This window comes from Dipodomys spectabilis, unplaced genomic scaffold, assembly GCF_019054845.1.
Source record: "Dipodomys spectabilis isolate Male_0828 unplaced genomic scaffold, ASM1905484v1 ptg000061l, whole genome shotgun sequence".
Classification (NCBI taxonomy): domain Eukaryota; kingdom Metazoa; phylum Chordata; class Mammalia; order Rodentia; family Heteromyidae; genus Dipodomys; species Dipodomys spectabilis.
Genome location: NW_024870738.1, coordinates 1,689,710 through 1,761,798, shown reverse-complemented (window position 1 = coordinate 1,761,798; position 72,089 = coordinate 1,689,710).

Here is a 72,089-nt window from a genome sequence, read left to right as displayed (position 1 = left end):
TTGATAAAGTTTTATTGAAACACAGACATGTTTATTTGATCACGTATTGTCCATAGTTGCTTTTGCACTCTAATAGCAGAGTTGACTGGGTGGACTAGACACTGCAAAGCTCACTCCATTGATTATTTATTTGCAACAATGAGATGTACAAGTTGTCATGTCGAAAACGAGCTTTACAACGTTGGTGCGAGGGGGGGGAGGATAGGGAGGAGGGATGGGGGGAGGCTGGGAAGGGATGTGAAGGGTAAACAAAGGAGGAGGCTGCAATGCTTGGTAAGAAATGTACGTATTATCCTGCCCATGTAATTGTAACCCCTCTGTTCAGTATGTTCACAAAAAAATAAAATAAAATGAAAAAAAAAGAAAATACTCATTGACATCTGAATGAGATAAAAATGAGCAAAAAGATAAGTTCTTACAAGAGTTTGACAGAGCAGACAGTATTTCTTTTTCAAATAATTTTTAGTAATATTTTATTTTATTGTAAAGGTGATATACAGAGGGGTTATAGTTACATAAGAAAGGTAATGAGAATTAAAAAAAAAAGATTCAAAAGAAAATTAAAAAAAAAGAAAGGTAATGAGTATATTTCTTTTTGAACAGTGTTAACCCCTTCTTCATTTATTCCAACTTTCCCTCTCCCCCAACTCCTCTCCCCACTATGTCGTAAAGTTCATTTCCAACATAGTGTCTTGTGAGTATCGCTGCTGAATTGGTTCATCCTTTGTCCTTTGTCTCACCATTTTGTGATTCCCCTTCCTGTCCCCAAATCAGATACATGTACATATAAAACACAAGGTACCAAAATCAATTTCAGTGGCATTGGGGGATAAAACGAAGGGGAAAAGTAAACAGAAGAAAAAGAACTTCACACAGTGCAATAAAAAAAAGCAGAGAAACTCTCTTGTTTCCATATCTTGGAGTTCATTTTGCTTAGCATCATCTTATATGGTCATGTGTACATAGCTTTTGAGCGATTGTGATCCTCTGCTGGACTATCCTAGACATGTACTAATTATTATGAATGAGGGAAACTGTGCAGCCTATGTTTCTTTGAGTCTGGCTTACTTCACTTAATATGATTTTTTTCCAAGTCTTTCCATTTCCTTACGAATGAGACTATGCCATTCTTCCTGATGGAAGCGTAGAATTTTATTGTGTATACATACCACATTTTCTTGATCCATTCATCTACTGGGTTTGTTCCATATCTTAGTTCTGGTAAATAATGCTGCAATGAACGTAGTTGTGCTAGTAGCTTTAGTGTGGCCTTGTTTGTGATCATTTGGGTAAATGCTCAGGAGTGGGATTGCTAGATCATAGGGGACCTCTATACAGCTTGGTACTGGCACATGAACAGGCCTGAGGACCAATGGAATAGAATTGAAGACCCAGAAATGATCTCACACACCTATGGCCACCTAATTTTTGATAACGGAGCCAAAATCATCAGATGGAAGAAAGACAGCCTCTTCAAGAAATGGTGCTGGCAGAATTGGCTATACACATATAGAAAACTGACATTTAATCCTTATATATGACCCTGTACTGGAACCAACTCCAAATGGATCAAAGAGGTAAGAGCAGATACCCTGAAAATATTACAGGAAGGGATAGGGGATACAATAGGGCTCCTTGGCACAGGTTGAAACTTCCTAACTAAAGATCCAGATACATAACAAATCAAAGAAAAGCTGAATAAATAGGATCACATTAAACTGAAGAGCTTCTGTATAGCAAAGGACAAAGCTAGCAAGATAAATAGAAAGCTCACAGATTGGGAGAAGATCTTCACTAGTTATATAATACACAAGGTCTTCATATCAAAAATATACCTAGAGCTCAAAAAATTAAACCCCTCAATAACAAATCCTCATAGACGATATTTCTATAGGGATTCCTGGCAAAGAAAAACTAGACCAATTAGATACAAAGTTTTCTAGGAAACAGGAGATGAGGGAATATATTCAACTCATCTTACGAAACTAGCATTACTTCTATTCCAAAATAAGGCAAAGATATTATAGGAAAATAACACTGCAAACAACTATCACTTGTGAACACATACAGGAAAATCCTTAATAAAATGTTAACAAATCTAATATAGCAATATATAAAAGGATTCTATATCATGACTCAGTAGGGCTTATTCTAGTAATACAAAATTTAACGTAAAAAAATCAACCAATGTAAACAAAAACTTCCACTAAAAACTATCAACTACCATTTCAAGTCTCTCAAAATTAAGCCAGACACAACTAATTGAGATTTATATATTCCTGAAGAACTAATGAACTTTGAAGAAAATAGTGACATCTGCGCCATTAACACACACACACACACACACACACACACACACACACACACCTACACAGATTAATTGGACAAGTGGTGTTACTTTACATTTTCAAGTGTCTGGCAGTGTGAAATAAGATTCACCACTAGATGGGGCTATTTTGACCAGGAGCAGAGGGTAAAAAGCTTGTGACCAGAGGTGTTGCCAGTAAAAATAGCAAATTACTGTTGCACGTTTTCACTCATATGTGTGGAATCTAAACTTAAAATATGATGATGATGATGACTGATGATGATGATGATGATGATGACGACAATGATAATGATGTAACATGAGCGTAAATAGAACTGTCTGGGAGCATCAATTCAGGAAGATGAGGGAGGAGGAGGAAAGGAAAGAGTACAGGAACTAAAGAGGATCAAAGTGTGTGTGTGTGTGTGTGTGTGTGTGTGTGTGTGTGTGTGTGTGTGTGTGTGTGTATGTGTGTGTGTGTAGACAGTATAATGAAACCCCAGTAAATACCTTTGAAAAAGGGGGAATAATAGGGAGGGAACCAAGGCAAAAAAGGGAAATAATCCAGGACCCCTTCCTATATCTACAAAGTAAGTGAATGATTTTCCGAGAGAATATGACAGGAGCCCAGTTCATAAGCAAAATTGCTTCTGATGAACAATAACAATGACTTGAACAGTAACAATGACTTGAACAATAACTATATTTTATTATCTCAAAATGAGAAAAGGAAGGGGACTCCTGCTATAATGTCCTAGAGCAACAAGATCACCAAGGTCCTACTTTGCCATCCTCGATGTTTTGTTTTGGACTTAAAATTTCATGGCTGCAATACAGCTGCTCAAGATCCATGCACCACATTTTGCAACCAAACACAAGGCAGTAAGAAGGTAGAAGGTCAGTATAGACGTGTGTCCTTCCAATCTCTTTTGCCAGGCAGTAAAGTATTTCTTGGATGTCCCTTAGCAGTCTTATCCTTATTTTTCATTGACCAAGAGTCACATAGTTATCAAGTTTTCAAGAAAGGCTACAAAAGGAAGTATTTGTCCAAGGCACATGGAATTACCACGCACTGATTAATACTGCCAATTTATAACACTAGTTTAGATTCATCTCCTGTGGTTGTACATACTTACATAAAATTAAATCCCTAAGTAAAGAAGAAATGGAAATGTTATTGTAGATAACAACCAACTTTGTCTACCACAGAAAGTAATATTGAAAAAAAAACAAAAACCCAGTGTTGCTATTTGGAGAACAATTTCCATTATCACTAAAATAGATCTATTTTCTCCATGTCGATAATACTTTTGTATCATTAAAATTAAACATTTTATAAAAGCTTAAGGGTTGTAGGTGCCAGGTCAAGACTTCAGAGTCCTGACGTTGAATTGAGATCAGCAATCAACTGATCAATAATGACTCTGTTCTAGGCTGGACACTGGCTATTCCTAGAAGACAGTTGATGAGTATTGACCTCCATGGGTCCTGGAAGTCAAGAATAATGGGATGATGCAGAGTCGGTTCGGATTTGCTTCCTGAGTAAGATAAAAGCAGTGAGTAAGACAGTAACTGTGATATTTGTTGAGTTAATTGTGGCAAATCACTTGCCTCCACATAGGGAGGACAAAATGAAATGACGACCTTAAGATCCAAATCGAGCTCTCTTGAAGCCAATATTTTAACCACACTTCTTGCCCTTCATCAAGAAAATCAAGGATCAAAAGGGGTGAGATGAAAGTGATGTATACTATGCTTACTTAGCCTAAAGCTCGATAGCAAATTCTTACCAATGAGGAAGACAGCACTTTCTGAGGCTTACCTTTCACAAGGAAGGGCTCTGTGTATGTGTTCTTGTGTCAGACATGGAACAAAATAGAACCAGAAGTGCTTTCAACCAGATCATTATTTGTACCCATCTGTGGAAAGCAAAAGGCTGGATAAATGCAATCATTTTAAAATAAATTGACACTGTTTCCAAAATACCTGTATTTCACATAGCCTTCTATGAAGCATGGTAAAACGCAAATCACACAGGATCTAATATAACAATTATAAAAAAGAAGAAGCTTTCCCTAGCTAAATGCTACAAGGAGAAGTTTCTAGGGAATTCCAATGAGAGAACATAGATTTTAAATTTCCAGCTCTGGGTTTTAAAATAAAATGTCATGACTTTAAAGCTTGTCATTGAAAGAAATGTACTCTTTACCTGACTTATGTAACTGTAATTCTTCTGCACATCACTTTTATAATAACAATAAAAACATTTGTCATTTAAAAATAGATTGACTTCAACCAAGAAAGCACAGAATTTAAAAGCTGGAACTTGAATGAAATAGAATTGTGAATTGAAACTTGTTTGTACAACTACCTAAAGATAATTCAAAAAATTAAAATTAAAAAAGACTGAATTGTGATAGATGTTTAAATGGGAGAAGAGGAAGCACAGCTTTTAAAAACAAAAATAGGTTCCCATGTGGTTTATTTGTCAGCCCCATTTTTGCTGGCTGCAGGAAATATCTTGATGATGTGGCTCAAAGAATTTAGATTGTATGTAAATGTTGGTTGCTTTCATTTGCTCTTAAATCACAATTTGAATCAATTTGTTCTTTAATAAAAGTATATTAGCATAAATATTAACATTGAAACCAGTATAATTTAGAAAACCATGGCAATATATTCCATTTGGAGGTTGAAGTCTGGGCTCAATACCGGCATATAAGCACAAATTATTTCTCCTTCCAACCACTTTTCATTTACTAGAAAGATTTGGAAAATGTCCAGTGGCAGATTAGATTAGTAATCTCACTCAAAGTCTGAGAACAAAATGGAGAATGGCAGCTGCCTCCTGTTCAATGATGTTTCCGCCTCTCTCAGTGCCCGATGACTGGCCTCGAAGAACACTCTGCCTACAAGCTACCTTCTTCCAATCATTCCAGCCAAAAACCTTTGAGTTATCCCTCAACTACATCTGGATCAAGTACATAATCTACCCAGTTCCCACAGATGCCATAGCCAATCCAGAGGTGCCAGCCTCTACTATCACCCTCCTGCTTTACTCCAGTAAGTCCCATCCAGGCTCCCAGCTGTCACTCTTGTTCTTTGCCTTTCCATTTTTTTTGCTGGATATTATACCTCATATAGTGTGTGTGTGTGTGTGTGTGTGTGTGTGTGTGTGAGAGAGAGAGAGAGAGAGAGATAGAGTACTCTAAGACATCTGCTCATTCCATTCCAATTCCACTCTTAGACATCAAGTCCATGTTAAGTACAAGCAGTCACAGAGAAGATTACTAAGCGAGAGTTTGCTTTTTTCTAATCTCACTGAAAGGCAACTGTTATGGACTGAGTAACTCCCTGCCTGGAGTTCACATGTTAAAGATCTAACCTCTAAAGAGATCAGTTGAGGTATTCCGGGCCCAAGTGTCCATGATGGGGTATCACCGTGCAAGGAGGGACGAGCACCATGAGGCCAGTGAGTAGGTGACTGTGCACAATGCAGAGAGGAGCCCTCCCTCACCAATGCACAACATGCTGTCACTTTGATCTTACACTTTGAACCTCCAGAACTATGAGAAGTAAATGTCTGTTGTGTAAGTTACTCCGTTTATAGTACTTTGTTATAGAGCCTATGATAAATCAAATGGCAGCTCAATACCTGCCAAGTTATTATGGGGGGGAGAGCAATGCTAGAGCTTGAACTTAGGGCCTTAGTATTTTTGCTCAAGGCTAGCATTCTAGGTCTTGAGCCACAGCTCCACTTTATGCTTTTTATGCTGGCTAATTGGAGATAAGTCTCAAGGACTTTCTTGCTTGGGATGACTTCAAACCATAAGCCTCAGATTTCAGACTCCTAAGTAGTTAAGATTACAGGCGTGAGCTGCTGGTGCCCAGCTACTTATTAAATTATTGCATCTTTCAAATAAAATTGCTTGTAATTGGATAAAAAGGCAAAAGAAGAACAAAGAAGGCAGCTCCTGACAGGCCTAAAAGAAACTACAAAACCTTGTGCAGAAGCTTGGACCTAATCTCAGCATTATTTTTTTCAAAACCCATGCATTTGGATAATTCATTAATATCCAATACTTTTGTATCATTGCGGAGTCATGGTAAGAGCAGGAAATGGCTAGGGAAAGTCTAATGCTGTCCTGAAAGTGAATAACAAAATTGCTATGAAGAAGAAATACTGACCAGTTGTAATCTCATTCTATGTTTCTGACATAAAATGATCCCATAACCAGCCATAAAAGTTCTCTCATGTTCAGAGTCAAATTAAGTAAATGTGAACTTATATCCAAAACATTTTATAAAAAAAAGACAGTATTAGTGCATTACCTTAGTGACCACAACTATATATTAATTATCACATTATATTATCCATCATTCAATCTTAATCTTTCTCACTCATGAGTAGCAAGAGAAAGATGTCAGTAGGATGACAATAAAAAGCAAACCCAAATAAAAGGGAAAGCTGGTAGTACAAATTGTCAACTACAAAGAAACTCAATGCCACTCCTGAGTCACAGCAAGTGACAATAAGATTAGGATTGATGCCAAGTTTTAGTCTGCAATAAACTCTTCCGCCATTTTATTCTGTAATAACAAATTATTCTGCAACATTCCTCTTGTTACAGCCACCAGCCATATCCTGAAAGGAAGTAAACATATTCTCAATCACCCAGGTGCATTTTAGGCATGGAAAATTAGGATGCCACAGAGAAAAATGTAGAGTATATGCTTGCTAGTATCACAGAAAACGCCCTGCAAATTTACCATCCAGACTTCCTGTATGCCCTAATACCTTTGCAAATGTGCTTCGAAGGAAAGGCCATTTTGTAGTTTGTAGGAAAAAGCCACTGCACAAATATAATGTCCAGATTTAAGGAAGTTGGATTCACTGAAGAATAGAGGGCTTGGGAAACAGCCTTTAAACCCTTACTTCGACATGTAATCTTCCTACGTCAAAGGCAAGTTCACTTACTCATGTCCCAAGCCTTGGAGATATACTTCACTCCATCACTGTCATAGCCTACATTGAATTGGTTAGGAAATCCTACTGGCTTTACTTTCAGACTATTTCCAAAATCTAACATCTTCTCCCTACTTCCACATCCACCTGCTCTAACTCCCTCTTCACCTGAGTAGACTTTCCTTTTGCTTTGACTATCATTTAGTGAGCACAATGCAATGCTTTCCTATCTATCCACTCAGTGTGGGATCATTCAATCAAGCTCTTTAGAATATCCATCATTTCACTTTGAAACTCTCTCTGGAGTCCAGCCACTTCAATGCAATCACTTTCTTTGCTTGTCGTTTCTTACGAACTCATGTAGATAACTGGCAGTACAGCTCAGAGGCTCCTCCCGGGTGATGCTGATGCCGCCAGTCCAGGAATTGCCTTTAGGTGGCAGTACTCTAGAGTGGGTTTCAAAGTGAAGGATAATTGAGAGAAAGGTGGAGTGTGGCAAAGAGGGGGGTGTCCTCAATTTTGAATAATCGGAGATGGAGTGAGATACATGCAGCACATGAGAGACAATACAGACGACAGGGAAAATGAACATAGCAGTCTGTCCACCTGCTCCTTTTCCCTCTTACACTATTCTCAACACAGCAGTCAGCTCACACCACACTGCTCAAAACCATCTGCCCAGAGTAAAAGTCAAAATGGATCCATCTTGTCCCACTGCTCCTATTCTCTCTCTTTCACCCATCCATCCCCCTCCACATATACACAGAGGCAGTATTGGGTCACAAGGATGTCTCTCTTCCATTCTCTTCGAAAGTTGGATTGTATTCCTACTTGTGGTTTTCTCACTGGTTAGTCTTTATCCTCAGGTATTTACCATGACTAAAACCACTTCCTTTAGGACTTGATGAAAATGCCATCTACTGAGAAGTTCTTATCTGAGCACTTAACTCCTCACTGAGCCTTACTGCTCACCACTCTGTTTCAACATTTTCAATCCTGCACTCTGCTCTTACATGGAATGAAAATAGCACACAGTATATTTACACCATTACTATGTTCTTTGGTTACCAAATTTTATGACTGCAGGAATGGTAGATGCTTGATTTCTTCTCCATCACACATACTGAGCGCATACCAAATAAACAAATGAAAGGAGTCCTTGGTGATAATATCGCCTACATTCATAACTACGTTTCATCAAGAGAAGACACAATCAACAGAAGTTGATTTGCTTCGCTTTGATAGCATTTTGTGTGAATTCTGTATCCTAGGTATGTGTATATATGCAGTGTGTCATAGATAATAGTACAATAAAGGCCTTATGCTCAACATCTAGCTTCAACTATTACTAACACGTACCCCACCCCATTTTAGCTATACCAGCATCCATTTTCTTGGGTAGATTTGTTTAAACTAGTTCCATGATTCACACCACCTATTTGTAAGTAGACCACTATTACATCTAAGAGATAATAACCATTATCACCCCTAACAAACTTAGATATACCTATGATCACCAGCACCCAGCCTTACTTAACCACTTTCCTGGTTTCTACTACTCTAGTTTAGATTGTCTTAGAACTTCATATAAATAGAACCATACTATATATACTCTTTTATGCCTTGAACTTTTGCTCAGCAAAATGCTTGTCCAATTCACCCATGTTTCATAGCAAATTTTTAAAAGTAGAAAACTGGAACAGTATTTATCAAGGTTTCCCAGGATATCAAGGTGAGGTAGATGTGAAGTAATTCATACCCAGAGTCATTCCTACACTGAAGTTAACAGTATCCAAACTCCCAAAGATAGGAGCAAGCTAAATCTTCACTACTCCAAGTGTGGTCCATCTCAGGACAGCAGCACCAGCATCTCCTGGGAAAGATACTGCTAGAAATTCCGACTCCTGGGCCCTTTCTCAGATCTGATGCACCAGTATCTGCATTCTAACAAGACGCCCAAGGGATTTGCTGGCATCTTCTAGTTTTAGGAACACTTCTCTAAGTCCATAGGGCAACAGCTCAAAGCCCAGATCACAGGCCACATTCCTGCTGTCGACTCTTGTGTCATGGCTTGGTCGCAGGCACATTTCACCGCTGCCTGTCACATGAAAGGAACTAAACAAGGATGCAAAATATTTCAGTCCATTCAGGCTGTTCCAACAAGATAACATACATTGCATGAATTAAACACAACAGAAGATTCATTTCTGCAATTATGGAGTCTTAGAGAATCCAAGATCAAAGTGAGGTCCTGCTTTCTGCTTCATGGCCTGTGCCTTTCAGCCATGTCTTCACTGGGTAAGCCAAGACAGTGCTCTGAGATTCCTTTTATTAGGGCACTAATCCTATTCATAAGGGCTCAAACTTGCTAATTCATGACCACATCACTTTACCATCACCTGTCCTCCCAACACCAGCCCACTGGTGTGACTACAGTTTCACCATAAAAATCTGGCAATACAAACATTCAGACCATAGTATCTTGGCCTTTTTATGCATACTGCAATTTGGCACTAGCTGTTAAAGATAAGGCAGAACATTGCAAAAGGGAGCAACTAATTTGGTAGAGTTTGAATTCCCTTCATTAAAATACTTTACTATGCCTCTGAGATCAAGGAGAGCTAATTGGATTACCTGAAAACTACAACAGCTCGAACAGCTCAAGAAGGATGTCTTGCACAATTACACAGGGGAAATCATTCACAATTCTGTGGCTAGAAGCCTGAAATGGAGAAATTCCATATAAGGACGTCAATAAGGGAAAGTTCCTTAAAAGAAAGAATTCAGGAGCAATTTCATAAGTCATCAACAGCAGTGATAGAGGGGGTTAAAAAAATTACCAAAAGGATTCAGGTGCAAAAATAAATAGTGACTTTTTCAATGACTAAGATGCTTACACAACACTTGCAGAACATAAACATTAACCCAGCTGCAGGAAGGCAACTACTTATGTGAGGTGGAGCTCTCTACCTATTACATGGTTGAGAGGTTTCTAGAACAACAAGGTACATAGGCAACTAATGGAAGACTAAAAGGCGGAAGACATCTTTGGTTTTAAGACACTGTAAAGCATACGTACAAAAGGTGCCCTGTGTCTGTGATGTGGCTGCCAGTCGTTGGTGACAGGGCTTGAACATTGGACTTGGGCACTCTCTTTTCTCTTTTTTGCTCAAGGTTGCTGCTTTACCACTTGAGCCATACCTCCAACTTCATGCCGGTTAATTGGAGAGAAGACTTTACTGCTTGAGATGGCTCTGAGTCATGATCTTCAGCTCTCAGTCTCCTGAGTAGCTAAGGTATGGGCCACTGGCCTGGCTGGATTGGAGTTAGATAAGCTAATGCTTGTTGTATTGGATAAAACCAAGGCTCACTGTCCTCATTTTATTCTCCTCTTAACCAAGTACTCCCTGTTCTCTGGAGTAGTGACTGCATCTACCATTCATTGACTCTTTCCTTCTAACAATTTCTTCTTTTTTCTTTTTTTTTATTGTGAAAATACTGTACAGAGAGGTTACAATTACATGGGCAAGATAATGAATACATTTCTTATCAAGCATTGTAGCCTCCTCCTTTGTTTCCCTTTCTCATCCATTCCCATCCTCCCCCGACCCCCCTAACCAACCCTCCCCCGCCAAAGTTGTAAAGTTCGTTTTCGACATAACAACTTGTACATCTCATTGTTGCAATGGGTCCACCTGTATCCCTATTTAAACGATTTATTTTTCCCCTTCCCCTCCACATGGATCAAGAAAATGTGGTATATATACACAATGGAATTCTATGCCTCCATCAGAAAGAATGACATTGCCCCATTTGTTAGGAAATGGAAAGGTGTGGAAAAAATTATATTAAGTGAAGTAAGCCAGGCCCAAAGAAACATAGGTCCCTTATTTGCAATATCTAGTATATGTCTGAGTCAAGCAGAAAAGGTGAGATAAGTTGATGTTAGGGAAATGAACCCTAAGATATGTATTCAAATGTTTTTCCTCTTTCATGCGATTGTTTCTAACACATTTATAAGATTATTTCTTTGTTGCTTTGTATGTCCCTCCCCCACAGTATAACTCCTTCTAACAATTTCTATGAATGCTTTGAACACTTGAACTTGGAACTTAGTACAGATACTTGTGTCAATTTATAGTCTCTTCACTGGGAAAAATTTTGGTCCTTAGGGCACAGTAGGCTATGTCTTTAGGAGTGTGTGTTTGTATGTGTGTTGCTAGAATGAAATCCAGGTTCTTGAACACACTGGGCAAGTGTCCTATCCTTGGAGGTTTTTGTGTGTTTGTGCTAGAATTGGGACTTGAACTCAGAGCCTGGGCACAATCTAGCTTTTGCACTGAAGGTTGTCATTCTACCACTTGAGCCATAGTGCCATTTCTAACTTATTGCTGGTTGATTGGAGATAAGAATCACATGGACTTTCTTGCTGGGGTTGGCTTTGAACCACGATTCTCAGATCTCAGCCTCCTGATAGCTAAAAATGAAATAAGGAGACTGGGTCTATGCTTCCCCTAGATAATTGGCCCTTGATCTTTCCTGATTGTTTCCCTAGATGGTTTGCTTTTCTATTAGGGTTAAGTATCCTCATCTGGTTTGCTTTGCTTATATTAGGTTTAATTTCACACACCTTATGTAGTTTTGGCCGATATAAGCTTTGAGCTAGCTGCATTCACGGCTGCTGGTCTTTGAGACAAGAGTCTACCACCAGCAGTCCTCTGGCTCTCCAATAAAGACTCCCATAATGTGGTCTTTTAAGTGGTGGCTTCTCTGTTTCTTGAGACTGAGTCTCCTCATAGCACGATTACAGCTGTGAGCCATCAGCACCTGGGGGTCGGGCTGGCACCCAGTGGGTAGAGGCTAAGAAGCTATTCCATATCCGAAAATGCAGACAACTCCTTCAAAAAGAACCTTTTGGTCCCAAATGTCAGTAAGTGCTGCTTTTGAGAAACTGCTATACTCTGATCTGTTCTAGAAGCAAGGGAAAGAATTATCTTTGCCAAAACAACCACTTCAGGTTCCTTCTTATCTTTTGAGTTTATATTTGTATTAGGAAGCTCTAAGATCTTTTACCAAAGATGTTCCCTGAATCCTCAGTTCCTGTGCCTCGCCTGGACCTGCCACTCTACCCCATGAAGACCACTAACTCCACTTGTTCAGTCCATCTTCAATGCCTTCCCTTACGTATGTCATACAGATTGTGCCATATCCTATTATTTTCTATGGAGAACAACTTTTCCTTTCACAGTCTTTCCTCTCCTCTCCTCTTCTCTCACATATCTTCCACCTTGAAACATACTCCCAGACCTGCTACCCACGTATGCTTCCTGAAACAGCAGCATCAGTAGCACCTTAGAGTATCCCCTTATAAAAGTGGAATTTGTGCCCCCAACCAAACCTACTGAGTTAGATCCTATATTTTAACACAATTCCTAGGTGAGTCTTAAACACACAGCAAACCTAAGGTATGTCATTCTATACTAATGCAGAAATTCTCAGATTGGCTAAGCATTGGAATACTGATGGGAGCTTTAATAAATGCACTGATACCTGAACCCCAACCCTAGAAAGTTAGATGGAATCAATATGGGGTCCACCCTAGTCTATGGCATTCTAATGTACTGAAGATCAGCTGAGGACCACTAGCATGGATTAATCACTCTTATAATAGTGTGTGACAGCTTCTTTTATCTGTAAATCTCAAGAGCTATTCAAGATCCCGGCTTGGGGACTAAACTCCATGAGTTTGAGTTTACAGGGCCATTTACTGATCCTGTGATCTTGAAAAAGTTATTTCATCTCTCTGGGCTTTACTTTTGTTAGAGGTAAATGGGAGCAATGATCTCATATGATTGGATTGTCCATCAACTGAGGCTCAACTGGAGCTGAAGAACCAAATTATACATGGATTACTTATAAGGAATTGGCTGATGCAAAACTGGGAGGGATGCTTTGAAAATCCATTGTCCAGAGCACAGGCAAGCAGGAAGGGAAAATCCCAAACAAGCTATAGCAAGAATCCTAAGCCCTCTTTTCTTTTAAAGGTCCTTCTGGATGATTAGGTCAAGTCTACCCAGGATAATCTCCCTTTAAATGAACCTAAAGGCAACTGTATAGGTCTTAATGGTATCCACCAAACACTTCTACATGAAGAGGTTCTTAATACCAGTACCCTTCAGAATCACAATGTACTTGTAAGGAGTAAATACACTATGGGTCAATATTCTTCAAAACTTCTAAGATCATAAGAAACCAGAAAAGGCAGAAGAACTGACAGACAAGAAATGACTTAGGAGACATACCAATGGAATGCAGCATATCCCAAATGGGCTATCTCAACACATAATTAGATACAAACCAAAGTGCTCAACACTCTATTTCTTAGTTCTCTTATGAGGCGCAATAAATAACCATTGAAATATTATAGAACGTGGTCACAATTCATTCATAAGCTCATTTATTCAACAAATAATCATGAAATACTAAGTACCAAGAACTGGTTGTAGAGCTGAGAATACAACAGCAAATGAGATAGTTTCACAAATGTTTTAACATTATTAAATAACACACGCATTAGATGCGAGGGGATCCCTATTATCCATTTCTTCCTCATAATAACCCTATGAGGAGAGAAAACTACTACCGCCCACTTCCCAGATGAGAGCCCTGGGCCTGAAGAAGTTCAAATGACTTACCAAAGGAAAGGGATAGTACATTGATTTCAATCCAGAGAGGGTAACTGCAGGATGTGAGCTGGTTAATTCTGTACATTCCATTCAGATGTCAACTGTTAAGTCTCCACTGAGGTTTAAGAATGTGTAGACTCGTCTAAACCAAATGAAAATATTGCTACCATTCTCCTTCCATAGGAAAGGATTCTCAGCCTTGTTTGCTTGGCTCCCTCCTGCCACAGCTTCTAGGTGTAAGAAGAGTGTCCTTGTCTTGCACTTTCTCCTCATCTCTCATTCCTTCATCTCTCATTCCTTCCTCTCTCATTCCTGGAAAGGGAACAGCAAGGAGGAAATTGCCTTTCTAGCCCACACACAGCTGTTGGAAGGATACCTACCCTTGGCCGGCACTGAGCTCTCCCAAAAGAGGAAATCCAGGAGGATCTGAACCCTACTCCTTCCCTTGCCTCCCCTATTTGTGGATGAGCTTTGTCCACAGGCCACCTGTTCTGAGCACTTGAAGGTCTGGCATTGGCTCCCAGTCGTGGCTGAAACAGCGATTTCTGCCCCAGGTGGAGACCCGAGAAGCAGAGGGAAGGCGTGTACAAAAGAGGAAGCAGAGAAAATGTTGAGCTGCATTCTCTGAGCAATGGCCTTTGGAGACACCCCAAGAGGCAGCTGCCCAACTGGCAAGGCCTATGTCAGGCAGCTGTGCACCCAGGAACAAGGAGCAGTGCACATACGGTAGAGTGGGACTGTGCCATCTGTCAGACACCGGTGCCAGCCTCTTCACTTCAGACAAGTTGGGAGTGGGAAGTGTCAGGAGTAAAGTGACAGCTCACCAAGCCAACCACAGGCCACAGGTTCCCTCTACCAAGCCCTTCCACTAAACATATAGACTCCTTCACTGCTACTTGGTGGCAGTTGTCAGTGGATGCAATACTGTAATTATGACCCTGAAATTTGGAATCAGGAAACCTTGGGTTTGAATTCTCATTCTCCACATACAAGTGTGAGTGATCTGGGTAAGTTCCTTAACATCTTGTCTTTGAGCATCAGTTTCCTGTTTTGAAAGCTAGACATTGTAATCATTACTGTGCATAGTTATCATGAGTATTAAATTCAATAAATTATATTTGTTGACTTATAAAGAGCTAAGAGAATGGCTTAGTAAGCATTAAGGAAAACAAAGCCTTTTACACAGTGACTCAAATGTCTAATGGAAAAACCGTACTTCTTGGGTAGGTGGTAGGTGTTGTAGCTCAGTTTGGGTAGTAAAGAGAACAATGGAGTATTCAGCACATTTTATTTTATATATTTTTTATTGTGAAAATACTGTACAGAGGGGTTACAATTACATGGGTAAGATAATGAGCACATTTCTTATCAAGCATTGTAGCCTCCTATTCAGCACATTTTAATGTGTGTTTTCAACCCCTGGGGAGGTTGGGGAGGGGAGACTCCGATTAAGCAGGTTTTCAGTGGGGCCTGAGATTCTGTATTCCAAATGAGCTCCCAGTGGTGTTGATGCTATTGGTCCAAGGACTACACAAAACCATTTATGGTACACTAACAAGCTATATCTCACTTCTCTGGGCTTCAGTTTTCTAAGAAGAAAAAAATTATAGTTTATCAAGATAATTTCAGCTGGGCACCAATGGATCATGCCTGTAATCTTAGCTATTCAGAAAGCTGAGATCTAAAATTTGCAGTTCAAAGCCAGCCCAGACAGGAAAGTGCATGAGACTCTTACATCCAATTAACTACCAGAAAACTGGAAGTGGCTCTGTGGCTCAAAGTGGTAGAGTGCTAGCCTAGGCCCTGAGTTCAAGCCCCACAACTGAAAAAAAACATAATTTCATAGTCTTTTTATGCAGTCATGTTGCTTTAGATTATCTCTAAGAACTAGCTACCAGTAATCAGTCTGTCCTCCAGTATCCTTCTGTAACATGACTACATTTCCTTCAGTAGTGAGGTAGAACCCATCACCTTGAATCTGAGCTGTTCTTGACCTGTTTGGATGGGAAGAGGATGGTGGCAGAACTATGTGACTTCCTCTCCTAAGACTTTAAAAGTTTTTAAATCTAATCATGTACTGGTGGCTCACACTTGTAATTGTAGCTACTCAGAAGGTGGAGATCTAAGGATCTGGTTTTCAAGCCAGCCTATGGAACAGGAAAATCTGTGAGACTCTCATTTCCAATTAACCACTAAAAAGCCAGAAATGAACTAGTCTTGAGCACCAAAGCATAGGAACAGGGCCCTGAGAACTGACACATTTTTTTTGGGGGGGGGGATCCAGTCGTGGGGTCTGAACTGTGGGCCTAGGCGCTGTCCCTCAGCTCTTCAGCTCAAGGCTAGCGCTCTACCACTTGAGCCACAGCGCCACTTCTGGCTTTTTTCTTTTTGCTTATGTGGTGCTGAGGAATCGAACCCAGGGCCTCAGGCATGCAAGGCAAGCGCTCTACCACTGATCCGCCTTCCCAGCCCCCGAACTGACCCATTTTTAATCCTACCTTTTTTTTTTCATATTTAGTTTGCTTTCACTTTTTTAAGAATAACAAGGAAAAGACCAATATTGAAAAAGTTATAGTAACCTAAATTCATAGTAAAAGGATATTCCTAGGGAATTCTGACTGCTTGTAAGTAGAATGAAGAAAACTACAGCTGCCTCAGGAGAAGGGCAGTGAGTAGGAAGCATCAAGACATGGAGGTCAGAAGAGATCCCATCCAGAAAAGACATTTGAGCAGAAACAAGAGTAAGAGAACATTCCAGGGAGAAGGAACTGCTAACACCAAAATCCTAACTCAGAAAGTAAACTTGGAACTAAGATACAGATATCAGATCAAAACCAAATGTGATATAATAGCATATAGAAAGATAATAAGAACAGGAAATAAAAGATGTAATGACTGGCGGTGTGTAATGATATATGTGTGTGTGTATATTCCCTGACTTGGTGGACTGAGTTTTGAATTGGAATGTAGAAAGGGTCTTCCTAGGGAAACATATTAAAGAGATAGAATTTTCCCAGCCCATTAGCTCCAGTCCCCAGGGAAGATTGTGTTGTATCCTTTCAGCAATTATCTCTTACCCAGGATAACAATCTTCAGATTAAAGTGGGCTCAGAAAGGGCAAGGCACAGTTATTGTCAGAGAAGAATCCTTCAGATATAATCGAATTGTCTGGGGAAAGACCTCCTGCCATCTCTGTTTGTTTTGCAAAGCACTGAGTTTGTATGTTTTGTAACCAGGAAAAAAAATGGTTTGCCTAAATTGGTATCCTCTTTGTAATTCCAACATATTTCCTAGATGTTTCCTCCTAGAAATCTACTTTATGGAGACAACAAAGTATTTCTCAATTGTTACTTCAAATTTTTCAGAAAACTGGGACATACATTGGAGGTAAACAAATAAACAGGGATTACAAATAGGTGGAGCTTGAAGCATCAATTGCCATTGTTTATACCTTCTTGATTTGTGTGAGAAAAGCTGAGAAACTAACCAATAGCATTACTTAGGGGCATATGCAGTGCTGTATACTCTAAGTGGTTCATCTTACAGGGGCATATAGGTTTTATAGGTATTTCCCTATAAAATCATGAGTCTTAAGATTTTCAGCTCAAACCTTTAAAATAATAGCTTTTATACACAGTTAATTTAATAAAGTCTGTTGAAAGGAACAATCTATTAGATAGCACTTTAAGCCCTTGATGGGGCAGGTGAAGGGAAGTGGTATTCTTTTTTGAGGAACTGAAGAAAGTAATGAGCCCTTTCTCTCAGAAAAATGATTAAATGGATTAGAATTTTTACTGAATGTGGAGTTTGTAGACCACAGAAGCTATTATTGAAGCTCCCTGCCTTCCAGATACCAGAAGACAAAGAATGGGATAAGACTACCACCTCAGATTTTCATGGCACCAGAAAAAATATTGTTAAAAGTGATGTGTATTCCTGAGCAGTTTATGTTGACCTAATGGCTTTTTAACATAAAACATTGAAAAATTAAAATGTGATAAAATATACATAGCTTAGAAGGTATCAGTTCAGTATGATTAAATACTGTTTCATTTCTTCACATTGTTATTCAAGCAATCTCCAGAACACTTTCATCTTGCAAAACTGAAATGATACGCCACTAAACATCTTCCCTTTTTGCCCCTGACAACCACCTTGCTACTTACTGTTTCCGTGAAATTCATGACTATAGATATATCTTATAAATGGACTTATACCTTATGTGGTGAGGGGTGATTAGTGTGTCTGAAAAGCTTGTTTCACTTAGTGTAATCACTAATAAGTTTACCTACATTGTAGCATATGTAAGAATTTCTGTCTTTTTAAAATTGAATAATATTCCATCATGTGCATATAGTATATCATGCTTATCCATCTGTTAGCATTTAGGTTACTTCTACGTTTTGGCTACTAAGAGTAATGCTGCTATAAACCTGGGTGTATAAATACCCTTATCCATGGTCTCAAAGTTTCAACTAACTACAGTTAATGATGGTCCAAAAACAATGGAAATTTCTAGAAATAATTCCTGTTTTAAATTACTTTTGCTATAGTGTATAGTATAAACTGTTACTCTATTTTGACATTATAAAGTAGTTAATCTCTTACTGTACCTAATTCATAAACTTTATCATATCTATGTGTGTATGGGGTTGGATACTGAGATTTCAAGTGTTCACGGGGATCTTGGAACTCTTCCCCCGTGAATAAGAGAAAACTACTGTTTCATGTTCTGCTCTTTGATTCTTCCATTGATGGATACTTGGGTTGTTTCTACCTCATATAGGTCTTGTGAATGATACTAGTGCAAATACAGTTGTACATATACCTCAAGACTCTGATTTTGATTCTTAGAGTAATATATCTGGAAGGTTTGATTAGGGTATTTTGCTGATCTCCTTGGTTGCAAGGAGACTCAAAAACTCTGTTAGGTCCCTTATAAAAAGGACCACAGCAATATATGAAATTGGTGTTTTATTATGAAGCTATTTATATAATGAACATCCCTGATTCTTATTGTGTATTTATTTGTTCATTTATGCAGATTTGACTTCTATTTTATTCATTTAAGCATTTTAAATGTTTTTACAAGAATGAATTCATTTTATAGTAAGAAGACAATAAAGGATCTTGTAAAATCTGTTAGAACTATTTCCAAAGGTACAACTATCTCTTAAAACCATCAGTTTAAAGAAAAGTTATAATATAAGTATTGATGAATGAATATTTTATGGCAAAGAATTGCTAGGGATTTATTTGAAGTCTTCCTGTGCAGTAGGCAGCTAAGAATAGACACGTAAGTTCCTCTTCCTCTTTCCCCCCTACCCAGTGCCTAGCAATAAAACTGAGTAGATTCAAGAAATCTCGAAAATAGCAGAGATGTGTAAATCTTCAGTTAACATACTGAAAAGGAAACAAGTTAAATATTTAGATAAAAGTATAATTCTTTACTGAACTTAAAGAAGTAGAATGCCCTTGTAAGCTAAGGAATGGGGTGAGCATATGATTCCTTCTCATGAGCCTACCAGATGGTTCCAGAACACTTTTCTTTTATCACCGCTCTGACTCTCAATTTGTCCCAATTCCATAATAGGAAGATGAGGTTCCAGTATGAGAGAAAGACATCCATTTTTCAATTTCCTGGTCATTACAACAGCTGGGATTTAAATGACTTGTGTTTGGGGCAACTTCAACATGGTGGCAACAATAGAAACTTGAGTAACGATAGCTCTAACAACACAGCTGTTCAAAACTGTCCCATAACAATAACCTTTTTCAAAACACCATGTGTCTGTATCCATTATTCAATGTCAAACTCAAGAAATTGCCCTATTATCATTTCAAGCCATAGTGGATCAGCTTCAGAACAGGAGCTTTCTGGAACTTTCCTTGCCAATTATTTGTACATCTCTATGCAGAGATGTAAAAATTGAATTTCTGCTGTTTCCTTATGGCTGTTTCCAAGCACCATAAACATTCTCAAAGTGATCACAAGGTGATCTCTCCTTATAGATTCTTAAGTGTTTCAGATTACAAGGACCAGATCTGCTATTTATTTCCCATTTCCCTGGGAGCTTAGTGTTACTTCTACGTTTTGGCTAACTAGGATTAATGCTGCTATAAACCTGGGTGTATAAATACCCTTATCCGTAGTCTCGTAGTTTCAACTAACTATAGTTAATCATGGTCCAAAAACATTAAATGGAAAATTCTAGAAATAAATAATTCCTAAGTTTTAAATTACTTTCACTTTAGTATGTAGTATAAACTATTATTCTATTTTGTCATTATAAAGTTGTTAATCTCTTATTGTATCTAATTCCTAAATTAATTCATAAATCAGCCCTTGGTCTGAGTGTCAGAGATATCTATTAATTTTAGGACAGTCTCTTTTAGAAAGATTAAGGTGCTTATTACAAGGATGCCCGAAAAAAGTATGGGTAGGTAAGCAGCCTTGAGATTTTCACATAAACTTGATACAGCTCACCTTTTCTCAAATATAGACTAGCCTTGGTGACAAATTCTTGAAAATTATGGTGAAAAGGTATATTTACCCAACTTTAAATGGTCCACTTCCTATTTTTGTGCCAGCGACCTCCAGTTGATGAACTTAGCATAGATTGCTGGTCTTCACTACCACCATCTCCTATGTACTGGTAACCTGAATGTCTCAGACTCTTTAGAGTCCAGATTTTCCACTTGGCTCTTTATTCAGCTCATTGTTAGATTCTCCAGGACCTGGGGTAGGGTCTTACATTTAGTATTTTCTCAGTAAAGGCTTTTTTGCAGGGAGACTCTTTGATATACTGCTCTGTTGCTGCTGTTGGCCTTGAAATCTATGTAGCCCAGGTTGGCTTTGGACCCGAGATCTTCCAGCCTTCCAAGTGCTAACATTACATACATGCACTACCATATCTGAAAAAGTCAAGAATTTTAATGAAAAATAATGTATGAATAAAGGAAGGCCTTCCACAAAGTATTGTTCCATTAATGTCACAAAACTTGCAAGAAAGTCCCCTAGGCATTTAACACTTAAGACCAAACCCTATATCTCTTTCCCACATCTCATCTTTCCAGTCTCCCCTCTTTTACCAAACTGCCCTCTCTGCGGCCTTATCCTCATCAACCTCCAAATATTTTCACAAAAATATCTTCACACAAAGTGCTCCTTTATTATAGGTCACGTATAAATCATTCCACAATCCCACTTACCCTGCCCTAGCTCTCCTATTTTACTATAATCACAAATATCCAAGAACCTCAACTCACACCCTACATGATCACTCCTCTATTGCATTTTTAGGCAAGGGACAGCTTGCCAATATGTCATCCTTGTTCCTTGCAGAAGGCCTTTGTAGCCTATCAGCCTCCTCCTAGCCTTTCATTGCCAATGTAAGAGCTGTCTTCACCATAAAGTCTATCTCTGCTAGCCCCTATCACCAGGCAAAATTCTCCTTTATGCTCTCATTCAAGCTAGATATTTTCCCAAATTCTCTCTCTGTCTCCCTCCCTCTGTATGTGTGTGCATGCATGTGTGCCCGTGTGTGTGTTTGTGTACACGCATGCATGTGCACATGTGTGTGATATTAGGGTTTGAATTCAGGACCTCATGTTTGCTAGGCTAATGCCCTACTACTTGATGCCTTCACCCTTTTTTTCTGCTAGTTGTTTTTCAGATAGAGTCTCCCAACCTTTCTGTCCAGGCTTGTTTCAAACTGTGATCCTTTTGTTCTTAGCCTCCTGAGTAATGAGTATTACAGGCAAGAGCCACTGCTGCTCAGCCCCAAATGTTTGGATATCTTGGAAAATGTAGAAAATATTGGAAGATAAATTGACATCTCTTCTTAGTCACTGGCCTAGTGTAGCAACATCTGGATATGTTTGCTACCCGTTCATGGCACACAGCTTGGCATATTACACTGGATAGAAGCTCTGCTTCAAGCAAGTCATCATTGCAAACACTCTGTTGTATTATAATTGTTGGTATTTGTACCTAACTGAACCTATGATGATACACTCAAGGATAAGAAACTTGTATTATTTAAAATTTGTATTGTATTTTAAATGATCAGACTGCAACATGGGCTGCTTTTGTTGTATAGCTCCATAAACATTATCATAGGTATAGAATATAAACATGATTCTAATCAGAACATAGAATAGTTTCATCACCCAAGATGTTGTCACACTCCCAATCTCTTCCCCTTAACATCTACTGATCTGCTGCTGTGTGTCACCATAGTTTTGTTTAGTTGTGAATGGTATGTAGGTGGATTGTATAATATATGACCTTTTGAAATTGGCTCTTTTCTCTTAACACGGTGACTGTCATAATTATCCAATTTGTTGTGTGCATCTGTAGTATGTCCTTCTCATTACTAAGTACTATTCCACTACAAGGATTTAATACAGTAAATCCATTCATCCTTTAATGGATATTTGGTTATATCTAGTCTGAGGTAGTTTTGTTAGATTTGCAATAAACATTCCTGAATGGACTTTAAGTGAAATTGAAGTTTCATTCCTTTAGCCAGGAAGGAGATCACATGGGTCTCATGGCAAATGTGATTTTGGCATTATGAGAAAGTGCCAAACTGACTCCAACTTGGCTGTACTATTTTGTGAGTAAATGGATCTGACAATATATGAGCGTTCCAGTTGTTTCACATCTGGCCAGCCTTCATATTGCTAGAATTTTTATTTTAGCCATTCCAGTACTTGTGTGTTGTCTTTATCTTTGTACTCCAGTACTTTGCACAGAAATAGATTCCGAACAAATAATTGTTGAAGTGAAATAAATTCAACACATATTTTTACTTCTGCTTTAAGGTATACCAGAAAAATGCCCTGTTTTCATCAAACCTTCACTAAGCTTTGTGTTTAAGAAACAAAGGTATGATAGCTGAGGACTAGTGTCTCACATCTGTAATCACAGCACTCAGGAGGCTGAGATCCAGAGGATCACAATTAGAAGACAGTCTGGGAATAAAATTCAGTAAGACTCCATCTCCAGAATAGACAGCAAAAAGCCAGACTAGAGGCACAGCTCAAATAATAACACAGCAGCTGAGCAAGCAAGTTAACCAAAAAGAAAAGAAAGAAATTACAGAATAAAACTGTATTAAACCCTGCCTCAGTTTCTCCCTCCTGTATTCACTGTTCTCCCCAAGTTGTAAATAAATCATTCTTCCTAATGAAAAAGTTATTATAGCAATGTATCTATACTTTTCATTCCAACAAACTGAACTTGAAGATTTGCAAACAAGATTACTACTGGTAGTGACAATAGGCCTAACCATCAACAGCTAAAATATCAGATGAGCCAGGCACTGTACTAGAAACTGTTTGTATACTAATTTCCTTGTCCCCGCAGCCCCACGAGGTAGGTATTTTTCTCAATTTCCAAACTTGGTACCGAAGTTCAACAAAGCTGATCAATTCACCTAAAGTCTACAGCCAGAAAATGAAAACACTAAGGTATACAACCAAGACCAATGGTCCAAACACTACAGTCCTAACCATCCCACGAAGCTGAAGTTGCTTTAATTTTGAAGAACACTACAACTTCAAGCAAACAAAACATTTTGTGCCAATTTGTCACACCAGTCTTGTGCCAATTTCTTTCTTTTAATTTTTTGTGTCAGTCCTGGGGCTTGAACTCAAGGTTTGGGTGCTATCGCTAAGCTTTTATGTTGAAGTTTAGCACTTTACCACCTCCAGCTTTTTTGGTAGTTAATTGGAGAAAAGACTCGGTGGACTTTCCTGCCTGGAATGGTTTTGAACCTTGATCCTCAGACTTTAGCCTCCTGAGTAGCTAGGATTGCAGGCTTGAGCCACTGGCGACTAGCTTGTGCCAATTTCTTTGCATCAGCTACAGCACAAGTCATATGGAAGGACTCAAGGAGCCTCAATCTGCAAAACCTAAAATGTCTAATTGCAGGCTGAGTAAGAATGTCAGACCTAATTACTGAGAATCCAGGAGCACAAGTGGGACTCAACTGCACAAGTTAGACAAGCATCACTCGTGATACTGGGCTACTTATCATCTTCCCTGTTGAGTCTTGAACCACAGTTACTTAGCGCCATACATGAGCACATCCTCTGCTAGAGGACTGAGCTGAGATTATAATAATTTTTTTTGTTTGTTTTGTTTTTGTGTTTGTTTTGTTTTGTTTTTTTTGTCAGTCATGGGGCTTGAACTCTGGGCCTGGATGCTGTCCCTGAGCTCTTCAGTTCAAGGCAAGCATGCTACCACTTAAGTCACAGCGCCACTTCTGGTTTTCTGGTGGTTTATTGGAGATGAGTCTCATGGACTTTCCAGCCAGGGCTGCCTTTAACCGTGACCCTCAGATCTCAGCCTCCTGAGTAGCTAGGATGACAGGCAAGAGCCACTGGCACCAGGCAATAGTGGTTATTTTTATGTTATGTTAATTAATTAATAATATCATTTATATATATATATATATATATATAAAATCTGTAGTCATTAGATGATCTAGGTTGGTATATGATCTTTTCTGTCATATGACAGAAAAGATCATATACCAACCTAGATCATCTAATGACTACAGATTTTTTAAGCACATCCAGGAGTAACAAAAAATTTCAGTCTTGAGAATCAATAAAATAAAATACAAGGCCTTTTTACTAAACACATGGAGATAAGACTATGGCCAAGAAAATGTTGAAATAGTATTGCGTTGTTTGTTTTCCCTTACTATTTTGCTTTTGAATAATTCACTTCATTCTTACCTACTTTCTTCCAAGTCCACAAGCAATATGTTTGAGTGTGTTTGAAGCTGAATCTGTTTCTTTGAATGTTATTATCTGGGTGAGATAAGCAGCATAAATGCCAGGATCCCATGTTATAAGTGATTGTTTTCCATAGCACAAATATCCAATTATTTTATCCTTCATGAAATCAGGAGATAAGTGTGCATGCTAAAAAGAAAAGTTATTAAATGCCATTGTGTCACAAACAGTCCTTAGTAGTTTGGGGGCATCACAGTAGCTAGTTTCAAAATGTTATATTCGTGTCTTCTGAGGAAATGAAAACATGAATTCCTAAATTTTTCTTACAACAAACTGCACTGCAGAACGAGGTTTCATTTGCTCACATTTCAAAATTGTTCTACACAAACAGGCCACCAAGTAATTATAGTCATGGGAAATTATGGTAACTTTAAAAAATACTTGGTTCCAGTGAAAGTGAAGGGCAATGATTGTTATGAATTTGGAGAGCTTTTCTTAGTCTGTGGCCATTCCTCTATACTTGAACCTGAACATAATGTTCTTACTGCAGCATTTAAACACTCAATAACCCTAGACTCTATTGGAAGAATATCATTTAAACAAATTCATAAGTGGATTATAATACACAGTGCCAATGATTAATGAGAAAACATTAAATAGCGGAATGATTGGAAACTTTCCAATTAGCATTGCAAAGTGTGTACAATACTGATGAATTTCTCATAGTTGAAAATATGACAACCCCAAGGAAAAAAATACTATTTATAAAAATCATAAGCCATTTAGCAATAATCTGAACTCTTTGTACAACTGTGTTTCTTCTCAAAGGAGAAAAACTTATTTATCAAGACCACTGAACATAAAAAAGCAATTAAATACAAGCCAATTTGCATAGCACACATAGCAGTTTTTGTTTAAAAATCAGAACTTTTCATCCTGACAAATACAATTGTCACTGAGAAGATACTATTTTTTAAAGAAAATAAAAAGCACAATCCAATTTTGCTTGCAAAAAAATAACAGTCCACAGTTTACTGTGAATGATAGCTTATTATTATACCACATATAAGAACCAGCAGCTCAAATCAGTTTTTTCTTTTCCCAAAAGTGCCTCTGGACATTTATTCTTAAGGAAATAAACAGCCAAAGAAGTGTTAGTTTTGTCCTTTCATTTTACAGACTATTCCTGCCTTACTTCCAATATTCTTTCTAAGCCTTTAGAATTGCCTAAGTAAGTTCAAAGGGACATCTTCGCCTCTCCATCAAAGGTATCATTGTCATAGAGTTCGGAGACATGGCTTTTAACCCTTGTCCATAGAAATCAACTCTACTAAAAAGCATGAGATCATCTCAGAAAACAAGAATAAGACCCTGATTTTTTTGTTTTACTTGAAGACCATTACTCACTGGCAAATATGTTCGCCTTCATCCTCTGCTGCCTCGCCGAAACCCCAGGGAATGGAAGAGCTCTGCCAATTTTCTCCCTCAAAGTCCCCCTCCATGGTAGAAAGCCAAAACAGCCCACCTTTTTTCCTGAAGGGAGAAAGAAAGAATCCTCTTCTTTATGCTTTTACAAGAGGAATGAGTGTATCATAACAAACAACTGCTAACTAAGAAGAGTGAGAAAGGGAGGAGAGGAGGAATTGATACTGAGAGGCCAATCACATTTCATCACTCAGCTACTTGGAAACCAGATATGCTTCAGTAATCGCGTGCTTTGAGAGAGATGAACGTGCAAAAGAGGAATACTTCAGTCTGTAGTAAATTATTAACAGGGACTATTGTTCTAATGGTGAACAAAGACGTAAGGGCTGCTTATTTAAGAACAAAGCAATTAGTCAAATACAGTAAGGTAAATATGAGGAGTCCTCCCTCATTTACACAGTATAATAGTGACAATGATGATGGTGATGATAATGCTGACAGATGATGATGAAGGTGGTAATGGAAGGGGACATGAAAGTAAAAGGGAGACCAGGTAGAAGGGAATCAGCAAGTGAAGGGAAAGGAGGAAATATTGAGGGGTAAAGAAGAAGGACACACACACACACACACACACACACACACACACATCATAATGAAATTCACCAAATGCTCTGTGAAAAAAAGGAGGAAGGAGGGGGAAGAATTAAACTCAAATGAGGGATGAATTTGTTCAAAATACACTGTATGCATTTATGGAAATATTACAAGGAAACTCCCTCATCTTCTAAATGCATGTTAACTCAACATTTACACAAAAGCAAATCAGACTTGGCATGAAACACCGAAATGAAAAAGTCCAGAAGCAAGAGATCTGATCACAACTCTGCCACGGACTCTTCCGCCACAGGCCCACTCTGTGCAGTTAAAGATGGAGTGCTAGAAGCCTGGGAATCAAGTAGCAACTTCTCAACATGTGAGGCAGGCGCCTAAATTGCAGCTTCAACGTGTGCCTCTGACAAAAGTGAGCATTTGCTGTTCCCAGTGGGGAGAATCCCCCAGGGGATGTTTGGTGCTCCAAACTGGATGGTAGCCACCTGAACACATTTCTTACATCCTTCCTAAATTTCAAAGTGCTTGCTGGAACTTCATCCAAATTTGAGATTTTGCACATGTACCTTAAAGTCATGTAATGCTAGATCCTACCCAGGAATTTAAAGTCAGTGGGAAAATACTGGCCTAGAAAGCACTAGCCTCCCATGACAAGGGGACTTTAAGGGCCTATTTTGTTGAGTAACACAGAATGGCCCTGTTTCTCTAGATCAGTGTTTCTCAGCCTTGGTTCAATAGGCTTTGGGGACTGGATATTCTTTTTGCCTTGAAACAAGGGGGGCTCTGCCCCAGACATTGCTGGCTGTTTAGCAGCACCCCTGGTTTCTCTTCAACTCATGCCAGTAGCATTTCCTCCATAGTCACAAGGAAAACTATCTTCAGACATTGTCAAACGTCTCTGGAAAACAGAATGACCCCCAGTTGAACCCCCTGCTCTTCGCTCAGCCCCTCCGGCTCGTAGTTCCAAATTGGAGGAATGGCGCCATGATGTTCTGTGAGAATGTTACATCCCAGTTAGGCCCATGCCAAAGGCAGATGGTAGGTAAACAGTCAAGGCTTTGGGTGAGACGCAAGACTCATATGCCCAAGTGCAGGTGGTTAATTAGCCTTGTCAAAATGGAGGCACATCTAAAATGGGGAAATATCAACTCTCCGATGACATTTGCCAAACCTCTCACTATACTAGTTCCAAAACATAATTGGAATATGCTCATTTCTTCTTAGTTCTATATTCATTATTTTACCTTGGTTGCTGTCATCATATTGCGAAAAGGGTTTGTTCTGGCAAACTATTCCTAGCTGATCTTTGACAGCAAAGCAAATTAAAGCGGAGATAATGAGGATACAAATCCCCTGCCTCATTGTGTAACCTTAACCAACCCCAGTTGGGATGTTTCCTTAGGAGCTTTAGATTGTTGCGAGAAAGGGGAGGGGAATCTTTTCAATTAAATACACTAGCAGCAGTCTATCTAAAGCCAACGCTGAGGAAATTAGGTGGATGGTTTCACAGGCAAAAGTGCAGTTCAGCAAGTCTACAGGTGATGGTTTCTCATTAAGAAGAATGGCATGCCACAGACAGGGAGAGGGAGCGCAGAAGGGAAGTTGTCTTGGGAGTGTGGTGATGAAAAGGAAAGCAAGTTCCTCAAGAGCCGCACTGTGTCAGCACAGCTCTGTGTCCGCTGCAGGGCTTATTCTGAGCATTAATGCAGAAGAGCCAGTTACTGAAGGGCTGAGACTTGTGCTTAGAGGCACCTATGGCAAAGGAAGTTGGGCAGGAAAGAGAAGAGCAAAAAGAGATTTTAATAGGCCACAAGAGTATCCTGAGATTGGTGAACTGTGCCCTCTTCTAAGGACTGGAGTCTAGAAGGAGGAAGGTATCTGTTAGAAGCGTCCAGGTGTTAGAGTGGTTCAGATGTGGGCAGATCCTTCACTTGAAAGCTCAGTCTATGCTACCTGGAGCTTTGAGAAACCAAGTCTCATTCTGATGTTTTTCCTACCATCGTATTCTTCATTGTATATTGTTGATCTTTCTTCTTTTTTTTTTAACTTGAAAATACCCATTTCTTAATAATCTTGAAAGCTACCAATTGGATTGTTGCCCTTTTTTTTTTGAGACAAGTTCTTGCTATGTAACCAGGCTGACCTTGAACTTGCTTTGTAGTCCAGGCTGGTCTTGAACTTATAAACCTTTTGCCTCTATTTCCTAAGTGCTGGAATTGCAGGTGTATGTCATCATGCTCAGCCTGGATTACCATACTTTCTTTGACATGATAACTGGCTACATCGACTTAGTGGCCTGAAGGACAGCAAACATAAAAGAATTAGATCATATATCCCACCAGCAAAGACCTTATATTCTAAGACCATATAGAACTGATAAATAAAATATCTATGAACATCATCTTTTTAATTTTTTATTTTATGATTTCATTTTATTTTTATAAAAATTGGATTATTTTACCTAGTTTAACAAACTAAAGGTACCCTTCCATTAAGCCTTTAAAAGTAGTTATGAATATAATCATCTTTTTTGGCTGCCCAACAGAAAAATAAGTAAAGATTACTTTTTATAACAACTGAGAAAATCATTGTATACCTCACTAGGGAAGGGGTTTAGTATTATGTAAGGTTGTTTAGATAAAGACTATTCTGGTTTGACATTCAAGGCTTGGACTTTCTCTCTTCAGTCTTCTTTCTCTTCCTTTTCTTTTTCTTTTCTTTTTTTTTTTGAGGGGGGAGGCTCCGGTCGTGGGGCTTGAGCTCTGGTCCTGGGCACTGTCCCTCAGCTCTTCAGCTCAAGGTTAGCACTCTACCACTTGAGCCACAGCACCACTTCCGGCTTTTTTCCTTTTGCTTATGTAGTGCTGAGGAATCGAACCCAGGGCCTGAGGCATGCAAGGCAAAAGCTCTACCACTGAGCCACCTTCCCAGCCCCCCTTTTCTTTTTCTTTTTTGGGGGTCCGGTTGTGGGGCCTGAACTCTGGGCCTGGGCACTGTCCCTCAGCTCTTCAGCTCAAGGCTAGCGCTCTACCACTTGAGCCACAGCGCCACTTCCGGCTTTTTTCTTTTTGCTTAGGTGGTGCTGAAGAATCGAACCCAGGGCCTCATGCATGCAAGGCAAGCGCTCTACCACTGAGCTACCTTCCCAGCCCCTTTTCTTTTTCTTATACTGAGCCCCAATTACCTTAAGGAATGCAATGAGCTCCCCATGACCTTCTGCCTCTGAATATTTGGTGTTTCATCCTTCCTCCTGATTATAACCAATCCTTTCTCAGACATTTCCTATGACATCCACTGCTTTCTCCAAGGATATGCATTTCCTCTCCTCAGTATTTCCAAGAGATTAGTTTTTGCTTATGTTCTTCATAGATATAATCTAGAAACATGGACCATTCTATAATTTTCATTACATAAAAGTAAAGAGAAATGCTCACTTAAATACATATATACATATATAAAATTTATACTATGATTTTTTACCTCTCATTCAAGGAGGAGAAATTAGTTAACTAGCCATTTCAGGTAGACATATTAACTGAGATATATTTTCTTAAAATTCTTAACATCTTCTATTATCCTCCCTCTATTACTCTTCTTGAAACAATTCCTCTTTTTTATGTTTACATATGTGTTTGTTTTAGGTTTGACATTCATATGTTAGAGAAAACATGAAACCTTTGCTCTTCCAAACCTGTATTACTTCCCTTAACATGATGATCTCCAGTTCCATCTATTTTTCTGCAAATGACAGGAAAAATACTCTACTGTATAAATATGCCTCATTTTCCTGCTCCACATTCATCAGTTGTAGTGCATTGGGCATGTTCTCATAGCTTGACTAAAAAAACATTATTTTGATTGAGTTCTGTTCATGTCTTTGAAATGCAAATATTCTTTACTTAATCTCGCTATGTGTCTTTGGTTAAATACATGTTTTGAAAATATTTTCTCCCATTTGCCTTTTCATTTTCATAGGTGTCTTTTGAAGAGCATCTCTTAAATTTTTGATCAAGTCCAGTTTATCTGCTTTTTTTCCTTTAATAATTTCTATGGGCTAATAATGTGGCTTAGATGTAGAGTGCTTGCGTAGGGTGCATGAAACCCTGGGTTCGATTCTGCAGTACCTCATAAACAGAAAAGGCTAGAAGTGATTCTGGCTAAAGTGGGAGAGTGCTGGCCTTGTGCAAAAAAAGAAGCTCAGTGACAGTGCCCAGCCCCTGAGTTGAAGCCCCAGGACTGGCAAAATAATAATAATTTTTACTCTTAGTGTCTTATTGTTAAAATAATTGCCAAAGCCAAGGTCACTAAGATTTTCTCAATTTTTTTTCTCTAGAAATGTAGTTCTAAGTCCTGAATTTAGGTCTTTGTTCCCTGTTGAGGTAGTTCTAATATATGGCATGTGGTATGGAGGGAGATTCATTTTCTCAAATAAGCCGACCAAGTTGTTCTAGCATCATTGGTTGGAGAGATTAGCCTTTGCACATTGAATTTCTGTGCTGTGTTTTACATGAATTGTATGTGTATGTGTGGTTTATTTTAGGACTCTATTTTTTTACATTAACCTGGATGCCTATCTTTCCATCATTCATAAATGTCTTGGTAACAATAGCCTAGAGCCAAGTAGTAAATTTCCTTCAAATATGTTCTTTTTCAAAGTTGATTGGACTATTATTGATCCTTTGTGTTTCCATAGAAATTTTACAATTATCTTATTAATCTCTACAAAAGAACATGTTAGATCATAATTGGAATTGTGTTGAATCTGTCTATCAGTTAGGGGTAACTGACATCTAAACAACATTGAACCTTCTGATTCATGGCAACTGTCTTATTTTCCTGTTTTTTATTTTTCAAATTTTCTTTCATTTCCCTCAGCAACATTTTATAGTGTTCCAGGTACAATTTTAAATTTATCCCTGATTGTTTCACATTTCATAATATTATTGTAAAATGTTATTCTTTGAATTTTCATTTCTGATTTGTTCATTACTGTAGTGACCTTTATCTGTAATTCTGTTAAAATTACTTACATTCTATATAGACAGACGATCGTGTAATCTCCAGGTGAGATCTACTTTGCTTCAAACTTGTCCAATTGACTTTTTTCCTTTTCCCTAATGTATTATTAAGCACCTCTAATATAATGCTGCATGCAAGTGGATAGTCAGTCCACATCCTTGACTTGTTTCTAATCTTAAGGAAAAACATTCTTAAGCAAGGGATGGTTTTGATAAACTGATGTATATACATATATATGTATATACATTACATATATATGTATATACATCAGTTTATATATATATATATATATATATATATATATATATGTTAGGCTGGTGCTCTACTATTTGATCCATAATGATTGCAATCTTGCATTTTGTTGGTGATTTTAGGGATGGAGTCTAGTGTACTCTTCTGGTAGGGCCAGCCTCAAATTACAATCCTCCCAGATCTCACCCTCCTGAGGTGCTAGGATTCCAAGCATGAGCCCCAGGAGAGATGAGCCTTTCAAGGTCTACAGTGAGATGCAAAATGGCCATGGTCATTTTCTATGGCCGACATTGTGAAGAACTGACAAACTCTTAGCTACATTCCCTGCAGCTTCACCAGCCCTTGTTCTCCACCTCCTTCTACTCTTACACTTTCTTCGTTTATTAATTTCAATAGTAAAAAAAGTATTTTTCTTGAAATTTGGACTTAATAACTGACCTGCCCAGATAGAAATCGCTACCCTTCTCATGTGCCTAATATGGGGATACTATAGCTAAACAAATGAACTTGAAAACATCATCCCCAGAATAAATCATCTTAAATTGAAACTACCCTTTGAGGAGTAGCATACTTGCCACTGGATAAAGATTTTTTTTCCCTAGAAACAGTAAAATCTGGCATTAACAAACGTTGAATAAATATTGGCACTACTTTTGTATTATCTACATGCTGTCATTTTTTAATGTCCTTTTGTTTTCTCTGTGAAAGAGTATAGAAAATACCACAAGGCTTGCTGAGAATTAAACCAATCATTTTCAACTTTGAACTTACAGTTGGAATTAATAAACACATAATGAGATCATATCCCTTTTTCCCATCCAGAAGAAAGAAAAGGGAATGTCATTTAAACCATAAATTGATTATAGTCTTCTGAAATTGAATGGGAAAATTTTCCTCCCAAGCTCTTTCTCTCAGTCTAAACACTTCAGCATTATTGTTCAAGGTTCAGAGAAGTTGTTTATTAAATAAATTAGCTTTGAACATACAAATGGCATTCAAAAACCTGTCTAGCCATCAAAGATTTAAGGTGAATGGTACCTGCAAAGAAAAATGAAGAGAAGGTTGGAAAAGCTCACTAGTTCGAATTCATAGTTTCTGTGCATCTATAATCAGAGGCAAGTCATTGCTCAAGAAATCCCTGCACATTTTTCAGTAAGTACCATTTTCCATAAACTCACGGTGGCAGAATTTCACATTTCCATCTATCTTCCTTTCTTAGTATTTATTCAGTGTTTACTGAGAACCAAAAATGAGTCCATCACTTTATTCGGCAGTAGAGTTAGAGAACTAGAGACTGCACATGCTCTCCAACTATAGCATCTCCCTTTGCATTGTGTTTCACATGCTGTTGTAGTTTTGCTATGCCTGTATTTGCCTCACTGCCTGAGCCCTTTCAATTGTATTTCCTCATCCACCAGCCAATACCCATCTGTTATTTTATTCTTGGCTTAGATTTGGCACCGAATTAGTTGTATATCACTTCCTCCACACTCTGCATCTTTTAAGCCAGTCCCAACACAACTTCCTCTTCCCCAATGTAGCTGCAATTCCCAATGTCCACACATGAAAGTTGACATTAAAGATAACAGACTAGGACAGGTGTTGGTAGCTTATACCTGTAATCCTAGCTACTCAAGAGGTTGAGATCTAAGGATCAGGGTTTGATGCCAGCCTGGACAGACAAATTATCTACAATTAATCAGCAAAACATTAGACCTGGAGGCATACCTCAAGTGATAGAGAACCAGTCATGAGGGAAACAGCCAAGTGTATAAAGCCCTGAATTCAAGCCTCCAGTACAGGCACACCTAGGAAAGCCAGAATTTGCTTAAGCCCAGTCTTCAGCTGAGTTTCTCCAGATGTAGATGAGAATACAGATCTGAGAGTGAGTGGTTTATTTGGGAGTGGATGCAAGATAGAAAAAGGAAGGAAGCCAAGTCAGTGTGCATTAACCAACAAGTTACTATTGTCGGTAGGTGAGAACCAGCTCGAAAATGATCTCTCCCAAGGGAGAGGATGATGAGGCATCTTCCTTCAATCACATTTGGCATTCATTCAGGACCCCTCCTGAGGATGTGGACTCCCCTGCTTTTCCACCCAAGGATGTCTCATAAAGTGTGTGGCAGCGAGTCACAGGTACTTGCTTCAGAGCCAACAGAGGTGGGGAGTACTGAGGGATGTGAACAGGCATTGGCGAGACGGCATCTGCCACCATGAAATCTCCACAGCATGAGCAGAATTAATTTGGGAGTCACGTGTAAGGCCAAAATCCATGGCAAATAAGAACTGAGTAAGACTTCAACCATTCCCTTATTTCATACATTGGGACATTATGGCTCAGAGAGTTTCTGGTACAAAAGCAGTTATATTTTGCAGGTGTAAGATGCCCCTGTTGTCACTGTATTTGATTCCAGTGCCCTGCATCTTATATATACATTTTTCTAAGTTGGGGAGGGAAAGGAAATAACAAAATGCTGAAATAAGGATACAGGATGACCCATTGTAACAATGAGATGTACAAGACACTATGTTGGAAACGAACTTTACAGCTTCGGGGGATGAGGGAGAAATGGGCAGGGAAGGGAGGGTAGGGGAAAACAAAGGAGGGGGCAACAGTGCTCTATAGGAAGTAGACTCATTACCTAACTGTAACCCCTCTGTACAGTATCTTTACAATAAAATATATTAAAAAATAAAATTAGGGAGGAATGGAAAAAAATCGCTGTCAGTTCCTCGTGAAAGAGAAATGGGTGATTTGCAAAGAATGGTGAGGTTTTTGCAAACTGTGGTCTTACTACTCCATAACCCAAGGGGGAAGCAACATGCTGAGTTTGGTTGTGAGTAGAAACTGACCAAGAAGTGGGGTAAGAGGACATTATGCAAGCCCAATGGCACCCCTGTCATCAAAGCCCCTTCTCCTGCTTGGATCTAGGAGGCAGGTCAGGAATCAGACTTCTTGCATGCAGAAGCTGCCCTACCTTGGAGACCTATCACTGCTCTTCTTTGGCTCTGTTCCACATTCAGTTCTGTCTAGCCAGCCTCAGCATGCGTATCGCCATAGGAAAGGGCTAGCCTAGCAGAAGATAAAGCATCTCTAAATAGTGCCACGCTGGTCTCTCTTCTCTTCTCTATTCCACCATTCGGGGATTCCTCTAGGAAAGCAAATGAGATTTGAGCACAATCCTGGGCCTGATTTTGCTTAGGATCTTTAGGGTGACAGTGGGATTGTGTTATAAAGTCTCTAGGTTTCTGTATATTTGTAATGTATGAAAGTTACCATAAAACTGAGCTTTTCCATCTCCTGGCCCAGAAGCCTTTCATAGTGTACGCTCATTAATGTTTAATGAATGAAGGCAGAATGACAACGGCAAGTTGCTGTTCATCCTACATGAGTCTAATATATTTTATTTTCTTTTGTGCAGTTTCTTAGCAATCTTCTTTTTTTAACTGTAGTTCCTTTCTTTTTATTTTTAAGTAGTTGTACAAAGGAGTTGCCATTTAACAAAGCAATTTATAAATACAGATCAACGTCAGACCTTTCAACATTCTCATCCATCCCTCCCCTACCTACTCCTGCCCTCACACTTTGATTATAAGACTTGATGGCAATTATCATGATGTAGGGTATAAACAGTAGTAATAGGAAAGTAAATGACAAGCATGGGAAGAAATACCATGTGCAGATTTTAAGACTTGAGAAAAATTCTATCAAATGACCTTTGAAATGTACATAAGCATTTATAGTTGAAATGAAAACAAGAAAACCAACCAAGTTAATGTGATTGATGCTAACACTATAAAGACAGATTTTTTTCTTTACAAGCAAGTTATCCTCCTGTAATAATGACTAGTAATTTTATTAACCTGGACTATAAATGACATCACAGCAAGTCAAAGACTTTCACCTAGAATTTAAACGTTATGTTAACTGTTCTCAATTCTTTATATGCTAGACTCACACTTAATGCATTATAGATTGTAAGTGAGCCCAGTTTTAGAGTTTTCACAGTTCCTTTACCTTTAGTAAGGCCCCTGGGAAAAGCAGACAGAAGACTCTAGAAAGTATGAATAGGTTGCCCTAAGCCACAGAAACTCAACCTGCAGTACCCCCAGCTTTAAAAAATAGTGATACATTTTTCAAGTCCATTTAATAAGAGCTTCTTAAAATTATATGCTTCTGAGAAGTGAAAGTAAACTTAAGTCAGTATCACCTTGAATTTACCTATGGGACATAGTATCTTGCATTCCAGGCAATCCAAACATGAGCTATAAAAAGGATCATAGACAGCATTTACTCCTTTTAACTTACTTTACAGATGTGAAAAAAATCAATGTCCAAAGAAGTTAAGTGACTTTGTCTAGGCTGGTGGTCAGATAGTAGCAATATAGTAAATATTTTAGGCTTTATGGGACATATAGTCTCTGTTGCACTTCGCCCTGCTGTTAGCGTGTATAATATTTAAACAAATGGGCATGGCTGTGTTTTGACAAGCTTTATTTTTAAAAATGGTAGAGAGCTGGCATTAGCCATAGGATAATAGAAAGATCTGATTTAACACTTTTAAAAGTATTGAAGTGTCATATTTCACTTCCTGATTATTTAGATATGTAGACACAAATATATACAGATACAGGTGTGTTATAACCAATAAAAGAGCTCCTCAAAGCAATAGTTATTAGTAATGTATTATAACATTTATGTTTGATTTTATTTAAATATTATTCTTATTATTATAATCCAACAATAGGTTGCTGTGATGCAATTTGTAAAAGACTCATAAGCAGATCGAAGAAGAAATCAGCCACAGATACCAAAATAAAGAAGCTAGAGTGGATTAGCATAAATAATTCTTAACCACTAAGCTCACCACAAAAATGTATATCCCCTGTCTTTGAAACTTGCTAATGGTAGCATGGGTCACCACAAATTGAAAACTATTTTTAAAGCAAACCTCCAGATCATGGAAATAAACCACCACAATATTTTTCAGTAATATTAATAAACCTGGGACAACATTCTACCCAGCACTATATAAAATTTTACTAAACTTTATACATGTTAAAAACTTCTTTGTAAAATTTTATTTTATTCTATTATAAAGTGATGTACAGAGGGGTTACATAAGTAAGTTAATGAGTATATTTCTTGTCAAACAGTGTTAACCTCTTCCCATTTTCTTTTATTTTCCCTCACCCACGACTCCTCTCAACCCCAATTTAACTCAGTAGTATATGTAGTATATTCATGCAAATTGTAAAGAGATATATATGCATATATATATCTTGTATGTCTATATGTGTGTATATATAGAAATATGTGAACATATATAGATATACAGAAATGTGTATATATAAGTACATACACAGGTGTGCGCGCGCGCACGCGCACACACACACACACATATTAATATATGGGACAAATACTAGTATCCTGGAAGGATAAACAAATAGAGGCCAATGAAGACCAAAATGGGATGGCTAGAACCAGAAAGTGAGTGAAGCATATCTCAAGGGGCAGATGGCATCCAGAAACCAAGCTCAGAAAATGCTCCTCCTAACAGATTCAAACCATGATCCAAGAAAGAAATAACCCAGTAGAAAAATAGACAAAAAAGAAGCAACTAATCAACAAACTCCCCAGTAACCTCTGAAAAGCCTATCCCCAGACTCATCTCAGCACTGCTGCTTTTCTTTAAATGGCATTCTAATGAGCCTTTTATTTTTCCTACTTACTCATTTTGGTAAATTCCCAACAAATCTTTACTTTCTCTTACTTTCCCATCTTGGTAAATTCTTTTCCCAACTCCCCAGCTCCAAAAATTAATGGATCATTTTACCAGATGAATAATCTGCTCTGGTTAACAAGACTCAATCTGGAGAGAGACAGACAAACTTGGACTATAAAACTATTCATATGAACTACATGAACTTCAGCAGATATTTTAGCTTCTTCATGACCCTAGTTCCATATTCATAAAGTATTGAAAATTTTTACATTCAATTAATTTTGTTAGAAATCTATGAGATACACTTCAGCATAGAATGAGTTCTCCACAAGCTGTAGTTATTAATGTTGTTATATCATCCCTGATGATGAGATTGAGTTTCCATGTTACATCAATCCCACGTAGACAGTCTTTTAGAAAATTCTCATTAGCTTATTTTCATGTTCATGAGGAAAAAAGAAATACTATCTGAAATCTATTTGCAAGATAACTCAAATAAAGTTTTAGTCAGATCTTGATCTCTGTCTTGACCACTATCTATTTCATGCTGTCGACTCTCAAAATGAACACAAAAACTCACCTGTGTTTTCAATGACGTTGATAAGATGGAAGGGCAGGTTTGGGCTCTTCTGTTTGATTTTTCCACAATCTTGAGTATAGCCAGGTCATTGAAGCACTAATTTTTTTCTCTTTGTCTCCTTTCCATCTGCCTATAAGGTAAAATGATACCTGGGTTTCACAATTTGCTTTGTACAAAATGTGTTAAAGAATTTTAAATAATAGTGCAATGTATTTATTGCAAAATTTTTTCTCTTGAAAATATCACAAATGGATGTTGTGCTGGCTTCTCTGCCTCTCATATTGTCTGTTAATAATGACTAGTTTCATGAAACTACTAGAAAGAATGACATATATGGCTCCTCCCCCCACCAACACACACACACATTTTGCTACACAAAAGCAACTGTGTAGTAGTGAAAAGTCCAGTGTACTATGGAGGAGAACACACTATAGCATAAACAGAAGTTAACAAAAACAAAGAGTTCAAAGGTCATTGCAAAATACCTGTAAAGCTTCCTTTGATTTTAGAATGCATCTTGAATCCTGGTGGAAACAGAAATGAGTTAAGTTTTGATAGCAAAACAAGACATCAGTTCTCTGAAACACTCCTAAAGAAAGCAAAGAATGGCAAGGTAGGGTTACATCTAAACCCGAAAGGCATGACCACCTTTGAGTTTGCTACATCACCCCTCAGTCACTCAGGATGAAACACATACTTTCTCACAAAGGATATGGAAGGCTTCTATTTTCCAACTGTACATGCAGATCAAAAGCACAAGCATTTTTCCTTGCTTTCCACTCATGGTATTCAGTCAGGGTTTACTCTCCAGTACACTAGCCTCCTTCAGGTACTGTCCTCTGACCCTCTCCTTCCTTCCTCTTGTCTAGCCCATCTTTGGTGCTACCAGAACAATGTCCTGAAAGTACCCTCAGCCTACAACCAGACTTTTCTCTGCTTGATTGCTTGATTACTTGATGCTGTTAACTTCCCAGAGCAGTCTTTATCACAGCTATTCTTGTAGATGCAATGTGTGCTATTTGCCAAGGCCACAGTATTTGTGGTAATCTAGCCTTCCCTCCTCTTCCTGGGTGCCTATTGTCTTCTCCTGCTAGTTCCCTATAAGTGAAGTCATGGCTTAAAGCTGTAACATTGCCCTGATATCCAAGGCAACCAACAGCAAGGCCCTAAACATACAATTATCTCTACATAAGAAAAAGCATAATACAAAGCTGAGTAAAGGGTGTCTGAGGTACAAACCTCAACATACTTCTTTATTAATAGCTAATTGAATCCTAGTAATTTGTAGCTGTCAGATTTCTGACTCTTGTCTTTATATGCAAAACTATCTTCTTGTTCTTTTTTATTACTCTGGGACGTTTTAGAGAATTGCTGTCCTTTTAATCATGAAGACTTCTACTCATCTATTTTTGCACTATGAATAAAAATGCAGCCCAAATTGAAAGCTTAATAGAGACTTTCCATTGGCAAATTAGGAATAGTTCTTTTCCACACAAAAAAAAGTGAAGTCACAGTTTTAAACCCCAGGCTCAAACTCCAGGAGTTCCACAGGTCAAGTTTAGCCACTTGCCACCATATACCAAATGAAGAGAAATGGTGAATGTCAGGGAAAGATTTATTACATGGCATGGGTAGGCCTTGGGAAGAGAGCCGGTCTTCATCTGTCTTTAGCCTACAGACATGAGCTTTAGGTTTTAAAAAAATGAAGTGGGGAAAAGAGGAGATATGTGATACACACACACACACACACACACACACACACACACACACACACACACACACACACACACACACACAGACACGTATATATGTAATGATTAAATGGCCACCAGTAACAAGTGTAACCTGGTTGACCATTATCTCACACTCTGTGTCTGGGGGAGTTTGAGAGTCGTTGTTATTGCTCATCTCTTGAGAGGAGCAGGAACTAGTCAGACAATGTGATCTGGCCATTGGTGCCTGGTGAGTTAGTCTGTCCTGTTAGTCTCTGTTCTCTTCCTATGGAAAAGTTTCAAATTTTGATGAGAAGTCAATGCCTGTCTGAGACATCATTTGCCTTGTGCCAAAAGATGCTTACAGGCAAATCTTGCCTTTCTTGGAGCTCAAAGTGATTGCAAAGTGACTATTATAAGAGAGAATGTTTCAGATCAAAAGTTTTCATTCTCACTTTTAAATCACATGAGGAACCAAGTTTGGAGCAAAAAAGTTTTAAGTATCTCTTACAAAGTGCTATCAATTAAGAAATTGTATGGGCATTTCATAATTCTTGATAAAATGTATTTAGAGATTACTGAAAGGAAAATATTAGTAAAAAGAACTTCTAAGCTGCTATCAGTTCTTTGTAAATCAGAAGTACTAAGCTAGTGGGCGAAATTATTATCACTTATTATACTTAGTTGTGATTGAATTAACAAGGGTGGAAATTATGTATGTTCTTTAGTCATACATAATATATCTGACTTTGGTCATCATGACTTCATTCATCATGACAGATGAATGAAATAATCCACGTCTTCATTCTTGTTACAAGTAAAAAAATGTAACTTACCCCTCACTACCCAAAACTACTTTAGTCAGTGCTGCGTGGCTCTATTATCTCTACTAGGTCCCTCCTAATCTCCTCAAATAGCCATGTAATCTGAACAAAAGCAGTATACTTGTTGCACACAAATCACACTTAGTATGAATTCTCTAGTCATACCACTAGATTGCAACCATAAAATATACTAATAAGTCTTGGTCCACTAAGATGTAAACACCAAGAGAAAATTAAATGAACAGGAAAAAATTAGTAGAAATATTTGTTTAAAAAGAAACATGGGCTAGGTGCCAGTTTTTCACTCTTATAATCCTAGCTATTCATGAGGCTGATCTGAGGTTCAAAGTTCAAAGCCAGCCCAGGCAGGAAAGTTTGTGAGACTCATATCTTCAATAAACTCAGGAAGGATTGAAAGTGTCACTGTGGCAAGTGGTAGAGAGCTAAACTTGACCAAAAGAAGCTCAGGGACAGCTCTTGATGCTTGTTTTGATTGTTTTTAAAAATACAAGTTAATTATTTTATTAGATTTTTTTCCCTAAAGTACAGGTTAAATAGTTCTTTTAGTAAGTAGTTCTTGGGTTTAAAATATCTTTTATGGGGGCTGGGAAGGTGGCTCAGTGGTAGAGTGCTTGCTCTGCATGCATGAGGCCCTGGGTTTGATTCCTCAGCACCATATAAGCAGAAAAAGCCAGAAGTGTTGCTGTGGCTCAAGTGGTAGAGTGCTAGCCTTGAGCTGAGGCCCAGAGTTCAGGCCCCAGGACTGACCACCCCCCCCAAAAAAAAAATATATATATATATGTGTGTGTGTATATATATATATATATATATATATATATATGTGCCTGATATTGTTTCTTAAAAAGAAACAGCTACTTCTTAAAAAGAAGTAGCTTGCCTTTGAAACTAGTGATGCTTAAGGCATTGTCTTGTTCATTACTAAGAGAAAAGAAAAAAAAGAAGGATAAATATAACTGGGCTGAAGCCAGGTAAAGGTAAGAGATTTGTGCCCAAGATTCTTTTAATGGCTAAAAACGGTTTATGAAGTTATCATAGCCCACAATGAATAATGAATTCCAGACAGCAAAAGCTTGAGTCCTGGAACAACTGCTCCCTGAACTGCAAAGCCTATGAGGATCATTGCCCCCACATAGAAGTTCAAGTTTTTCAGCCTGTATATGAAATCTTGACCAAGGCATCCAAATTCTTCTCATCTCTAAGTGTAAACTCTTCTCTATACTTCCTTTTTATACTAACTTATATTAGTGTAACTACCCTATTCGTCTCCATATTGTTACTAGAGTCGGTGAAACAATCTGCCTGTCTTTTTGTACGGAAAGGTAAGAATTGGGTCAAGATGTAAAATACAGTGAAAATGAGGGGAAAGTTTATTAGAAAAGAAATGTACTCAGGCACTGGTGGCTTATACCTGTAATCATAGCTACTCAGGAGGCTGAGATCTGAGAATCACCATTCAAAGCCAGTCTGGGGAAGGAAAGTCTGAAGATTCTAATTTCCAATTAACCACCAGAAAACCAGAAGTGGCTGGCACTGTGGCTCAAGGGGTAGAGGGCTTGCCTTGAGTTGAGCTCAGGGACAGTGCCTAGGACCAGAGTTCAATCCGTATGATGGACATTAAAAAAAAAAAAGAAAGAAATGTAGTTGGAATGGGAGATTTATTATGTGGCATGATGCCATAGAAAGATAGTATTTCAGTTTATCTACAGTCATCTTCTGGATATGGACATGAGCAGAAGGTTTCAATAGAGGAAGATTTAGAGGCAGGAGTAAAAGGTATGCATAAATAGTCCCAGTTACAGGTGTGGCCTGATTGGCTATATCTCAGATCTAATTCTCTTAGGTTCCAGAAAAGTTGTGCTCATTGCCATCACTTGGGAGAAATCTGATCCCCTTGAGAATATTCCTCCTGCACCAGGGTACAGCCTAGTCATTATAGGTAATTGTCCTCATTTAGGGTTAATCTGTATTGTAAGTCTCTCCTGTTCCTTGGGGACAGTTTCAGTCACTTGTCTTAAAGATGTTATCGATCTGAATTGTCTTTCTCCTGGAACCAAAGGTGATTGTATAGTGAATGTAGAGACAAATGCTCAGAGCAAAGATATCCAAAAGGGAGGCAGAGATGATATGGCGTTCTCCAGCTTTTTTGTTGGTTTACTGTGCCCGTACTGGAACTTGAACTTAGGGCTTGGATGTTCTCTTAGCTTTGTGACTTAGTTAGTGCTCTAGCCATTGAGCCACAGCTCCACTTCCTGCTTTTTGGTGGCTAATTGGAGCTAAGAGTCTCACAGACTTTATTGCCTGTCTGGCTTCAAACTGTCATCCTCAGATCTCAGCCTCCTGAGTTAGCTAGGATTATAGGCATGAGCAACTGGTGCCTGGCTTAGCTTTTACTTTTGTAGGTTTGAGTAAAAAGTGCTTTTTAGCAAAAGCAGTGTAAATATATACTTTCAGTAGACTCAAAGTGGGTTGTCTCTATGGTAAGAATGGCAGCATTAGTCTTGAGAGTGAAAGTTGAGTATTTATTGAGATTGTATATGAGAAATTCCCATCTCCTCGTCCAGCCTACAGGGTTAAGGGCACGTCTGACTTATGAAGTTTTAATTACAGTACAGTGTTTTCTCTCAGAAATTTTGTGGTTTCTTTCATCTATTATCACTACCATGTCTCCCATTGAGGACTAGAGAACTCAAAGACTTTTCCATTTTATGACTCTTTGCATATCCCCATTGTTCATTGCTGCCCATCAATATGAGCTACAATGGCCACTTTACTTCACATAATCTCTTCCCTAGAATATTTTTCCCACCCTTCGATTCTCTTCTTAAGATGCTACCTACTTTCAAAGATTTGTTTGACATGTCAACCAAGGACTAAAACTGTCCTCAGAACTCTTACCCATACATCCACTACATGCTGATTCTAGTAGCAAGCTTCTCAGCTTCTCTCTCATCTTTCAACCCTCATAAGATTCCCCTGCAAGAAATTGCTTGGAATTTCTACTTGCTTGAGATATTTTTAGTTTTATCTCTGTTGCAGATCCCAAGAGGGACTGAATGTATTTTAAATTTTCAGTCCTTTAATATTATGCAAACAGTAAACAAATGAATGGATTAATGAAAGGCAAATGCTGGCCTATAGCATACTACCTATACAGTAGCAAATAAATGGCATGTATTTCTTATTCTCTTGTTTTTGTGTTTATGGTGATTTATATAAGATAAATAGGAACTATCAAACCCAAAGTAGTATTGATTCTAACCTTCAAAGTAAGAAAGAAAGAAAGAAAGAAAGAAAGAATAAAAGAAAGAAAGAAAGAAAGAACAAGAAAGAAAGTACAAGAAAGAAAGATCAAGAGATAAGAGAGAAAGAAGAGTGGAAGGGAAGAGAAGGGAGGGGAAGGAAGGTAAAAGAGAAGGAAGGAAGGAAGAAGACAGGAGAAGATACTAATAAAGTCATGGAGAAATTCATGGACTATAATTAGCTCACACAGCAAATTGACCCAATAAATGAAAATCATTAGAAATCCTAATAATACCTCTTCAGCTATCTTCTTTTTCTCAGATATCTTTTACCTCAGATCTCAGTCAACTTTCTATTTAAGCATTTTGCTCTTGTACGACTTTGTACCAACCATACACATAACTAATACAAGGGAATAAAATGGGATTGGAGGCTTGGCTCAGTTGGTACAGTGTCAGCCAATGAGCAGGCACCTAGCAAGTCCAAGTCTCCCAACAAAAGAAAAAGGAAAAAAAACAAAGGAATAAAAACTATTAAAAAAAAACCTTTAAATATTTTGAGTTCCAAAAGAGTCACTGCTTTGTTATTTAAAAAATAATTTATAAATGAATTTCAACTAAATTCAAAATGCTAGACTAAAAAGAAAAATTTTCCAATCAATTCTCATCTTATGTGAATAAAGAAGTGCATCATTTTTTAAATCAAAGAACAAATGAAGACAAATCAAGCTTCATCTCTCACAATAAGAAAAATCTGAAATTTACAAAATATCTTTAAAGTTCATTCCACCTCACTTTCAGCAGTGAAGAAACTAGCTATTCTTAACTTGCTTTTGGGAAAAATCCAAACTGACTTATGAAACTTTTGTCTCATTTGTGAGTTCATTTATAATCGGGTTTCAAGGACATCCTAAGTTGCTTCCAAGGCAGAAACATTTTTTGTAGATAATTCAACCCTTTTAAATATCATTAAAGTGTGATTGGCACAGAACCCTCAGGGAGCTGACATCCAGAGGGAGAAGTAAACAACACTAATAGCTAGAAAGGTGCCAACTGGCTCTAAGTTGGCAATTCCATTGCTTGGAAAAACAAAAGTGTATCTAAGTAAAGGGAACTTTCACGATAATCAGTAGACATTCTGTAGCACACAATTCTGCTTGGCAAGGGATAAATCAGTATTGCAAATGTCACCTTAGTCATGGTGTAGTTTCAGTCACACAGTTTGTATATCCCCTGGAAGAAGCTGAATTTCAGTCTAAGATATCACAGAAAATTCTCAACCAAGAAGCTACTCCTCTTTGCATATCAATCAAAATGTAATTACCTTGATGGACAGCAAGTAACTGCATATACCACGTTTACTTAGAATAAAAGAGAACCAAGAACTATAGCAATTAATTTTTAGAGAAAACAATGCCTTGAAAAATTATTCTTTCCTAAATATGTTCTTATCATCATAGATTTTAATGGCTCCACCAAAATGAATTTTCAATTTTACATTGTCACAAGGAGCACCCTTGTTGCAGGTAACTGATTATTTGTATCAGTTAAGTCAACAATAATTTGGGGAAAATTGTAACATATAAGGCAAAAGTCAATCAAAGTTAGGAAAAGTGACAATACAGATTATCAAACACAAAGGGCACCCAACAACGGGAAGATAGCTCCAAAGAGGGAGAAGGTCACAGGCAAAGTGAAAACATTAGGAAACGGAAGTAAGCTTGTGACAATATCAACCACTACTGAGTGACTGGTGGGAACAAGAACTGAGTATAGTCTTACTGCAGGATTAGCAGGTCAGTCATATGGGAAGCTATAGCCAGTGTCCTAAGACAGGCTCCCAATTCCAAGAGTTCCATCAGGCTGGACTGGCAGGTCAACCTTATTGTAAAATGTAACCAGAATCATAAACCAGATTCCCAGCTCTAGGAATACCAGCATGCCAAATTCACCACTCATCCCAATGTGCCAATTAAAGAGATAAGCAGTGACGAGGGCAGAGAAAAGAAATTAACACAGCCTAGGCATGCTGTCAGAAGAGGCAAAGTAAGCATTTCTGTTCATTTTAGGGGTACTGACAGGAGCCTTATGTTTAAGTGGAGGATGAATTGGGACAGGAAGCGAGAGGAGTACATGATTAATTAGTTCCAGGCAAAGTGTGACTTGGTTGATCATTATCCCAGTTCTGGTTCTGTGAGGGGTTCTAAGAAAGGTGTTGTCAGTGTCATCATTTGAAAGGAGCAATCTAGTTTCCATATGATAGTAACTCTTGCTTCAGGATACAGCCTCATCAATTGAGGTAATTGTCCTCATTTGGGAGGTGTTCTTCAATCAGCCATAAAAAGAAGGAAATTGTGTCATTTGCAGGAAAATAAATGGAACTAGAGATCATCATGTTAAGAAAAATGTCAGTAATGAAGACAAAAACCACATATGTTCTCTCATAAATGCATTTTTTAAAAGAAGACATAAAGGTAGAATGAGAAATATTTAGAAAGGAGAAGGAGACCAACAGGATGTGGGGTGGGGGACAAGTGAGGGCAACAGAGAGACAAATATGATCAAAGTACTTTGCAAATACATGAAAAGATAATTAAATCCATTATTTTGTCCAATGAATATATGCAAATAAAAATTGAGCAAACAAACTCAAATTCCTGTTTAACAATATATAGAGCCTCAAATGACTGCTTAATGCTGTGCTTTATTGCTTGGTGCTTCTTGCTTTTAGCTATTATCACAACCTTATATTTCAGAGAATAAAAATTGATATCCTAGGTAATTTTGCCCTAGTTTCCATATACAGTTCTTCCCATGTGCAGTCAATGAATAATTTTAATTAAATAATATGAGATCATTTCATGCATAAAAATGTCCTTATTAAGTATGCATTTTATATATATATATATATATATATATATATATACATGCAAGGCACATGGATATGGATATATACATGCAATGGTTCAAAAATGTAGTTAACAAATACTTTTACACCTGCAACTGTTTATTAGAGCCAAGAGCAGGAAAAAATGATCTCAAGGCTACATTTTTCAAGATTTCCATAAGTGTAATATTTGCTTTCTTAATATTTTGCATCATCAATGCACTTTCTTGTTTAATTTATCTTAGCAGAGTAGGAAGAAGCTGCATTAAACAAGGACATAATGGACTGATTCAAACCATATTTCACAGGATGTTTTTTAATTAGAATTAGCTTTTCTTCTATAATAGTTTTCATAGCTCATAGCAAGCTTTCTATTAATGTACACATAGAACATTTCTACAAGATGGGATATAGACAGTGCCACACAACAAATTTCAAGGAATCCGAAAAGAATGAAATTATACAAAGTATATTCTTTCACCATAGACTGAGTTACTAAAGCATGGCCCATATTACTAATGAAGTGTGTCTCCTCTCCAGACACAGAGGAATTTTCAAATAGAGGTCATGAATGTGAAGCCAGGCATGGTAGCAGATACCCATAATCCCAGAATTGGAGAGGCAGAGGCAGAAATGTAACAAGTTCCGGGTCATCTTGGGTAAAACCCTGCCTCAGAAATGAGGCCCAATTATGAGGCTTAAATAACATTGAACATGTAATGGCCACACAGAAACACCCCAATCTCTACCCCAGCCACCGTAACATAGGCTGGGCCCCTGAATGGACTAAATTGGGGAAAACGGAGGAAGCACAATAGTGTAAAGGCATCTTGAAAGATTTTTTGGGCAAGCATCTAATTACATGAACTAAAATCAAGGTAAAAGCTTGGAACTTAGTCCTTACTTCCTCTTTGATCTAAGTCATTCCCTCCTACAGCCACTTTGCACTCATCCTGACAAAAGTTTCCCAAATGGAAAAGTCCAAATAATCAGGACAGAATGCCTGCCAAACATCAACAATAGTCTGATCAACCCTGAGACAATGAGCCATCAAAACTCCTATGGCTGTTGTCCATCACTAAAGACTGGAAAACATACCTGTGACTTGGCCCAATTCATACCCTGCCTCAATTCTCCATACTTAGCCTGAGGCCAATGTCTGGACACCCCACACAAGACTGTTGAAGTGCTGTCTCCCCACAGCTACTATGGGACATAAACATCTTCTTTATCCATCACAATGTCTCTTTATTTGGACCTAACATAAGACTCTTGGAATTTGGGTCTAAGTTCTAAAATCACAGTCTCTCTCCTCTCCCCATTCTCTCTCTCCCTCCCTCTTCCCTCTCTTCATCCCTCCCCCTTTTCTTTCCCTGTCTCTCTCCCCCACATCCTGGACACCATGAGATGAGTATCTTCACTCTGTCACATCTTTCTAACATGGTATCATGTAGCATCATAGGCCCAGGAACATAGAGCTAGCTAGCTGACTAAGGACCTGAAATCTCTGAAATCTTGATCCAAAATAAATTTTTCTTCTTTAAGCTTTTTTTTTGTTGGTCATGGGGCCTGAACTCTGGGCCTGGGCACTGTCTCAAGGCTCGTGCTCTACCACTTGAGCCACAGCATCATTTCTGGCTTTTTCTGCTTCTGTGGTGCAGAGGAATCGAACCCAGGGCCTCATGAATGCTAGGCAAGCATTCTATCACCAAGCCACCTTCCCAGCCCCCTTTAGACGTTCTTTCATGAGTGCTTTTTCACAGAGATAAAAACTGAATAATATGGAAAATAGTTATCAGAAAAGTGAGGGGGTTGCTCAGATTACCTTGCTACATGATGTAGAAGCCTTCAGAACTGGTTTGTAGGAGGGATTTGGACCACTTTGGAGATGTAGGCTAGAGGGAGCTTGCTATGTAAGAGTTTAATGGGAAATTCTCGTAGAAACACCAGTCACAATGCCAATAGGAATACAGATATTAAGCACCGTTCATGAAATTTCGAATCGTTATGTGGAAGTGGGTCAGGCAAAAGTGTCTTTGAGTGTCTCCAGGTGCTGGATTTAACAAAGACTTTACTATGAATATGTTAAAACAAATAAGGAGATCATGTTGAAAGAAAGCAAACATACATTACTTAGTCAACGAATAAAGACTCTTAACAAAGAGATAAGTCATTATATCCACACAGAATTCTAAACTTGAAAAGTGTAAGAAACTAAACAGAATCTTCCCCAGATAGACTAAAGAGCAAATTTAAAGCTAGCAGAATAATCAGCTGGCATAGGTGGAGATGAGGATGGGGATGAGACAGGGGTGAAGAATGAGTACAAGTAGGCTGAAGAGAAAATTGAGAGGTGACGGAGAACTGTAAAATAACACAGCAATGATGGTTAAACAGCACTATAAAATTATGAAAAGGGAAAATGAAAACCAGTAGGCTGCTAATGTCTTTATTTTACAAACAAGATAAGTCCCTTCTTCAACCTGTAACATACATAAATATGCTTATAGTATCTTTTCTCTATGATTCCTATTTCAGCATTTTTCATGTTGGGAGTCCTGTTCTCCATGGAACGAAGAGCATCTGAGAATATAGGTCAAGAATCTGTTCTGGATTCTTGATGATTTCATTTGAACCAAACTTTTGAAAATTCATAGGAATAAGATTGGTGAGACTGAGCCATTCTCCCAATCAGACTTAACAAGATAGCTCCCAGTGAATACTTACATGCACAGACAAACAAAATAGTTCCTGTGAATTCCTAATCAGAACCTATATGCTCATTGCAAATTAATATGTGCCTTTCATTATTTGTAATATGAAGCATCCCTCCATACAAAATGAGAGGACACACTGAGTGAGCACCAAGATCTCTATTACTCTCACTATAAATCATAACCCTCTATTTTTCCTGCCTATAATTTACCCTTTCTACCTACTATCATCTATTTCTGTATTTGAGCAGGGATCTATTTTTATTACACTTCTTTTCTACCAGAGCCTTAGGAAAGCAAGCTTTTCCCCCAGATTTTACTGAAAGGGTAGCAAAAATATAAAATCTTTTCAAAAATCTGAATCCAAGCATACTCTAAAATAATTTTCTTTAAAAAACTAACATCAGCACAAATATTTGTGATTCCTGACTCAAAGAATTGACCACTAGTATTTTAAGAAATGAAAAATAAATATAAAGTCAACCCTTTTTTAGTTTAATAATTAATTGAAGCCAGGTGCTGGTAGCAAATGCCTATAATCCTAGCTACTCAGGAGGCTGAGATGTGAAGACCACACTTTGAAGTCAGTCTGTCAGACAATTCCAAGATACTCTTATCTCCAATTAACCAGCAAAAAGCTAGATGTGGATGTGTGGCTCCAGCGGTAGAGCACTAGCCTTGAGCAGAAAAGGCCAATTGAGAGTTTGAGGCCATGAGTTCAAACCTAGTACTAGCACAACAAAAATAAATTGAAATATAAACTAAAATATAATTCTTTGTCCAAAAGGCAGATTCGGTCCAATGTGGCCATGGGGAGATAGTATGTTTAACCTCTTGGATCACTGTTGGACTCCTAGCTTTTATTTGCCATTTCTCAGTAATAGGGAGTAAATGAGACAATAGGAAATTGAAAGGATAATTCACACTGGGAATAGAGTAGGGAAAATTGAAGAGAGATGTTGCTTTTCACCTGGCATATGGGGACTATAAATAAACTTAATTCGTCTACATTTCAAAACCTAATAAGAATTATTTAAGAACAAACAGAGATATTTATAATCTCCATATGTGTAATTCCTTTAAAAGAAAGGGAGATGCAGCAAACATGTTTAAGAAGAAAAAGCATAAACTGTATCATCAAGTATATTTAGATGCAAATCCCATAGTACTACACACATATATTTGTTTTAAGCTTTCATCAGAGTGTAACCAACTTATCTGTCTGTACCTTAAACAACTCTCTAGCTTATTCTTTGCTTCATGTATCATTTTGTATTTTATCTTGCACATTGACTGCTATACATTAGTTGTTAAATCGATATTCATTAAACAGAACCAAAGCACTGAAGTTCTGCCTCTCCCAACTTCTTCTTTATCACCTTTGATAAGTCATATTCAAAGCAAAATGAGAATGCCCTCACAGACATAGCTTAACACCACATGTATGGGAAGCACTCTGCCCAGTGGGTGATATATGCAGTCTCCATTTATCATCACTTGTAATGTTAAAATAAATTTCTTGCCAACAGGAAGTAGTAATTTTTATAAGGTAAAAATAGCAGCAATCATTTGTCTAATTTTTGAATACTACTTCATAGAGACCAAAGGTGAGCTCTAGCTTTGCAATGTTTCAGATGTCCTAAGATCAGTCCTAAGACTCAGAAACAGATATATCTGTGCTTTCTGTGTTTAACAGCAATCACCAATGGGTGAGGGCATCAGGAGGAATCTGGAGGAATCAATGCACAGATTCTCTATGTTCTCTCCTTCCCACCAAAAAGGGACGTGTTTCATCTTCTAGCAATGAAATACAGAAACCTGTTTGCACTGTTTCTCAAGGCTGCTTGAGACGCCAAGAATACAATTTCTATGGGTGTTTGACATGGAAGCACAATAACCTCCCACAACTACCAAAACTCTAGATTCCCAGAAGAAAGCTGGTGTGTGGTACTCTTTGCAGGCAAAAACAGCCTACCACTTAGAGATTATTTCAAAAGCAAGTTCCCAGGCCTCAGCTGAGTACCAAGTTGAAAGTGATTATTTTGAACACAGCAACATCAGGCCTGCTATGCTAATTTTTCCCATACAGCAAAGTAGGTGATACCTTGGGAAGAGGACAGAAGTTACAGGAAAGAAGAAGAAGAAGAATCTAAGGGAACAGAGGCAGGGCAAAATGGTTGAAAGGAGACTAGAGGAAGTTAAGTAAAGGAAGGACAAGGAAAGACAGCTGAAACAAAGAAGGAAAGCACAGAGAAAAGAATCACTTGGCCTAACCTAGACATCTAACCTGACTCCCACAAACAGGGCCAGTTAAACCTACAAGACTTAGCCAATGCCATGCCCCAACTCAGCGCCTCAAACTCTGCTTCTTATGAAGCCACTTTATGCTTGTTTATCATTCACCCCCTCTGCCTCTGCCTCTCACTTTTTCTCCCTCTTTCCCCTTCCCCTCTTTTCATTTACATACACACACTTTCAGATATATATATATATATATATACATATATATATGTGTACATATATATATATACATGTATACACATATATATATATATATACATGTATACACATATATATGTGTGTGTATATGTATATATGTATATATATGTTCTTTTAGCCTTGATGCCTGGGTGATATCTGACTGCTTTGACAAACGAGGAAGGAAAAGCAAGAAGGAGGGGAAACTCAATGATGTTAGGATTAAACAGGCCTTGGAGCTAAATGGAACCAGATGGCAATAACAGGCTCTCAGAGCCCCTCTGAACTTAGAAAGAAATGCACAGTCCTTCTGGCTTTAGAAGACAAGAGACATTGGGAAAATATCATGGAAGAATTGGTTCTTCTGAGTGTACCTTTAAATCACTGTGTCCTCCTTGACTTCTGAGAGGTCAATGATTAGCACTGTCGTTTAGATAACTAGAGCAAGTTTTAGTATTTTTTTTCAAAAGCTGAAAGGGGCGACAGTTTTATTCTTCCAACTCTCCTCCTTTTGACTTCCCAAGTTCAAAAAAAGAGAAGAAGATAAAGAAGCTATTCCTTGCCCTATGCTTTTGTAATTGAAAACTATGACAGATCCTTTTCTCCTTTTCTCACATTTTATATTTTAAAATTTGCTGTTAGACTAAGGCTTTGCCAAGTTTCCACCCAAAGTGAAATCTCACCAGGAAAACGAAAAGATGTAGAAAAAGCAGATGGATTAGAGGTATATAATCATACAGTCCATGTAAGACTTATGGTTTCTTTAAGCAAGCTCATTCCTTTTATGTTAAATGTACAATGTAAGGTAGAATGTTTTTATACTGAAATATGCACATAGTTATCTGTATTAAAACAGGCACCCCAAATAAGAGACAAAATTTGAAGAAAAAAAAAAAGATGCCCATTTTCCATTTTCAGTTACCTGAGTGTCTAGCATGTGGAAGAAGTCAAATGTATTTTCATAACTTCAGAACATGTAGGTTGACCAAAAAATACCAGACAATTTTCATCAACTTCAATAAACACACAAAAAGTATAGTCATCAGTTAGACCCATAAACAGATTGTCTTATAAGGTAATCGTCACCAGGGGATTTCAAGATTGGAGCCCTGGCACTAGTGAGACTGAGAAATCTCTGGGCAGTCAATGGAAGAACCAGACAGAGGAATGAAAAGAGTACAAAAAAAATCAGCTATCAGGAATGAATTGGAGGAAACTTTAGTGCCACTGCTGATTCTAACAGCCTTACTCAGATAGGTCAGGTTGCCAAAATGTAGCTAAAGGCTTCAGAAGTGAAAGTTTGGCTTAGACACAGAGATGAGATCCAACTAGATGAACCAAAAAGTATTGAGATCCAAGTAGCAAGTTAAGGGTACAGAGAAGATAGGAATACTAGTTAGATTAATCTAGGTTATGTGAAAGCAACAAATTAACCATGGTATCTCATTTGCTTCGTAAAATAAGATTTATTTCTTACTTAAAATGCATGCCTTCCTGCAGGGAGACAGCATAAAGCTCTGTTTCACATAGTCATTCTGAGCCCAAGTTCATAGAGTCTTTGCTTCTTGTCAATAACAGATTTTGCCAAGGTCTTTCATGTAAGAAAGAAGAAAAGAAAGAAGCACAGAGACCCTTAAATGTCTCAGACCTACAGTTAGGCATCGCTTCTGCTCATATTTCCTTTGGCCAGAGTCAGGTACACACCCAACCTAATTGCAAGGGAGGCTGGGAAATGGATAGAAAGACAGATATTTTATGAGTTCTGTGCTGCATAAAAGTTACATTACCGACACCACAGACAGAAATCCTTCAATGTCCAAGTAGAGAATCTACAAATATTCTTTAATCTCAGTTTGCTCCCCTAGAAGGTCCTCATTTCTCCAGGTATTAAAGAGGGTCTGAAATTCTGACTGTGAGTTCACATAGTCAGCATATAAAAAGAAGCTAAGTATGGTCAACCAAACAACCAAATCAACAAAACCAAATGCTAGCAAGGATGGGAAATAAGAGAAATTCTCATCATCATTAATAAAGATGTAACATGTTACAGCCACTTTGAAAGACAGTTTGGCAGTTTCTGATGAACCAGCAATGCACTATGGTGTTCCATACATAAGCAATGTACTTACTCCAGAACTGAGACTTAAGGCCACACAGAAACTTGTCCATTGATATTTATAACAATCTTATTTGTAGTTGTCAAAATTTGGGAGCAACTGAGATTTTGTACTTTGGGAGTTACATAAATAAAGACTCTGGTTCATCCAATGAAATATTAGCCAGCCAGAAATGAGCTATCAAGTCGTGAGAAAACATGGAGAGCTTTTAAATGTATATTATTCAGTAAAAGAAGCCAAGCTTCAAAGACTATAGACTCTGTAATCCAACTAGAAGACATTATGGGAAAAGTAAAGCCATGGGGACTGTAAAATTACTAGTGGCTTTCAGAAGGTAACAGTGAGAGGGATGGGTAGACAGAGTATATAGGAGTTTTGGGTAGTGAATCTATTTTGTAGGATACTATAATGGTAGATACATGTCATTATATATTCCTCAAAACCTATGAAGTATATAACATAAGAATAGAACTCTAGATTAGATTCTGTGTGTGTGTGTGTGTGTGTGTGTGTGTACATATATATGAATGGAACTCTACCATAAATGATAGACTTTGGGTGATAAGGATGTGACAATGTAGGTTCCCTGAAGGTAACAAATGAACTACTCTAAGTACAGAATGTCGATAATAGAAGCTGTGCCTGTGTACAGGAGCAGGGAACATATGGAGGGAATTCTTTATATTCTACTCATTTTTACAGTGAACCTAAAATTTCTCTAAAATGTAAAGTTTAATAATGATAAAAAGAATCCAGGAATGCCTAGTTTCAATAAGATAATAGAAAGGACATATCTCTTTAGTAGACAATAAAGCCAATGACCTCTTGAAGTCTTTTGTAACCCTGATATTCTCTGATTTCTCTGCTCTGTTTGGTATCAGTAGGCCTCTGACTCTTAGGGCAGGAAGCTATTTTAAAGGTCAACCAATGGATGAATTCTTTCTTCTATCACATGATCATTGAAAGGTTATCTCATCTGTACTGGGAGATCTTCATAGAATGGAAATTTACTGTCTCTCATTAACTCTTGCAAGGCCAGATTGAATTGCTTTTGTTTGACATGTGTCTTCACATTGAAACATCTATCTTCCCATAGTTGCTGCCCAGTGAATGTGAAGTCCTTGATTCACATTGTATTATTCTGCATTAACTTTTATTTTTTTCAATCTATAATAGAGTGCAGATGCATGTTTTTTGTCTTGTTTTTGTTTGGTTTGGTTTAGCCAGTCCTGGGCTTAAACTCTAGGCTTAGGCACTGTCCTGGGCTCCTTTTGCTCAAAGCCAGTGCTCTACTACTAGAGCCACAGTGCTATTTCAGGCTTTTTCTGAGATTAATTAAAGGGAAGACTCTCATGGACTTTCCTGCCCAGAATGGCTCCAAACCATGATCCTCAGATCTAGGCCTCCCAAGTAGCTAGGATTACAGGCGTGAGCCTCCAGCACTTAGAAAGATGCTTTTATAGTGAATAAATGTCTGTCCCAGTCTAGCTCTTAAAAGTCATTAACTGAAATTACCCCGGTGTTCTATCACCATCTCTACATTATACACTTTATGCCACAATTTTGTGTTTCTCAAAATCAGATGTTTCTCTCAGTTCGCTTCTACTATTACTAAAGATTTAGTGAATTCTCTTAGCCCAAAATGTCTAATAATCCTTCTTCCCAAAATTCTATATGTACCCAAATACAAGACAAAGTTTCCCTCAAAATTATCCAACCAAAAAGATGATCTCTATTAAAACTTGCATATTAAAGGCGGTCTCTCAATTATGTAATTTTGAACAACAAATTAGTATTTGGAAGAGTCACATTAACCTAAAATGACCTCAATCAAAGCTAGATTTGGATGCATATAGAGGTCATTTAACAGGGAAGAGGAAGATAAATTCAAAACAGATCAAGTTATTATTTTTAAAGAAAAGACTTCAGACTGTAATTCTGGGTTGCCACTCCTTTCAAAGCCTTTTAAAAATGAATATATTAAAATACACTCAATGTTTGTGTTGTAGACATCATTGTGAGTTAATAGGCAGATATGAGTCAGGATAAAATTTCTACTGGAAGTGTCATATTCATATTCAAAAAGTACTGCAAACAAACAAGTAATACAAATCAAATATGGCACTATGCTCTCAAAGTGGCGCTAAATGGACTTGGAGGAAGTTGATTACCCCTCTTTATCTTGCTCTCTCTGTTATGGCTGTTGCCTGTTTCCCTATATAGACCTGCAAATATTATGCTCTTCCTCACTAGGCCCATAGCATTGGAGCAAGCAATCTGTAGACCAGAACTTCTGAAACTGTGCCTAAATAAATCCTTTCCCTGTTTTGTTTGTTGGTCATAGGGCTTGAATTCATGGCCTCAGCACTTCCCCTGAGCTTGATTACTCCAAGTTAGTGCTCTACCACTTTGAGCCATAGCTCCACTGCTGGTTTTTAGCTGGTTAACTGGAGTTAAGAGTCTCATGGCCTTTCCTGCCCAGGCTGGCTTCAAACCACGATCCTCCGATCTCAGCCTCCTGGAGTAGCTAGGATTACAGGCATGAGCCGCAATGCCTGGTTCCTTCCTGCTTTTGTTTCTTTTAGGTACTTACCACAGTGACAGAAGTTTAAATAGCAAGTAATAAAATCTGTCTACAATTTGTATAGCAAGTATCACAAAAATTGAAAGGAAATAAAGTTGTGTTTTATTTTATTTAAACATAAGTTTATAAAGTAGTTTCCCTTTATAATAAACTGGGCAGTTTTCCCATAATAGATTTTTAAAATTTTCTTAACATGTCTATTATGCTTTACTTTTTTGCCTTCTCTATGATATGACCTACACCCTATAATGGTTCAGTCATCCAGATGTCTGGGGGAAAAAAACAGAATTTATTACAGAGGAAATGAAATAAAGTCCAAGGGAATATCTTTTTTTTTTTTTGATCTTCCAAGAGGAAGTCAATCCTTTCATTTTTGCCAGCTAGGCAGACGCTAAGGTAGTTGACGATTACAAGTAGGGTCATTATATATTCTGATTTGACCTCTACAGCTCAAGTTCATCCCTGTTTCTCATCCAACTAATGCCTCCCTTCCCTCTCAATTGCATTTCATACTGAATGATCTATGAATACTCATCCAAGGTACAATAGAAGTCAAGGGAAAGCCCTTCCCTCTATGATAGTTAATTTCCTATTATTCTGTGCATTGTTACAAGTGTTTTCAAATAGAATTAACATTTCAATCTGTAAATGGAGTACAACAAACTTTCCTTCCTAATGTGGGTAGACATTGTTCAATCAGTTGAAGTGTGAACAGAGCATAAAGGCTGACTTCTACTAGAGTAAGAGTAAGTCTTCCTCACTGCCACACTGCCCTCAACTTAGGACATCAGCTTGCTCCTACCTTCAGAACGGAATCAAAACATCAGTTTTTCAGATATACTATCAGTTCTCCTGAGTGTCCAACTTGCTGACCCTACAGAACTTAAGGTTTAACAACCTGCCCTCCATAATGACCAGAACCAATTCCTTGTACTATATACATACATACATACATATATATATATATATATATATATATATATATATATATATAGAGAGAGAGAGAGAGAGAGAGAGAGAGAATATGATATAGATTATATCAGTATAGATGTTGTGGATATAAGATAGAAAGATGCACCTCTATCTATACTGGATATTTATATTGCTCCCATCTTCTGTTTCTTTGTGAATGGATCCTACTGTCTTTTTATCCAAAAGAAATTAGGAGTGAAAGAAGCAATAGGCAGTAGGTAATTGGGTCTCTTCTTGATTTCCCCTTTAGCCTGTGCTTGGAAAAAAGAGATACACTGGACAAATTTGAGAGAATACTTAGGATTTTTTTCATTTTTCTTTCTTTCTTTCTTTTTTTACTATTAGCAGCTGAATACAAATGGTAACTGATTTGCTGTCTATATGCCCATAGCTGACTTGGTCTTCTCATTAAAGTGTTCATATTGTTACTGCTCACGCATGGTAAGTATATGGAGAAGAGAGAAAGTGTCACTCATATTCACAACTGTCTGTGTCTCTCAAAGGCAGAGTAAGCACTGAGACATTTTTTCAGGGACTTAATGGTTACCGTAACCAGTTGTAAGTGGGTGTAAGAGCCAATAAATTCTTTACTAACAATGGACTATGGCATCTTATTAAAGAAGTTTTGCTAAGTGGTACCAGTAAAGATGCATCTGTGCAAAACACCCCCTGGAAGATAGGACACAGATATTCAAATTCAATATTAGAGTCCTGCACCTCCAACTAATCTGTACTATAAAATGGATCTGTTCCCTTATGCATTTCCCTTCATTCAAACTAAAGCAAAACACTCATTGAAACAAAGTGAAGATGATCCAAAATCATGTGGCTATAAGTATCCAATAAGAGACAGACTCATTCAAATGACTGGGAGGATAAAGATACATATGTGTGAATATATATATATATATATATATATGATATCCACCTAAATAGAAGCACAATAATTTAAAATTCTTGTACAAAACTCAGTATACTCCAAGAATGTGTCCTTCTGCAATAGCCATAGTTTCATAAAAAGTACATGGCTTTCCTCCCCACCTTTATACCTTTTTCTGAACCTTGGATGTGCTTGCCTCCATGTGCTTGACATTTTATAATACAATTCCTTTTTTTGTCTCTCTTCTTTATGTCTGAGAGCATTTTGAGGTCAGCAACTCTTCTTATTTCTTTACAGATAAATCTAATTACTTAACATTAGATAAATGTTCTATAAATACTAGTTGATTTGAAAGAAGTGCTAGCTAAAATCTATCACATTTTGAAGGAGGCTCATCAGTAAAATAAATCTGCACTTGCAAATTATACAACACACACACACACACACACACACACATACACAATAAAGAAAAGAAAACCCATTAAAAAGTACTTAAGTCCTTAAGAACTTGACTTTGGCAACCTGTAAATAAGACCAAGGAGAACATTGGGTTCGCCTTGACAGGTATTCGTTATTTATCCTTCCTGTCAGAAATCATAGATTTTTGTTTATCCTTCCTGTTTAATCAGCACCAAGAGGTATAATGGCTGTGGAAGGTCCCTAATGTCTTCCCACCCCCTCCCAGCTCCTACTTTAGGGCAGTGCTTATGAGCTCATTTGCAGAGAGGCTTGCCAGGTTCTGCATATGGTTTGTAATATAAATAGATCACTTCTTAGACATATCAGCAAGATAGATGAAGCTTGCCCTCCCCAAAGTCTGCTGAAGTAGAAATTCTCACCTTAAAAAAGTAGACAAGCCATATCCACTTTCTGCTTCTCAGGGAATTTAAAGATGTGTTGTGTGAAAAATTGCAATCTTTGGCAAACCTAGAGGAGTCCTGTACTACCATCAAAAATTTAAAAACCCAAAAACTACAGTCTAAGGAAGAGTCCAGTTTCATTTTAGACTTTCAACTATCATTAGATTTTATCACTACATAATTATTAAGAGCAATTTTAGGTTCATGATCTGGGTTATTCTCTCTTGTCACTTATAAAGAAAACCTGATACATTGTGTTAACATAGAAGCATCCATTACAACAAAAATGAATCTACAAGGTAGAGTTGATCATAAAAGTAAATGATCCTAAGATGTGCAACTGTCATAATAGGTTTTATTTCAACTTCTCACAAGAAGTGACAAAATAAAAAGGTTCTGTGCTCCCTTTGCCTGGCTTTCCCAAAGGAGAATGAATTACATAACCATAGTACAAGGACAAAACCAAGAAAGATGACATTGGTTTAAAACTATTCAATCAAGCCGGGAGCTGGTGGCTCACACCTGTCATCCTAGCTACTCAGGAGGCTGATATCTAAGGATCACAGTTCCAAGGCAGCCCACACAAGAATGTCTATGAGATTCTACAATTCACCACCAAAAAATCTGGAAGTAGAACTTTGGATCAAATGGTAGCACAGCTAGTCTTGAACACAAAAGCTTGGGGACAATGACCTGGCCCTGAGTTCAAGCCCCAGGATTGGCGCACATGCTTGTGCAAGCACGTGCATACATACACACACACACACACACACACACACACACACACACACACACATGCACACGTGCATGCACGCACGCACGCATCAATCAAAAATGGTATTACTCACTTTCTCTGCACTCTTTTGGGGGACATAAGGTGCAGTATATAGTTCCATAAAATGATAGCTGCATGTTTGGATTTGTGTAACCACCGTTACAGTCAAGAGAAACATTGTTCTTATTTTTAAACACATGGAAACTCAATTCTGCACTCAGGCATCACTAGGTTCTTCTGCATAGTAGCCACATGGAGTAAGTTTATTATTATATTTTAGTATATTTTGGAGTAAGAAGCTTAAATAAAAAGGGGAAAGTATGCATGTCCTTTTGTTTGGTTCTTTATTGCTATTCATCTAGCAAAGAAACACTCACATCCAGTAATATTAACTTCAATATGAAGGACTGAATTTTTTAATCTGTATATTAGGCCTTTATCAAGCCATAGCTCTACAATTTAAAAATATACCAGTCGGGCGCCGGAGGCTCACATCTGTAATCCTAGCTACTCAGGAGGCTGAGATCTGATGAACGTGGTTCAAATCCAGCCCAGGCAGGAAAGTCCATGAAACTCTTATCTCCAATAAACCACTAGAAAACCAGAAGTGGCGCTGTGGCTCAAGCGGTAGAACACTTGCCTTGAGCTGAAGAGCACAGGGACGGTGCCCAAGCCCAGAGTTCAAGCCCCACAACCAACCAAAAATAAATAAATAAATACACACATACATACATACATACTAAGAGATATCTTAGTATATTTTTATACTATCTTTTATACATATCTTTTCACGATGTTTGTACGTCAGTAGCAGGGCTTGAACTCAAGGCTCACACTCTCATTTGGCTTGCTTACTCAGGGATGGCCCTCTATCACTTGATGCATATATCTAGCCTTGGATTTTACTGGTTAATTGGAAACAGACTCTCATGGACTTAGCAGCTTGGAGTTGGATTCAAAATATAGCACTCACATCATAGAATCCTGAGTAACTAGGATTATAAGTGTGAGCCATGGGGGCCTGGTCTTTTCACTTTTTAAAAAAACTACAAGTAAGCATGAAGTGAGGTAAGACATGGTGGTATGTTCCTAAAACCTTAGCTCTCAAACACTGGAAACAGAATTTGGAATTCCAGTCCAGCCTGCACTACATAGCAAGTTCATGTACAGTCTATGCCTTATAAGGAGAAACTGTTTAAAAGAATAAATAACATAAAACAAAAATAAAACAAGGGCTGGGAATGTGGTTCCGTGGTGAGTATACTGTTGTGTAGCATACACAAATCTTAGGTTCCATCCTTATCTCAAAAGTGTGAAGTGAGTGAAGAGATAAAAATAATAGAAATTTCAAAAGGACCCGTCCCTTCTGCTCAGAGTTGTAAAGCCACAGGTCTTAAATCCCCATTGCTTTTGCTCAAAATTAAAGCAACTCTATTTCTGTTCTTGTTTTTCTCTAGCATCCAGCCCGAAAGTTTTATTCTTTGAGGATTATTTCTAAAAATAAAATCAGAAAGAAGAAACCCATAAAGGCCTCTATCCTTGGTTTCTAAATGCTATTTTAAATGTCCTCTTTATTTTAATCACCATTCCCTATATGGGAACACTGTATTGCACTACCTGCAGCTCCATGCAGTTAGAAAATGTCTGATCTTAGCCCTTCATGTGCCGCTGTCACCTCTACCACCACTGGGGAATCCCACAAAGGACACATGGTGAGCTCAGTGGGACTCAGCCCTGAGCTCTAGGCTGTAACCTCTAGTCTAGCTAATATTAAACCAATGGTTGATGACTTGTTTTCTTAGTTCCTTGTCCACTCCTCAGTCTCTTTGCCATTTCTTCCTCCTCTTTCTAACTTCCAAAGTTAAGATAATTAGAATCCTCGGACTTTCCCCTAAAACAGTGATTCTCAACTGAGGTTGGTCTTACCTCAAGTTGTCACAATTCCAGGAAAAGGTTAGTACTAGTTTCTGACACCAAGAATTCTGTAAAATATCCTATTAAGAACAACCCCTATAGTGAAAAATCATCCCACCCATAATGTCAATAGTGATACAATTGTAAAACCCTACCTTGAAAGATTGTTCCAATGCCAGTCCTGTGTGCTAATGACACTCAAACTGTAGCCCTACCTTTTCTCCGCATTCCAGATTCCAATATACCAGTCACTCTACTTATATCTATTAGGTGCCTCCAACTCAACTTCCTTACAACTCAACCATTGACATTATGTACAGGCTGGCTCTTCCCTTAGTTTTTCTCATATCACTGATGAAACCATCCAATTAAACAATTTGAGATTCAAGTTTCAATTTGATGAAATTCATTTTATGCAGAAACACTATGATTAGAATTACAGAATAGTAGAAGTGTGAAAAAACTTCATCTAGAAGATGACAGGAGCAAGATCCAGAAGTTCTTGAGATGTGTCTAAATCTACCACATTTACTGTAATGCTAGAGTCAGAATGAGTAGGCGTGTCTTATACAGTTTCAGTCCCATAGACTTTCCCACATGGCTCCTTTGGGTGAAATATAGAGCTCTCCTGTCTTGTCTTCATTCTTTTCTTTCTTCTTCTTCTTCTTCTTTTTTTGTCAGTCATGGGCCTGGGCACTATCCCTGACTTCTTCAGCTCAAGGCAAGCACTCTACCACTTGAGCCACAGCACCACTTCTTGTTTTCTGGTTGTTTATTGAAGATAAGAGTCTCACGAAATTTCCTGCCCAGGCTGGCTTTGAACCGAAATCCTCAGATCTCAGCCTTCTGAGTAGGTAGGATTACAGGTGTGAGCCATCAACACCCAGCTCACTTCATTATTTTCATAAATCATTAGAAAGGCAGTTTTAATCAATCAGGGCAGGGATCAGCAAACTATATATCCTGTGGCCAAACCTAGGATGCCACCTGCTTTTACACGGCCTGTGGGCATACTGATGCTTGTAATTTCCAAATAATAAGAAAATAAGCAGTTAATTCATCAATTATGAAAATAATACCAAATTTGGTCTTTAGCACCTGTAAAATAAGCCTGATTGGAACAAATCACATTTATTCATTGCCTTACCTGTGGCTGTCTTTGGACAACACAGCCTAGCTTAGTAGTTGTAAGTCATTCCAAGGTTCCCAAAGCTTCAAATAGCTATTATCTAGCTCTTTCCAGAAAAATCTTAGTGCTCACAGTATAGAGACAGAGTTCAAATTTTAGAATTTAACCAAAGATAAAAAAGTGAGTGGGGAGGGGGAAGCAGAGGGTGTAACTCAGCAGCATACGCATGTGCTTATTAGCACATTAGTGCTAGGTTTGCTTCTAACACTAAAATAATAGTAATAATGATAACAACAATAAAGATAATAACAGTGAGAAAAAAACCTTATAAACTAAACTTTGCCTCAGCTGGCAGTGTGATCTTTGAGTATAATCCAAACTCTGAATGCTTCTACTTAAATAAGAATGACAGTAATTTTCTGAAAGGAATGTTAGTAGTACTCGAAAAGAACCTGTAAACGTTTGGAATATACTAGAACTCAACAAGTTTTAGCAATATTGCTATTATTATGATGATGATTAGCACAAACTTTCATTCAAAATTCCAACTTTGGTATACTTTGAGAGGTTCTGTGAATAAAATTTTCCCCTGTAATCCAAGCAAATTGTTAACTCAAGATGACCTTAGTCCTTTTCATCTAGTAATTGGGTGATGACAGAACAGGTGATGACAAAATAGGGTGATTTTGCAATTCACATGTCACTCCGCCCAATCATGAATTCCCTTAGTAATTAGCTTTCCGGAACACTGTCTCCTGAGTGATGGAGGTGAAAACAGTCATGGTGTCCCTAGCCTCCTGTTCAATTGTTTTATACCAATAATATCGGGGGGGGGGGAAGTTAACAGAACATAACGGGGAACACAACATTACACTTGTAAATGGCACACAGAAAAAAGATAGTGTCAAGTTATCAGGGCCATCTTTCAGATTCTCTAGCGTGTCCAAAGAGGCAGAGATTACTCTCCCTCTAATCTTATGAAAATGGGATGGGGCATGCCAGATACTCACCTTACCTGTGGCCCTCTCCGTGGAGGCCTGGTCCTCAACCCTGGCCAACTTGAGTCCTTTAAGACATTCTGCCATCCCTGGGAGATTCTTAGCATCTGCCTTCCACTTCATTCCCGGAGCAGAAAAGAGGTCAATTCTAGCTCTTTTTCTTTGTGTGACCCCATCCTTTCCTCTGAATGAACACTTCCATTTTCTCCTGCTCTCTAAGGTTGATTTTGCTAAGCAAAGTCACCCCCAGCCTCCTCAGACTTCCTCTTCACACTGAACTCCCTTTTCTATGGCACTTTCTGGGATGATCCACATCCATCACGAGTGACAAGGCACAAGACGTCATCCAGCTAATTAACATATGGCCTAATTATGGCTGTGTAACACTTTAGAAGACAGAATTAAGGTCTGAAATGACCTAAGTAATTAGGAGGAGTAGACAGAAACAAATGGAAACAGCAGCAATAAGGCTGGAGTGGGCACTGACTTAGCTGTGTTCCAGGAGGCTGAAAAGGAATAAAGACAAGTTGGACTCATGATTTGACCCCATGGGATTGAGACAAACCTTTTTTTGAAAAGAGGCCTCAAATATAGGACAAGATGGACTTTTCTTTCCTCCTCCTTTGTTTTTTTCTCTGCTCTATCATCTATGCAGCTGAGATGGTGCTTAGTAAGACAGAATAAATGAATCAGAAAAACTCAGGCCCAAGAATCTGAGTTTTCACCCCATGCTGCAGAAGAGGCAGGCACAGGGCAGATCAGATAACATCACTGATGTGCCCAAGCTGACAGGTCTAGTGAATACTAGAGACAGGACTAGGGCAAACAAGAAAACAAATGTTATATGTTTTGGATTAAGTTCTCCACCAGAGGTTGATCTTGGGTTAAGACTGTGGAGCATAGCCAGGTGCTGGTAGCTCACATCTATAATCCTAGCTGTTCAGGAGGCTGAGATGTGAGGCTTGTGACTCAGCCCAGGCAAGAAAGTCTTTGAGACTCTTAATCTTCAACTAACCAGCAAAAAACTGTAAGTGGAGCTGTGGATCAAGTGGTAGAACTCAGACTTGAGCACAAAAGCCAAAGGATAGTGCCCAAACCCTGAATTCAAACCCAATACTGGCAGACACACACACACACACACACAGAGAGAGAGAGAGAGAGAGAGAGAGAGAATGTGAGGTTATTTATCCATGGAAATATTTAGGCAACACTTGACTGAGTGACAAAATGAGAAAGCAAAGGGAGGGAAGGCAATCAAAGGTATGTAATGGATGAAGTTAGCATTGAAACCATGTATCATTTAGTCTAGCTAGAGAACAGGGCTTGGCAAACATCGTATGCAAAGGGCCACATATAAATAGTTTGAGGTTTGCAGGCCATATAGTCTCTATTCCAAGATTCATTCTGCTGTTATAAAGAAAGAGCAGCCATAGATAATACAAAAATGAATAGGTATGGCGATGTTCCAATTAAACATTTATAAACCAGGCAGCAAATGCAAAGCCTGTGGGTTGTCAATTCTTTGTTGTAAAATAGTGTTTCTTACACTACTGCAATAAAAAGAATATTGTTTGGAAATCTCCAATCCACTTCTAAATAAGACTTGCTTATACAAGTCTTAGGCAATCAAAAAGAATCACTAGAAATGAATGATGTTAAAAAATGATCATGCATATGGAGAAAAGGGAACCCTCCCACACTGAATGTAGGCATGTAAATGAGTCCAATCATTATGAAAAATAGTGTGGAAGTTTCTCAAAAGCTAAAAATAGCACTGGTATATGATACAACAATATCACTACTAGGCACATAGCCAAAAGGAAATCAGTATGAGAAGCCATTGGCACTCCCATCTAGCACTATTTACGATAGACAAGAAGTGGAAACACCCCAATTATCCATCAGCCGATAAATAGATAAAAGTGTTTATAAATATGGAATACTATTTGGCCAAATAGCAATCAATTCTTGTCATTTACAACAGCATACATCATACTAGAGCTCCTTAGACTAAGTGAAATAATCCAGATATAGGAAGATAAGTATCATGGGATCTCTCATATGTAGAATCTCAAAGAATTTGAGGGTAGAATGATTGCTTCTAGTGGCAGAGAGTTGGCTGGGGGAAAAAATGGTGGAAGGATGACCAATAGGTATTAGTTCTATTACAAAAAAGAAATAAGTTCATTGGTTTGTTTGCAGTGAGTGAATCAAATCTAGGGCCTCGTGAATACTAGGCAAGTATACTCTACCCAGCCTAATTCTGGTGTCCTATGTAAATAGCAGTAATGCTATAATGTACTTTTAAAAAACAGAATAAAGGATTTTTTTAATGTTTTCATGCCAAACAAATGACCCACGGCTGAAGAGATAGATATGTTTATCTTGATTTGGATATAATACAACATACACATGTATCAAAATATTTCATGCCATGTTTAAGAAAGATTTAGAAGATACAAGCCTTTCAAAATTAGATCCAAAGGCACAAAATGACTGTGCAATTGCTAGACGAGTTCCTAAAAGCCTGCTCTGAAATTCTGCACATAACTCATTGCAGACAGATAGAGACTTTGACCTCCTTCATCCATCATCGCAATTCAAAGCCCTGGGGTCTCATTACCAGGTGACAAGGCCAGGACATTCAGTCATTGTCATCTACCCATGATTGTCAAGGGTGGTGCCAGAGACATTGACTCCTGGTCCTTCTGGCCTGTGTGGCACATGGGCCAAGTACACTTTTACAGTCTTAGCAGTGCAGTTGTTCATGGGAGGAGGCTGTAGGCAAGTACAAGAAAGTGAGAACAGAGATGTTGGGAATAGGGTAAAATAAATCTCCGGTAAAATCCCCCAACTTACCTAAAAGCTAGAGCTCGAAGGAGTCTAATGGATCATGCTCATTTCTTTTTTCAGCCATCTCCCATTTTGTACCATTTAGCTATACTTATCCACTGAGGTTAATGTGGTAAGGATAATACCATTGAGTCATAAACAAGATGGAGTGACATGCTTGGAGAATGAGTAGGATTCGGATAAGCCAGGAGGAAAATGTCAGCAGTAAGTGTTGATTGAAAACTAATGTTTTGAAAGATGGAGATCTTACTAATCTACCGCAGACTTGCCTCAAACTCTCCTTTCTCCAGCCCAGTCTCCTAAATATTAGGCATTATAGGCACACACCTCTGCTGCATATGGCTCTAATGCACCTATTATATTCCAGGTTCAATCTGAGTATACACGTTACAATAACTAACTGTCCTTACTTTCAAAGAGTTTATAGCTAAGCCAGGTATGGTGTTGCATGTTTATAATTCCACTTAGGTGGAGGCAGAGGAAGAAGAATAGAGATCAAAGCCCAGAAAAGAAGCACAAAACCCTACCTGAAAAATAAAATAAAGCTAAAAAGACTAGAGGCAAAGCTCAAGTAGAAAATGTTTGCCAAGAAACACAAGGCCCTGAATTCAAACCTCTGGTAACATAAAAAATAAACCCGTTATGTCACAACAAGGCAATATAACAGTAACTAAATGAACAGTGGCATGCATTGATTTTCTTAGTACCAGGGGTCTTGCTAGATTGTTTCTATACATTAAGTATATGATCCAGTTGACAATGCTGCAAAGGAGACCACTGTTGACTTCAGGATAAAATGGACCCTCAAGAAGAATAAGCCCATAACTTGAAGATATGGGTGAAGTTGGGAAAGATACGGAGAATGATTAAATGGATGACATTGACTAAGATGTATTGCATTTATAAGCCAATGAGTTGAACTGAAACCCCTTTGCTTACAACATAAAGATATTAACTAATTCATTTTAAAAGGTGAGGGGCTCTTCCAAGACCACATGGGTAGTGAGAAGTAACTGAGGGTTTTGCTTCTTAAGGAAAAGTTTATAAGAGAACCCAAGGCACAATTTGGGCTGGGAAAAGAATAAGTAAAATGCATAAAACATGCAGTGCTTCTGACAAAAATAGCAAATAATTGGCCTAAAACCATAACAGAAGTCTTCAAAACATAAAAATAAGAAAAGCAGGGTCATACATTTGTGGGCATTATCACAGTTTGTTAAGACAGTGAACACCATGCTATCATAGGAGATGGAAACAAGATTCATATGGAAAAAATAAATCAAGAAATGTAAACAAAAATCTACTGAGGAAGAATACTAATCCTCTTAGGAACTTATAATGTATTACAAAGCAACAAAAGTTCACACAGTGTAATACTGGCTCAAGAACAGATGGAAATCAATTAATAGAAGAGAAACAGTAGCCCAGAAGATGAGCTTATTTTATATCAAATTAAATATTTAATAAAGAAAGCATTACAAAACAACAGAAAATGAAAAAAATGCTTGGCATGTGTTGGAGGGAAACAAATTGGGAGTGAAAGTACATTCTCAACTTATGTCATTTATCAAGTTAAATCACAAGAGAAATTAAAGGTTACTTAAAATTAAATATAGAAAAAATGCAAGAAATTCAAAGCTCAAATTCAATTTCTTATAGACAATTTATCAAACAATCAAACTTATGAAAAATGAAGATGCAGAAACTACTCACTTAACTCATGTTCAATTAAAGGGCATGATTAAGGAAATGTGGTACTTAAACTCCATGAAATAATATGAAAATATGTGGACATTTAAACAATTGTAGAAGCTATGGCATCATAAAAATATGACATTGATGTAACTATGAAAAAATGTTCATTTTGTATTGTAACAAATTACTATATATTTAATTTCTTAAAGCAATGCAAATTTATTTTACTTTATAGTTCTGAGCTTGGAAGTTTAACATGGCTATCACTGGGATAAAAACCAAAGTGCCAGCAGGGCTTTACTTCTAAAAGCTCTAGAGAAGAATCTGTTCCCTATCTTTTTTTAAGTCTCTAGGGACCACTCACATTCCTTGGTTGCTCACATTTTCCCCCATCCTCAAAGCCAGCAAAGGCCAGTAGAGTCCTAATATCCCATGGCTCTGGCCTCCCTCCATTGTCACAGTTCTCTGTGATGTTTATTCCTCCCTCTCCCTCTTCCCCCCCTTTTTCTTTGTCTGTCCTGGGTCTTGAACTCTGGGCCTGGGTCCTGTCCCTGAGCTTCTTTTGCTCAAGGCTAGTGCTCTACCATTTGAGCCACAGAGCCACTTCCAGCATTTTCTGAGTAGTTTATTCAAGATAAAAGTCTCACAAACTTTCCTATCTGGGCTGGCTTCTTACTGCAATCCTCAGATCTCAGCCTCCTGAGTAACTAGGCTTACAGGTGTGAGCCACTAGCACCCAGGCCACTTCCACTTTTAGGGACTCCTGTGCTAACATTGGGCCCACTCAGATAATCCAGGATATTCTCTCTATTTTAGACAGTTGATAAGCATCCTTCACTCCACAACCAAGCAGAAGGTCTGAGCTTTAAACACTACCATTACCTCCAATGTTTTTGGAACAAGACAAACAACTTCTCATGACTATATGTTCCTTGCCACTAACAGCTTGTGGTCTGCAGATCTACAGTTCACACACCCAATCACCTGACATCATGCTAAAAATAAATATAGGGTGCAGTGGGCCTAAAAATTTGAGTCATCCAGGTGCTAGTGGCTCATGCCTGTAATCCTAGCTACTCAGGAGGCTGAGATCTGAGGATCGCAGTTCAAAACCAGCCCATGCAGCAAAGTCTGTGAGACTCTTATCTCTGCTTAATCACCAGAAAACCAGAAGTGGCACTGTGACTCAGGTGGTAGAGCACTCGCTCACCTTGAGCTAAAGAGCTCAGCAACAGCTCCCAGGCCCAGAGTTCAAACCCCACGACTGAGAAAAAAAAATCTATGAGTCTTGGGTAATGTTCCCAATGACTTAACAATCTCCCACTAGGCTCCTCCCCTTAAAGGCTCTACATCACCAAACTGAAGACCAAGTCTCAGTGGAACCATCACCTAACAAATTATCCTACAATGTTGTAGTTTACAACAGTACACATTTATTTCCTCCAGTTTCCATCAGTCAATGATATGCGTGTGGCTTAACTAGACTCTACTTCAAGTTCTGTCCTGGAGCAACAAACAGGGGACAGTTTCATTTGCAGGCTTGTCAAGAAATAATCCACTTTGAAGATCACTGAGGTACTGCTGGTAAGATTCACTTCAAAGACTGCTGAAATGAAGGCCTGGCTGGCAGGTGAGCAAAGGCCATTCTCCTTGTCATGTGAGTCTGTGAGTCTCCAGCGCGACTCGTCAAGACCGCTATGAGAGCATGTGTGAAGATTTTATAAGTAACACTCTTTGATAATCCAATCCCAGATGTCTTGTCACTTTTGGTGCATGTATTGGTTAAAAGCAAATTACTAGATCAAACCTAGACTCAAGAGGAAGGGATTTCAGGAGGGTTTGACTATGAGGATTCAGGGATCATTTGGACCACGTGAAACACCATCTACCATAATTGCCTCTTATTAAAGTCACAGATTGCAAAGCTGCTTATACAGGATATTTTGTGAAAGCAACCACGGCATTGTTTCCATTCTAATTTCTAGAAATGCACACACAAGTACTCCATCACATCATTTAAAAAATAAAAGATGACATGCACTTTATTTGTTGCCATGGAACAGAATCAAGATAATAAGGTCATTAATGGAGCAGCCATGGAAAAAAAATAAGTCAATGTCAAGTTTCAGAAAAATTGAGTGAGCTGGCATTCTGTACAAATTTATGCCAAGCCATAGAAACAGTCAGATTTACTCTTCAGTTGCTCTGTAGTCCTCCCTGACTTCCCAACTTTACTAAAAACTCAAAGCATCCCAAGATTAATGCTCTCCAATTCCAATGTTTTTCATCAAATATCTTCAAATAACTCATGAATGATTCTACACCTATATCAAGAATCAACTATGGAATTTGAAAATTATTTCCCCCCATGTCTAAAAACTATGTTAATACCATATACAGCCTCAACCTAAAACACACATATTCAAAGTAAGAGCAGAGCAAGGAACAATCTTTAAAATTATCTATTTACTATTTCTGAATCCAGTTGCACAGTCACTCAGGGGGCTCTTTATAAAATCCTGTTGTCCTAAGTCAGACCCACATAGAAGGAGAGAGGAATTAGGCCTTGGATATTTAATAAAAAATAAAAGAACTTGTGGGCATAATCATCACATGACACAATGGGGAACAAACCAAGACAACAGTGTCATTATAGACAGGGCTAAGGCAATCACTACTGTCTGTAAAAAGCTAATGGCGGGGCTGAGAAGTTGGCTCAGTGGTAGAGTGCTTGCCTCACATGCACGAGGCCCTGGGTCCATTCCTAAGCACCACATAACCAGAAAAAAACTGGAAGTGGTGCTGTGGCTCAAGTGGCAGGGCGCTATCCTTGAGCTGAAGAGCTGAGGGACAGCACCTGGGCACAGAGTTCAGCTCCCCCATGACTGAGAAGCTGATGGCCAACAGCTTTAGCCCTTCTACCTGTGGGAACGGCCAAGGTGTCCAGGAATAAGCCCATAAAACAAGCTAAAACAGACTCAGGAAGAAAACAAAGGGTGAGCTTTGAGTTTAGGGACACATTTTCTTCACAAAAATCTACCCACCTCCTTCTTGAAGGCTGGAATTACTTTAATCTTAAAGCCAAAACCAAAGCTAGATAAGTGACAACAACTA